Here is a 71298-nt window from a genome sequence, read left to right as displayed (position 1 = left end):
AGAACTAAGGAACCTTTTTCCAGTAGATCTGTGCCCTGTGCACTAACCATCATTCTTCTACTCATTCTTTGTGTCATTTCCATAGCAGCACCCCAGAACTGCTCTGTGTCCAGCACTCAGACCTGTACCTGCCTTTCCCACCCATGCCTCCCATGCCTCTGTCCTCCAGCCCTCTGTAGTATGCCAAAGTGTTTTCCACTTCCTTCTGATTCATGTCAGTATTTCCAGTTCCCTTTCTGTTTCCCACCTACCTCCTGTGGGTCCTCAACAGAGTGCCACAAGGATCTTGGCTGTGCTGGTTGCCAGACCCAGTAGGTAAGGCCTGGAGGCAGTCTTGCCTTTCTCTCTGGAAGGGTAAAAGTGCACCTTCTCACCCTCCTCTGTTAAATCACCCATTTACACAGAACTTGCAGGATGACTGTAGCTTTGCCATTTCTATGCTTTTGCCAAATTTGGTAGAAATCAGGTTCCATAGGTGCTGGTGCAGGGAGAGCACCAGACACATAACAGGAGACAGTTGCTAAGGAAATCAGAAACCCAGAACACCAGGCTCCTGAGGAGTTCTCACTGTTATTTGTAAGAATGCTGATAGCATAAATACCTGCATGATGAAGAAGTAGATGCAGAACAGCCATAGAAATACCCCAGAGGCTTTGAGAAACACAAATCTAGAAAGGGATATCAAAGAAATGCTAATAATTTGGGGGTTTGATAGAGTGCTGTATGAGAGTTGTGAAAGATCCTGGTATCTACAAGATACACCCAACATGGGGAGGATGACACAAAAGCATCTGAGGATTAATGTGCTGTGTGACTGATTGTTTGCATTCAAAATCCAGCTCAACCTCTTGCAGAGCCATAAGATATTGCTGAAAGTGGGTACAAAAAGCTGACAGGATGAAGCAAAAGATATTTCTTTTGTGGCTTTCTGGACATGATGGGGCAGAGTAGGAGTCCTAACAGCATGTGAGCATTTTACAAAAGTGGCAATGAAGGGAAGATAGGAAGTGGGAGTGAGTCTGATAAAGAAGAAAAATTGAAGCTTTTAGTTCTAAAGAATTCAACTGCAGGAAGGCAGAGGAGCACTTTAATGAGGTTCTTAACAGAGAAGTGGGCAAAGGTGAAGAGTAAGTGGCCATTTTCCAGATAGCTGAGCTGTTTGCAGCAGGATTTTGAAAAAAAAAAAAAAAAGGAAAAAAGAAAAGATGCAAAAGACACTTGGAAGGCTCAGGCTCAACAAGGGAGCAGGGTGCAGTGTTCCTGCAGAATTACTAAAAAATGGGTGGTAGAGATAACATGAAAGCCTTTACAAGCTATTTTTACTGGCTTGGGGGATTGAAACAATAATAGAAAGGTTGACTGTGACCTGAATTGCATGCCCAGTTTGGAGAAGAGAGGAAAACAAGAGTGTGGGAACATCAGAAGCTGCTCTTTAAGGATTGTAAAATGTAACTGTGATGCTCAAGAGAGTCAGACCCCTCATGCCAGGGAGCTAGCCAGGCCTTCCCAAACACAGGACTTAAGATAGTCCAAGTCAGTGTTGCTGTTGACATCCCTGAAGGCCTTTCAGTCAGTGCCCTGATCCAAATGAGCAGCTCTCTGGATTTAGGCTGGACAGACACAGGGACTGGCAGGTAGTCTCTTCCTGACTGCTGAGGCTGTGCTATTAATATATCTTCTTCTGTCTGTTTCTGGATGGCCTGTGAGTTTCTTCTCTGTCTCTCAACACTCGTCACTCAGCCTCAAACACTACCCATCTACAAAACCACACTACCCAGAACAGCTGAATTCCTGAGCAGCCTCCCCTCTATGAAGCATATGTTTACTTCATCTTAAAGATTCCTTAAATGGAAAAGAAGAATTGAAACGTACCACAGCTCATGTTTTAACACAAATCCTAAACCAGCATTTGTGGAACTACTGCATTTGGTTTGTGCTGTAGTCTCAGCAAAATGCACCTACCACAGGCCATATGGCAGAGATTCTGCATTCTGTACCCCCAGCAACAGCATTATTTCTCCCAGTTTTATTGCAGTGACACACAACGCTGATGAGCTCAAAACTTTTCTGAATAGGACTCAGAAATACTTGGCAGTGTATTGCATGACAGTGCTGTTTGCAACTTGGCGCTTCTCCCTGATGTATTGTTTCACATTAGTCATCAACTTTAAAATCCATCTCTCCTTTATTGGCTTCAGGTCAGAGACTGATGCCCTGATTCACTTTGAGATGCACCCAACTCTGCAAATATTCCTACTGATGTTCAAGGATGCCCCATTCAGTTTGTGGAGCAGGTGGTTATGAAATTATCATTTGCTTTTCCATGAAATATAACCATGTTAAAAAAATTCCAGTATGTAATTTTCACAGTCACCTTTCAGAGCAGAGTTGTATTGCACACATACCAGCTCCCTTCCCGCTTATTAAATCCGACTGTTGTCTTAACCTGCAAATTTTGTAACTAATATTTCAATATCCCAACCTAGCCATTTAAAAATACAAGACATTACAGATAATTAGAGTCTTAAAATCAAATGCTTGCTGGTGCTCACGTCCTAGCCTCCCATCATGAGCTGCTTTTAAGCCAGATGTCTATCTAACTCAATGCTTTACTGCATTATCATACCATAGCCAGTAGTCAATTAATCTTTAACTTTTCTCTTTATGAAGTGCTTTTAAAAATCTTGGCACAAAATGTCTTCTCTATTTTCTCTTTCTATCATCCCACTAACAGCTCTAAAATATTGCAGTGAATTAGTTATGCAAGACTTCCTATCATTTCACATCATCTGTCTCATCATTGCAAATAAGGCACTGAAGCACTGATTTACCAAGACCTGTCTCAAATAGATTACTACATCTTTCAGAAATAACAGTATTTTCTTCTTAATACATGTTTATGTTGGGTTTCCCCACCTCAGCTCTCTTTGACTGCATTTTTTTTTTTTACTGCAACTTATGGAATATTGTCTCACTGACAGGATTGGTTCAAGTATTTTTGAACTCTGCAAGTTCTACACTGACTTGCCTTTTATTGCCTCTGATGCCTTTCACCTTTTTTGCTGGGCTGGCTGGCCAGTTCAACCAGGCCCACGTTCCCAAAATAAAGAAAAACCAACATATTCTGCAGGTTCTGTAATCATTTCCCTCAGCAGAATTGCTGAAAGGCTGAGGAACACCAGCCTTCATCCTGGCAGCATACCATTGCTTAAGCACACTCTGTAGGTACTTCAACTGCTGGGACATATGGTGCAAAACATGAGCCAGCAAATCATTTCCAGCTCTCATGGTCTTTAAGGCTCCGAGATACCTCGTTCAGCAGCCTGCACTGCAGCAAGCACATCACCACAGTCTGTGGCATCTTCCTTTTCCCCGACTTATATCCACTTCAACAGTAGGAAAACAGTAGCAGCATATTGATTGGAACACAGTTCCCACCTTTCAACACAGAAGGCTTTATTTAAAATTTGCATTTACCCTTTTTCTTGTATCTTGCTTGTACTTGTCATGTCAATAGTCACCAGGTAGGCAAAGGAAAGGAATGCAACCCCAGATAACCTAGCTAACAAATGTCATGGGCTAATTTTTAGTGAAGGAGTTTTTCCACTTTGAAATGACTCAGCTGGAGCTGCCATAAAATCTACGCATATTTTAATATTTCTTTTAATAATAGTGGAATAAATAACAAATTATTAATGCTCAGGATAAAACTATAAACCAAACCTCAGAGATTTTCTTCAGCTTGCTAGTAAACCTGGAAGTTTGCTGTTCCAACAAAAGCAATATATCTAGGAAAGCAGCAAGTACAATTTATTCACACTTGACCTGATGTGAGAATCCAAGGACGCAGAGTGATCTGAGTCACTTGAAGGCTCAAGCAACTTATTTCTTGCTTTTAGAATGCTACCAAGTGCAGGGAGTACCCTGAAATGGCTTTTACAGGCAGGACACAGCCAGGCCTGCCCAGCAGCTGCCCGTAGCACTCATGAACTTAACCTTTGCTTTAATGCAAGTGCTCCCACTTAGTTCCCTCAAAGCTGGCCAGGCTCCATCATACCTGGTAAATTGTTAACCCCCCTATCTCCAGGCCTCTGGCACAGCAAGCCACAGCAGAGTGCTGGCAGCCAGCAATTTTGGTGTGTGTGGCTACCACACTATGCTGGCACACGGGGGTGAGCTGCAGCCCACTGCTCACTGGCCCAGACTGGCCTGGCCTCCAGAGCCTCTCCTGGCTCCCAATGGGCTGTGTTGGCTGGAAGAGCCTTATGGTCCTGTTTTGGAGAAGTCTTTGAGCACAAGCAGGAGATGCCAGCCCAGCCTCTGTTCCTCACTGCTGCCTGTCACTTTGCCACACTGCAGCAGCAAGTCTGGTGCTGCAGGAATCCCCTAAGCCCTGGAGAGCTGGGGGCCATGCCCTGTGTGAGAGCATCCTCCCTCCCAGGGCCATGCTTTCTACACAGGTGTCTTCCACTTCAGCCAAAGCTTAAAGCAAGCCCCTGGAAGGGAGAAAGCTTGGGTTGAGGTCCTTGTAACACAGTGACCATTGCACTCAGCAAGGGCAATGCTCACAGCTCTGCTCCTTCCTAGGAGACACAACTGAGAGCTGGCATGGTCACATGAGCTCATGACCCCGCTCCAGTGGAGATCCTTGAGGGCCAGGGTGTAACCCAGCAGGCACTATAGGCTGTTTTTTTCAGTCTGAGGTAAGATGTGCAGATGTGGAGAAGGGAGATGGGATGATCCAAGTCACCTCATGGCCAGCTCACCTTGAGGATTCATGCCAGTGCACACAAAGGGATGATGGTCGGTGGCTGTAGAAATGGGGGGAGGCAGGGCAGCTGTGCCTGGTTGGGCTTAGGAGCAACCTCAGTCTCCTGAGATTCTCTGCTTGACTAGGGCTCAGTCAGAGCAGAAATTCAATCTGAGTGGCCAGATGTGCCCCCTACTTCTCCTCCTCTTTGGGCATGGAGAAGTCCTGTAATATGTGCACATGTATTTGTGTGTGACGTGGACAAGCCAGATTCCTGGAAACATTTCAAACACGAATCCAAACAGTCAAAATCTGGAAGCAGACACAAAAACACATAGAAGAAAATATACAGAAAAACATAGAAAATACCTAGTCAAGAGATACAGAGGGGAGTAGTTTTCCATTAAATACCACCTAAATTGTGATGAGTATTTCAATCACAAAAGGGCCAGCAATTTGGTCTTACACTACAACAGTCGCAGTGTTAGAGCACAGGAGGCATGCTGGGAGTGAGGATTTACATGTAGCTGAGTCATGGTGGTGAGAAAGACAGAGAAAAATAGAAAGGTGGGCTAGATCCTCAGGCTGTGGTTGGACAGTGCCAGACCTCCAGCAGCAAGATTTCCTCCTGCTGCTCTCTCCTGTGTGAGCAGGGTGCATGGTGCTCTGTCTGCACTCCTGCTAGCACTGTTCTTTGTAGCTCCTCCTCCACCCATTTTATGGTAAGACGAGGCAGGGACAGGAGTGGAGGGGACAGAAACAGCTGTCATGTCTCAGGGCCATGTGGGAAGCAAAGAGGGGCAGGGAGGTGTTGTGAGAGGGACCTGTAAAAGCACCACTGCTAGGGCAACGTGTCCTGCATTCTCAGGGTTGGTTGGGATGGTTTTGTAGAGAGGTGAGATACAAGGTATTGGAAAATATCTGGGTTTTCTCCCCCTGGGAGACAGAGAAGGATTTGAGATTAAACTGCAAGAGTTGTTTCGTAACAATTGGAGTGACAATTAGTGACAATGGCAGGCAGCTGTTGTACTGTGACCATGGGTTATTAAGCTAATCATAATTGTCTCCCTGTTACCTTGTGCTCCTCCCTGTCTGTATGGGGCATCCATCTGTTGTCGCTCATTCTGTAATTAAACCGGAAGCTCTTTGGCGCAGGGACCATCTTTTCATTATGTCTTGCACGGGGGGTCCCAATCAGAGCCTCTAGCTGCTACTCCAGCACAGATAAAGTGGCAGTAAATAAAGGAAAATACTCTACTTCGATTTGAATGCCAGCGACAGCTTAGAAAGAATTACTGTTAATGAGATGTGGTTTGTGAGAGAGAAATGTGCTTCATCAGAGGCAAGGCATGTGCTTCGCTGCTGGGGAAGGCTCAAGGGTCACAGTGAGACCCACCCTCCTGTGACAGCAGTGTGCCGGCTCCAGCACCCGGTGGGAAGGCAAAACCTTTGTTTCCAGCCGTTGGTGGAGGAGGCACCGGGGAATTTGCCACAGGTTGTGTATCACTGAGTCAGGGAGGACCTGGTCAGCTGGGGGAACCCAGGAGCCGTGACCCTCCATGGCCTCTCTCGCAGCCCTGATCCGTGTGCGCCATAACCGTGTGTGAGCTGTGGCTGGCTCCTCTGCTCTGCTGGGAACACCAGAGTCAGGATAGGACTTCAGGAGCCTTCGTGTCAGGTCAAAATAGGGGAAAAAATCCCATCCAAACATGGCACACAGTGCAGCCCCCTGGTCCAGACAGATCATCACTTACATCTCTTTCTGAAGGATCCTTTCTAGGCCCCTACAGAAGTGTATTCACTGCTGCATTAGCAATCTGCTGCAGAGGCTGAAAACAAAAGCCCACGATGCCAATTCATCCTTCACTGGGCATCTAGCTTCAGATGTGTCAGATGTACTCTTATTTTATTTGGAGCTCTGGAAGGCTGGGAGTGCACACTTTATAGAGCACTCTGTGGGGCCATCTCTTGCCCAGCGGCACCTGGAAGTGGAGCAGGACGCGGTCCCAGGAGCCATCTCTCGCCCAGCGGCACCTGGAAGTGGAGCAGACGCGGTCCCACGCGTGGAGCCGCAGCAGCCCACGCCGCGGACGCCCCACTCCCGGCGCTGCCGGCAGCCCCTGTGGCATCCCCTCGGAAAACAGGAGCTGCCTTTGTGATCGCTCCCGCTCCCTGCAAAACAGCTGAAAAAACCCTCTGCTGCCGTAAGAGAATATTGCCAACCCGCCCCGAGAGCGCGGCGCATGTTATGAATATTAATAGTAGAGACTTGGTGGAAAAAATAACCCGAGTGCCCTCTAGTGACACGGGAGCGGAGCCGTGCCGGGCCGCTGGGGCACGGGGCTGCGGAGGGAGGTGCTGGGAGCCCACAGGGGTGATCTGGGGGAGACACCCTGGCAAGGGTGAGGATTTATGAAAATAACTCGTGGCCTTGTCTTGTAGCCTGCTGGAAACCCTGTTTGCTGTGGCAGCCGTGCAGCCTGGAGTATGAGCGTACAAGCACGCTGACCATGCGCACAGCCCCCTGGTAAAGGTACAGGCACAGTCCCTGACCCGCCTTTTCCCAGTCCTGTTACCCAGGTTCTCTGATTTTTCAGCTTTTTCCTGCCTTGAATTCATAAACTCCCCTGTCACACAATATTTTCCATGGAAACCAGTGATAGAATCACTTGCAGTTCTATCATCAGCTGCCCTTTCAAAGAAATGAGGCAAGCAAGGGGATGGTGACATCTTACCTCAGCCCTCTCCCCTTGCCCCTACAGCAGCAGGACTGTGAGCCAAAGCCCACTGCCCTGAGCCAGGCTTCTCTCCTCTCCCTCCTTTCAGCCCTGCACCCAGCCAGGGTGAAGAAATCTCTGTTCCTCCAGCTCTCCCCTGCCAGGGGACTGTACCTGTCCCAGACAACTCCCTGGTTTTTGTCATGGCTTTGCTATGTCTGTCCATTCACATTTGTGCAACTGCAGCAGGCTCAGGTTCCTTGGCTCCTACCTGTTCCTTGGCTTCCTGGTGAAAAATCCATTTGCTGGATAAGTGAAGTGAGGAAATGGACAGCTAAGGAAATTGCTGGTGTCTTCAGCAGGCAGGCAGCTGCACTGGCTCTGCCATTGCTAGGAAGAGGGAGTCGGTTCAAATGGGCATCCTGATTGCCAATATATCTTCCTGATCCAATGTGGCTGCTTGGAATAGAAAGAAGCTCTCAGGCAATAATGCAAATTATCATTGTAAATCAAATAACAGTAATAAATAGCTTGGGTGATAACACTGATTGTAATGATTGTGTTTATTGTGGCAAAGCAAGACAAGATCAAAATGCCATTGATCTGATCCTATAAGCTGTCCAAGGCCCGTACAGGCTGCAATCCCAACACACAGCCCTGCACACTGACAGGAGGTGGGGAATGTTCACATCAGCCACACACAGGGCCTTAGGAAAGTTTGCAGGTTGTGACCTGTTCAGTCAGAGATACTGGACTGTCTAATGCCTCCAAATATTCTGATGATTTTGTTTTAAAAGCAATGGAAGCTTGAAATAAGTGAGAGCTGAGTGGATTATTACTTGGCTTTAGACTGCTGAAGGATGAGGCTTTTAATATGCATGGCCAGTTTGCAGAGCTTTTCTCTTCCATTGCTCTTTTGCAAAGCATTTAAAGATATTGACTTAGAACTATAAAGCAAACTCTCAAACATTAATTCCAGACAAAAAGCCTTTTTTTCTCTGGGAACTCTGATTGGGAAGAAGTAGCTGGTAGCTGCACTTGATTTATAAAGGAGCAGTTCTGACCCCTTGAATATTGCAGATGCCTTGTGAATATGATTTTTCAAGCCCTGACTAGCTGTGAGAAGCCAGGGTATGACTGCTGTGCCTGCTGGGCTGGATGTCATCCTGGAGGAGGACCCCAGGGTGGGTCTCTTGGGGGTCAGGAGTGGGGGCCTGTCTCTTCTCAGCTGTGGGAACTGCACAGCAATGCTTTAGCTGATGCTGGCTGCAGCCTGCATTGCACTGCAGAGGAACAGGCAATCACTCCTTCATGTCTCAGTCCATAAACCAGCTCATAAATCACCCCAGCAGCAGCAGCCCAGGGAGGGGACAGGAGCTTGTGATAGTATTTCTCCATAATTTCCAGCCAGAACCCTCTTTCCAAAGTGCCATTTTCCCCTCCCTTAAATCCAGATTTAGTGCTGAAGATCCTGCTTGCTGCAGCAGAAGACCATAACCATGCCCTCTAACCGTGATGGGGATGTTAACCACAGCCCTGTGCTGTAACTGCAGCAGCAGGAACCGTGTTGGCAGGGCTTCTGGCTGCTCCCTGCCTGTCAGAGGCTATGCCCTTCCAGGATCTTTCTCCCTCTGTAAGAGTTAACAAACAAGATGAATTAATTAAGCAATAAGATGCCACATTGCTGCCTGTGACTGGACTTCTCCAATCAGACTAACAGCAAACACTCCTCTAAGTCAGCAGCCCTGAGTCCCTGGGGAGTGTCAGAGCTTCCAGCACTCAGGTTTGCTGCAGACCAAGTCACGATGCCACTCCTGGTTTCGTGCAAGCTGACGTGTGAGCACAAGCCTGGCTGTGGGGATGAGCAGGGCACCCAGCTTGCAGCCACTGGCTCCCCTAAGTAGCCCTGTGTTTATAGATTTAATGGTTCAGCTTTGCAGCTCGCCACGTGTAAGCCAAAACAGTTTACTTTCCCTACCTTCTCCTTGCAAATAATTAAGAAAAAGTAAGTTTTAAAAGGAAGGAAAGGTGACTTTTGTGTTGCATCATAAGATTGGCATAACACCAAGGTCATGCCATTTTGCCTTGGTTCAGAAACCTTCCTCCAACCAGACCCCAGACTCTGTCTTGAAGTCATTCACCCTGACTTGTCCCCCCTGGCTACTTTGCTTCCCCTGGGTAGGCAATACTGATGACTGATTTGTGGTCTGCTGTTGCTTGTGGTTACACTTTTGTTTTCCTCACTCAACAGCTACTAGGAATCCCTTCCCAAATCTGCCTACTGAATGCAGAGTCTCTCTTGAGTCATCATAAAAATTTTCTAACAGAAGTTTTATGGTGAAGAGGACAAATGGAGAGGAGTTTAGCCATGGGCAGCAAAGGGGATGGTTTTGCTGCTGCCCTCTGCTTTGTTGCATATTGAAGTCCTCTGTCCTGAAGCACCTGGGGTGGGAGGGGACTGTCCCTTGGAGGGTATTTGCATAGCACTTCACTCCCATGACCCACCAAGGAGCCCCCGAGGGGCCCCCAAGGTGCAGTGAAAGTGGCATGCACACCCAGTAGGTTCAGAGGTGCCACCAAGGGGGGGTCTCAGTGCACAGCCATAGACAAAGACCCACAGCTGCAGGGCAAGGAAAGCATGTGCTTGTGTCTCCCTGAAGTACAGCTGGTTTCCTTTCCAGGGTACTGGCAGGACAGGACTTTGTTCAGCCATTTTACATAATATTAAGTTGAAAAATGAAGAGAAAAAAACCAAAAGTAAGCTGTCTTTGAACCAGGATCAGTGCTAGAGTGGTGAATAAAAGTGAGCACTTTACCCGGCCTGGGGCTCCAGGCACCTGGTGGGGAATGAGTAAACTTACTGCCCGAATTAGAAGTGAACTTCATTTACTTGCCTTCACCTTTGACAAGCAGAATCAAAATCCCTGCCCTTCCTGTGCTGATGGAAACAGCACAAAGATGGCTGGGCTTCCTCAGCACCCTTATGGTCCTGTGATGTCCCCTTCTTCACCTCCTGTCTGCCCCTTCATCTGCTGATCAAAAACCTGAATTCATAGAGACTGATCCTAGGGTAAGAACAATGTCTTCACTCATTTCTATTATACATCAAGAGAATACCTGCTCATCTGGAATAAAAATAGATCCAACAGCAAAGGAATCAGAAGGCAGAGCTAGGCAGCAGCCTTTCTCCAGCTGTGAAACCAACACCCAGCCCCTCATTGCTGCTCCTGGGCAGTAAATAATTCCTACTGAAGACAAAGGAGATGGGGAGTGGCAGACAGAGAACACATGCTGCTTCATTTAGCAGCACCTCCCAAATTTTAACTGCACTGACCAGCATTTAACCTTCTGATAAAAGAATGTGTCAGGAAGGGGCTTGCAGGCTGCCAGGATGGAGGTGGCAGCCACATGAGTAGCTGCTGTCTCTGGAAAATGCTGACAAACAAATGTCACACACTTTCTGTTATGTCTGAGCCACACAGGGCTCTGAGAGGGGATGGTCAGCATTAGGAACAAGGGCAAGGAAAGGGGCTTGGCACCTGCTGGCCTTGCAAGGGGCTGTGCCTCAGTGCATTTGTTCCAGCAAGGGTCAAATCCAGTGCCTGCAGACTGCAGTGAGAATCTGGCAGCTGGACTCCAAGGGAGCCAAGCTGCTGCTTTAAGATAGTAGCCTGAGTCCCCCGACATGGCCAGCTCTGTGCTGGACCCCAGCCATCAGCACTGAGAACATGGCTCACACAGGTGGCATTGATAGCAGGAGCAGGGTCTGCTTTCCCACCTCATGATGGCATCTTATGAGAGATGGGAGGCATCCCAGCTCTGCTTCAAGTGGAAGGGGTTTGCACATGGCAAACCCTTGTGGCTGGTGCTGTGTTGCCTGAGGTCAGCTCTCCTCTGTGGTGCTAATGGTGTTTTGGAAGGATCTGCTGGAGAAAAAGGCCTAGCACCAAGGGACTATGAAAGAAAGCTGAGTCTTTCTGTTCACCTCTCTTACCTCCTGCACTTCTTTGATTGTTCATTGGGGTGGTTGGAAAGGCATGCTTATGCTGCCCTCTGTCCAGCACCTTGTATTGTCTCCTTTTTTACAGTGAGGTTGGTGAAACTATTGAACAGGTTGCCCAGAGAGGTGATAGATCTCCCATCCTTGAAAACATTCAAGATCAGGTTGGACAGGGCTCTGAGCAGCCTGATCTAGTTGAAGGTGTCCTTGCTCATTGCAGGGGCTTGGACTGGATGACCTTTAACAGTCCCAAATACTGAATGATACCAGGACAACTCAGGTTCAGTTGATGTTACTGAGACCTGGATGACCAGACCAAAGGGACACGAAACTTTATTTTCTCTGTCAGCTGTGAACTACCTTGCTATCTAGTAGTGAAGTTCCATCACGATGAAAGAGAAACCCTCCAGTCTGAATGATACCATTTCAAAATAGCTTTGCTTTGTTTTGCAAAGCCTTCAGACATTTCTAACACATGCAATCCTTGCAAAATTTTCTGAGAAGGTGACAAGCAAACTCTCACAAAGAACATGTGCTTTCCACTTCACTTACACCCTTTGTACCTTGAGGCAGAGGAGCTCTTGGATCGATTGGCTGGGCATGCTCCTCCTTGCTAAATGCTCCAGTAAGCCCAAAGGAACCCAACCAGTGAGAAGGGAAAGGCAGACACATTACCAAATGGTATAATTCTCCATAAATTTTCAATACCTAGTGACATGTCTCTGAATAAAGCACATCAAGCATATTGGATGGCCTGGTGGCTGTTCTTCACCAAAACGTTTTCTAGCTCCTTTGTCACATACTGTCACTAAATCTCATGGAGTATCTCACAGGAAAATGAGGTGGAATTGAAATAAATTGGCCTGGAGGCAGCTGCAGGCTTGTGGGTGTTTAATGTTTAAAAGACTAGAAAGCATCACTTCCATTCCACAATATCCATTTGGTAAAGAACTGTTTCAGAAGTGCTATATGCTGTATTATTATTTGTGTTGTTATCAGGCCTCAGATTCAAATTTTATCAGGCCTTAGATTTCAATTTTACAAAAATAGGACTTTGAATCTGACACCAAGAGATTAAGAAATTGTCCTGCACTGGGCAGCTTATGTTTGAAATACAGAGAACAGATGAAAGGGGGGAAAAAGGCATGAGAAGGTTCAGTTACGTGCCTGAGATCATGCAGCAAAGCATCAGACCCTAATTTACAGCCCTGCAGCTGCAGGGACATCCTGATCCTCACCCATGCTTTGGGTGGCATGGCTTGTCATTCTTTGTGTCTCAGAATGAGTTATGGAGTAAGGGATACAGCTGGGACTGAAACGTGAAAACACAAGGGGAAAGAATAAAAGAGAAAAGGCAACGACAATAAGCACATTTTCAGGTGTTTTGGCTTCACAGAGATGAAAGAAAGAAGTCAGCTGACAGAAGCAGACAGCAGTGCTGACAGTGCCCTGACAGAGAACAGTTTGGAAGGTGTCTAGAGAGAAGCAAGAGAGGGGAAAGGGCTGCCAAGCAGGTGTAGGGTCATGGCTGGTGAAAAGGGAGGTGAAAGCTGGGGTGAAGTGGGTGAAGAAGGGGCAGAGGAGCTTGCAGACAAGCCGGGAACAAGGAGGAAGGTGACAGCTCTCTGAAAGTGCTGCAAGCTGAAGACTTAGATGAAGATATAAATCAGGTTGCAGGGTAGATGGAGGATGCCACAGGGACAAGCAAGCTCAATCCCATGGGTAGCAGCAGCGAAAGGAATTGCAGCAACACATCCAGCAATACAGCTACTGCAGACTTCAGCTTGAGGAAACGCAGCAAAGGGCAGAGACGCGACGACTATGAACAATCTTTTTGCTTGGGAGAAAGCACATCTGTCCCTAAAACTGGAGCTAAGTCATGAAGGCAGGTGCATTAAACCCCTCTTCTGGGGACATGAACACAGCTGTGAAGCCAACACACCCTGGAAACCTCACACTACTGCCTTTTGCCTGGCAGCCCAAACTCCGGTTGTGTACCCCACCCACCCGGGGCTGCAGGGCGGCCGGCAGGGCAGCGGGGTCCGGCGGCGGGGGGTTCCCGAGGCGGGGGCTGCGAGGAGTTGTGCTGTTCGGGAAGGCCCACGAGAGGGAGCCCGGAGAAAAGCAAAGGCGCCTCCTCCGCCGCGGAGCCCCGTGCCCGCCCGGCGTGCGCGGGGAGGCTGCGCGGGGATCCGGCCCCTCGCAGCCCGCGGCGACCTGCGCGGCTGGGGTTGGCCCTTTACACACGTGAATACCCCAGGCAGAGATTCTGTAGGTAATCTTTGCCGTCCAAGGCTAAACCTGACATAAGGGGCACAGGTGGATGCCTCTGGTGCTCGCCCCTCTTGCTCCTGCTGCTGCGCTTCAGGTGCTCAGAGAAACGGGCCTTTGCCACCGCAAAGTGGGGCCGCCTCAGCCCCGTCGCCATGGCCGCGCTCCCGGTTGGGCTGGGCTGGGGATGGTCCCGTCACCCGCCCCAAAGCCGCCGTCTTCCCAGACACCCTGGAGGGAGGATGAGGAGGAGAGGGTGAGAAAACTCAGCATTGATGGTGTGGATGAAAGCTGCCTTCTCAGCACCCACTGAAGTTCTTTGCCTCATAACTTCACTGGGAAATAAATGGGGCTTGGAATTGCCCAGGGATGATCCTTTGAGATCTAAGCTCCCGAGGAAGGCGAGCACATGCTTGTGTTAAGCCTCTGGTTAAGCCCTTTTCTGAGTCTGGTTACAGAGCTGAGCCCCTTTAGGGGGAGATCTGGACCCAGAGGAGGTACATCCACTTCCTCGGGGATCTGTTCTTGTATTGCTGAAGTCTGTGGGAAGAGGTGGTGCTGGCCCAGGGAGCAGGGCGGACAGCAGTGCCTGTGAACCTCCCTGAGAGGGCTCTGCAACACCTCCTGTGCCGCAGCTGGGGAGCAGCTCAGCTGACCAGAGTGAGAGAGGCTCTTGAGTCTGCCCTGAAACCGACACCCACAAACTGTCGTTTTAAAAAGTGGCTACAAAGGTAAAATACAGCCCCTATTGAAAGGCAAATTAGTAGCAGGCTCTGTCTAGCAAGTGTTGAGGGAAAGTATACAGGCCTGTGATGTTATTACTCTCCCAAAGCTTCCTGCCACTCTGAGAGAGGCACAGTCAGGGCTGAATAAATAATACATCACAATTTTCAAGTCCCAGAGAGGTGACTTGGAGGCAGTTCAAAAGTTCAATGAATTATCAGTTCCCTTTGGGTTCATTATTTCTTTTGCAAAGGATGCTATCAATCTCTATAACTCACAAGCTACCAAAAATAATAATAAGTAAAGGATCATTATGTTGAAATATGTGTTGTAAAGCAGCATAGCAATTTGGAAGATTAATTCAGTCCAGAAGGGGCAATAGCTGCTGGCTAGAGATGGGCTGGACACCAATTACTTCTCCCACTTATTACTTTCATGGACAGAAATTGGGAAAACACCTGCAGTGCATGAATAATTCTCCTTGAGTTAATATGCTTTCAGTGCTGATTAACTCTATTTATACCTCATCTATACTGATGCGAGCAATGTGATTCATTCCTTTATTTCTGTAACTCTCTGATAAATGGCATTTACTTGCCACCTCTGACCTCCTCATGTGCATGCTGCCCATTAATCCTTCTCAGCCCAGGCTGCTATTGCCATTCCAGGCTGTTCAGTAGCCATCAAACAGCTGCTCCTCATTTTGTTTCCTTCATTTAAAAGCACCTGCTCTGCTACAAAAATGTGGGTCAAGGGGGAAAAGAGGTGGGAAATTTCACTATTGATGGATAGGGGGGTGGTATATTTTGGGCACATGATATTCAGTTCTGTAGGCTCTTTGTCCTATAGGGAAACCTCAAGGTACTTCTGAAGAAATAATGATCAGATGTGATGTGTTTGGAGTATTTAGCCCTGAGTGACTGACAGCTGCAAGGTAAGGAACCCTGGCCACGCTTCAGTAAGCAAGGCATGACCAGCTTGAAATCAGATGTCGCTGAGGACTAGCCTGTGTCATGGGATTACTGGAATTACTGCTGGAATTATCTGCGTGGGAAGGTGGTGGAGTCACCATCCCTGGATGTGTTTAAAAAAACCTGGATGTGGCACTCAGTGCCATGATTTAGTTGAGGTGTTAGGGCTGGGTTGGACTCGATGATCTTGAAGGTCGCTTCCAACCTAGTGATTCTGTGATTCTGTATGTGATTTTTCTTTTCCACTTTTATTTTTTTTAGGTTTATTTTAATTTTTATTTCCCTAGTTTCTGCTCTGAGTCAGGGCTACAGGGTTCATGACCTAGGGCTTACTCTTGAAACACATTATGGCCAAACACTGTCTCATGAGGCTGGCAGGATGAAGTCTGCAAAGAGACCTTGAGTGCATGAAATGTTCTTGCTTCTCCCCATCACTACCCAAACCCAGCAGTAAAACTTGTCTTGAGCTGTGATGTAAAGTAAAAATATCTAACTGCTTGCACGAAGTAGAGAGGTTCTTTTGCTCTGTTGGAAGTGGAGGTACATTGCTCAGTGGCTGGTAGAATCCCTCACATTCACAGTGGTAGCACAGACCCCAGTCTAAGAGAAAACTGGGGAAGTTTGACTTCTGTTTTGTCATTTAACCATCCTTGCCAAGAATATTTTTTCCTTTACATATAATATCTTATTTTTCATATCTCTTCCATGCCATCCTATATCCACCAATTGGGACCTGAAGCATTTCCCATAATCCAGGCAGAAGGAAACTTGGCTGATCTGTTAAGCCTTGCCCATATTTTCCCTACAGCACAAACATGCTTTCTGGGTGTGGGACAGGCTGGATTCCCTGGAGGAGCTGAAATACCTCTTCTAATACCTGATTCCCACCACTGAGCTATGAATCATTTTCCTCTGACTTTCTGGGGGCAGGTGCCTCATTTGCATTTTCCTTTGATGATTGTTTTAAAATCTTGAGGGATTCAACTGCCTGCTCTGTTTATCTTGCTACCCTTTTTTCTCATTCAAGGTCTCCAAACACCTTCTCTAAGAATGAGATAAAAGCCTGCACTGAGACCCTTGCTGTTTTGTCTAATTCCCCAGTTTGCCTGGATCTCGTCACTGGCCTAGACAGGCTTAAATGTCATTGTGCTTTTGTGTAGATGCTTCAAGATAGCTCATTGTCCTCCTACCTGCATTTCAAACCACACTTTTATTTCCAGTGTGTCCAAGGTCTTTTTTCTCAGTAGAGATCTGTGCTCAGCAGGCCACTCTGCTCTCATGGCACTTCAGAGCCAGCCCTGCCCAAGCCTTCCGTGAAGAATTTGTTCCAAGTGGCCTCCTGCCACTGATGGTTGTGGTTTAGGTGCTGTCTCTGCTGATGCTTTTTGTCATCATCTGGTACTCATTGAATTATAACTGGACAGTGCAGGGGAGTTTGGGGACAAAAGGGTCAGAGCTGGCAAGGGTGGGTTATATCTACCATTTAAACCAGTTTGTGGTGGCCAAAACTGGGACCTGCCACTTACTCCCATCCCAAGCAGCTTAGTGCCTCCTGCTAGTGTGAAACAGCCCCAAGTCAAATGAGGACACATTGCATCTGGAGATGTTCTCTGCCTCCAGAAGATCAGCAGGATTTCAAAGGCTTAAGTAAGAAAGAGGAAGGCCCTTAAAATGAGCTTTCATAGCTCCACTGTTGTGTATTGGCTTGACAGAGTGATGTTTCAGGCAGAGGTGAGGTCAGATAACTGCTGGCAGAACATTAGGTGGCCAGGTCAGGCTTCATCAAACAACACTGAGATCTGGAACCAGGAAAAATACTGTAATTTGAAAAAATTCATATAATTTGCTGTTTCCAGGCTCACTGTTGAAGGACAGTCATCAGTACTGAGAGACGGTTAGATGTGAGAGGCGGCACGACGGTCCGCAGATGGATGGACATTGGAAACAGGCTGTGTGGGGATTAATTGCTGCGAGCCCAGAAAATAACCGTAAAGGGATAACACAGCTGCTGCTGGAAAAAGCAAACCTCTTGGCTTCTTGCACCACCTCATGCACAGCGTTCCCCTCCCCTCCATCTCTCCCTGCTCCCTGTGTGCTGCCATAAGGCACGTCCTGGAGCCGTGCTTAATGGAAAAGTGATTTGTCTCATAACTGCAGCTTTACACAGTGTGCTACTGTGGGCGTTACAAATTGCTAAGCAGATTTAAAGTGTTCTTTGAGTTGCAAACTGCAGTATTTCTCCATGTAGTGATTATTATTCATCTTTTCCAAGACACCGTGGGCCTGATCCTGCAATCTGCACTCCTGGTAAATTCAGTGCTGTGGGAGTACTGCCGGCATACAGACAGCAGGAGTAAGACCCAATTAATTTAGCCACAGGGAAGAGTAGGGCAGCAAACAACCTTTTTTCCTTTCTTGTTTTCATTTTTTTTCCTTTTTTTTTTCTTTTTTTTTTTTCTCCCCTGTGCTTGTATGTGAATTTTCTTGTTCTGTAGCCACTTCCTGAGAAGTGTATGTGGGTGCAGGTTGCTGGCCAGTGCAGCCCAGGTGTGCTCACCAGCTTCCCAACTCTCTGGGAATGTGTTTCCTTCCACTCCGCCTCCTTTTTTCTGTCTTTCTCTTGGGTCAGATGATCAGTAAGTCTTTCTCAATGGAAATGTCGTCCAAACTGAGCTGTGTGCATGGTGGGAAGGGGCACAAACAGAAAATTAAAATGGTATGTCTGGAAAAACTGCAAGTCTAAAAATGTGCTGTGTGTGTCTGCCTTGAGCCCTGACCCATACCACCAACCCTGCAGAGGCTGGTCCCCACCAGGAGCAACCTCGTGTGGGATGGAAGCTGCACAGAGAATTTATGGGTGTGTTTCCCACCCAACATCAGGGTCTGTCTGTGGGCAATGCTTGAAAAATCTCTGACACTCATTCACCCTCTTCTTGTGGGGAAGACAGCTCGGTGCTCTCCTGGAGGAGAAGGCAACTTTCCTTCAGTGACTGGCCTGCTGTGTTCTCCCTGCCAGAGGTGCTGGCATCAAGGGGGTGAGCTCCAGCTGCTCTGCAAGGAGCATAAAACCCAGGATGGCTGCCCTGGTGGCCCAGCCCATGGGTGTCCCACTGGTTCTTGTGTCACTGTTACCTCCATCCCAGGAGGAGACCTTGCATTAGGCTCAGTTAAAGAGCACTGAGGCAACAGTGAGCCCCATGGTGTAAGGTGTTCATGGAAACATGTGTTGCTAAGCAAATAGGATATTGTGCTTTGTGTCAACTGCAGTGTTTGTAGCTTGGGAGATTGCATGCCTTCAGGCCAGTTGTGACAGATGAGCCTTGGAGCCGCAGATACATGGTCTTGAAGCCAAGGATGAGCTGGAGTCATCCCAACAGGAGGAGGGTGTTTGTGTGACTGTGACACTGGGACACACGGTGTCCTCAGCAAGGGCTCCTCAAGTCCTGCTGGGCTTTGGATGACAGCTTTCACCATACAGAGAAACCTCTGCTTCCTTGCCCCACATCCCAGCAGCACAGGGTGATGCCTGGGCAGGAGAATACATCCCCCCCTTGCTTTTTAATGGAATTTTTCTGGGATTTTTTCCTGATCTCACAGAAAGCCACAACAAATCTCCTGTCCCCTCCTAGGGAGGCAGTGCCAGCTAGGAACACCTTAGGGACTGAAAAACACTCTGTCAAAAACATAGGAAAAAGCAAGTGGAGAAAGATCATGGTAAGTTGCTTTTCTGCCATGTGCATGTATAATAATGAGCCTTGGGAGCGAGGCTTTTAGTCCTAATTACAGCTCTTTAAATATTTATATAGCCTAATCTGCTCACCTTGCTCGTTGGCCCAGTCCAGCATATCTGTAGGGCTGCCCTTTCCAACTCAGCCCCATTCATATATACCCACTGGCCCCTGGGTAGCTATTACTTTGCTTTATCTGAGAGAGGGAAAACAGATCACACCAGAAAGGTAAACCCCAGGTAAAAAGGCTGTTAAATAAACAGTGTTTATAGTGTTATAGTGTTAAATAAAAGCAAGAGGTATAAATGTATTGTTTTGCCTGCATAACAGGTTCATTATAATCTCCTCTCTCGACATCATTTATGCAGATTTTTAACAAATGCAAAATCTGCAGATTTCAGGAAAATTTAGCATTGGACATACCCTGAAGAATCAACTGAGACAGCCATGCTTGTTTTCCTGTGTGACCTCCATCAAATTGTAAATGATACCTTCAGCAGTGACAGAGTAGTACATTAACCCCCCCTTTCACCTCTCAATGCTTCATTACAACAGGCCTATTTAGATGTAATAGGAATGGCTGGGAGATAGATTAGATGTTCATGCCTATGATGTGGAATTAGTTGTGTAACCAACCCCTTCTTTAGCCTTTGTCTTAAAATCCTTTTTCTAATGCCTTTCCTTCAATAAATCTCAGCATCTCAGGCTCATTTCCAATGAACTACTTGTCAACTAAAGGAGGGGAAATCCAAACTAATGTTAGTTAATATCCTCCAACCTTGGATCACACCCACTCCCCACTCTGTACACTGAACATATAGGGGATAAATCCATGTAGTAAATGTCCCACAGCGAGGAAGCAGGCAAATTATGGACTGTCTATAACACCACCACTGAAATAACCATCAATATGTACAGAAGATCTGTGCAGCTCTCAGGATTTTGGTCATCTTGGCAATTTGAAGAACCTCTAATGTAGGATACTTCATCCTGAACACCCTTATGAGCCTGTTACACAAGCAAAGCAACACCTCTGTACCTCCTGTTGCTTCCACAAAACCTTTATTAAGGAGATGTTACACCAGAGGGACTAAATTAATTTGCACAAAAAGTGCCTGATGTTCTCATGCTGCTCACTTCCATACCAAATTTGCTGGCTGGTCTGGGTCTGAAATAAAAAATTAAATCAAAACAGGAACCATTCTCTGCCTCGGAAGCCAAGTAGCACAGATTAGCCATTTCTAGTCCATAGTTCATCTGATTCTGGGTCTCATCTGACCCCTGTGCTGTCTCTATGGCCTTAATACAGTATTCTTAGAATTATCTTTTTATTTTGTTTCCCCCCCACACTTCTAAGTGTCTGGAATAGTATTGCAGTTGAGCAGGGTGATATTTTATTTCTGTGAAAACAGGGCTATGGAAAAAGTATGGCACTGTGTGGGGAGGATAGTGCTGAAACTGGTGCAGTCTGTTCCTCCCTGCCTTGTATTTGGGAACAGTCCTCAGGGCATACTGCCCTCCATGCCATGCCAGGGCACTGGCTAGCACCAGGGCAGGGAGGAAGACAATGACCAAAGAGCATAAATGATGGCCAGCACCTGGGGCCTTTTGTTTGCTCATGCCAAAGGACCCATAAGAAACCTCCAAATGAACAAGTGCTGCTTGACTTCCCAGTGAAGTCATTTGGTGTTTAGGGCTCCTGAAGGCTCATTTAAACTCATTCCAGTTGGCTGGAAACTTTCCAGCAAAGTTCCAGGCCAACAGCTGCTTTCTTCAGGACTTGAATGTCTTGTATAGAATGAGTTCGGTTCAGCCAAGGCTCTGGGGTGCCTTCCTCTGGATCCCTAACATCCATGGGCTGGGGGTGCTGCAAACTGGGGAATCAGAAAGATGTATTTGGAGAGTCTTTTCCTGGGCTAAGAAGACTTGAGGTTAAAGGCCTGGCCCCAATCTCCTGAAACTCAGAGGGAGGGGGAAGGAAGAAAAATGTTCCTTTTGGTGAACCAGAATTCCTGATCTTCAGCTAGCTCTGGTTTCCAAGCAGGTGAGCCAAGTGATTGCTCCTTATCAGACTGACCTCCTTGGTACCATGTGGGCACACCACAGCTCCACTGACACCTTGCCTAGCTGCCAGTTCTCTGGTGCTGTCACTTCCCAGTGCTGGAGAGCAGCATGTTGGTTTAGCAGCACTGCACAGCTGCCCTGTGCACCCTGCAGGGGCCTGAGGAGGCTGCCTCTCCAGAGCTGCACATTCAGTCTCCATCTGGAGAGGAGGACAAGGAGAGCCACAGGGAAGGGATGGCTCTTCTGGAGTCAGTGCAGTGCTACAGGAAGGCAAGACCACTCTGGCAGGCAGGCAGTGGTCCCATCTTTATTCAGTTTATGAAGGGCTGGACTATATTTCTGCAGGTATCTTCCCTGACATCATCAGTGTGCTGAACAAATTAAGGACAGTGGTGGGACAGACTCTTCCCAGACCACCCTATTGCCACTGAGGAACAAGACAAAATTTACCTCTTTTTTTTTTTTTTCACCTCAGAAGTGCCTCAGGATCTGCCAAGGTGGACATTAGCAGAGGAAGCCAGTGATGGACAGAGACCTACCAGATTTGAGCAATGCACTCAAATGCCTTGAGAAGAGCTTCATCAAACATGGTACAGAGACAGCCTCCAGTAGCAGATAAGGATAAATACATGTAAACTATATAATATGTGTTCAAATACTTTAAATAATATATAAAACCTCTGTTCTCTAGGTATGGACTCCTTATTTCATTCATTTCACATTCAACCCTCTTTCCTCCTGTATACAGAATCCCAAAATCATTAAGGTTGGAAAAGACCTGTAAGATCATCGAGTCCCACCATTAACCCATCACCACTGTGTTCACAACTAAGCCATGTCTCCAAGTACCACATCCCATGGTTTTTGAACACTTCCAGGGATGGCGACTCCACCACTATGCTGGGACAGCCTGTTCCCGTGCTTGACCACCTTTTCAATGAGAAATGTTTCCTAATATCTGATCTAAACCTCTTCCTGGTGCAACTTAAGGCCATTTCCTCTTGTCCTTTCACTTGTTAACTGAGAGAAGACGCCAAATGCATTGCACAACTCAAAATGAAGTCACCCAAGACTTGCAGGTTTTCTGCCTCCTACCACCACCCTGCAGCTGTTATACAGGCTTGCTGCCCTCACATCCCATTCCCACGTGGCCAGCAGTTTGCTCAGCTTGGCACACGTGCAGCAGCTCACACAATGCAGGGTTCAATGATCAACAACACATTGGTTGTTGCACACTGTTATGTTATGTTATGTTATGTTATGTTATGTTATGTTATGTTAGTTATGCACACTGTGAACCCAGTATGTGTATAACAGTATTACATCCCAGGCAGAAAAACTCTCCAGGAAAGGTTCTCCAACTTATTATTGCACTCAGCTGATTAAGATGATGAGGTGTCAGCAGTGAGGTCCTGCAACTGAGCTCCCAAGGCTGACCAAGGTGCAGGCAGATTTTAGGGCGCTGTGAAGTACTTAGGAAGACCTGTGGGAAACTCAATTAATTTACAGTACACTTATGCTGCTCTATAGGTCCTGTATAGGGGAAATCAAAGGCTAGACAGCACAGCAAACCCCTGCAAGGGCAAAGATGCTCCTCTGTGAGAGAGCTGGCTTCCCCTTTCCACACCTTCAGGCACAAGGAGAGCTAAGCTGGCTCCTGGTGTGGTCCTGGAGTGACCATTGCATCTTCAGACAAGACCTGTTTGGGTCTTGGGAGTTTGGGACAAGGTGATGTACCAGCTATCCAGTGTTGCCCCATGCCCTGTAACATCTGTCCTGGAGGTGTGGGCAGCACTGAGCCTTTGCCACAGTGGTCTGTCCTTGAGGAAGCAGAGGGAGCATTGCCTCCTCCTGAAGGGAACTGAGGAGTGGGAAAAAAAGGAGGTGAATGGCATTCCTGAAAGGTGGGAAAATAAACGTTTTATCATGGTTGCCATGGAAACTGGGAACGGACAATGAGCACTTAGATGTTTTATCATGTCCCTTAGCACTTGTAGCATGCAGCCTGTGTGAAAAGAAGCATTATCCTGTACAGGGAAGCTGACAGGTACCTGAACAGGGAAAAAAAAAAAAAAAAAAAGAGAGAGAGAAAGTGTGCCAGGGCATCCCAGCAGAATGCATCCCAGCAGAGGGGCTACAGAGACAGCAGGGAGATGGCACTTCCTGAGGTGCTGCCAAAGAATGGGAATGAGGTACCCTGGAAGGATGGGCAGTGCAGAGTTAAACCTCTGCGGGGACAGGATTTGGCATGGAGAATCCCATGGAACTTCAGGGCACGTGCCGCCCTTGGGCTCTCATTACTGCCAGTCCCACTTTGGCACCTTTCTATGATCCTGTATGTCCTTAGTCCAACCAGGCATCTCACTCCCAGCTGTTCTGTTTGTGTGCTTCCTCACTGCACTCTTTGAGGTTTTATTCAACACATCATGTATTACTTTCATCACTCAAATTAATTTTGGTGCATTTGACTGGAAAAGGTCACGTAGCTCCAGCTCAACCCCTAAATGACAGATCATGCCCACACACTATCAATACTCCAAAGAGCAAGACATTTCCCTGATTACAGTGCATTCGTAGGCCAAAAATCACTTTCTGTCCTCTGCACACCAAACATCCAGTATGTTGTGGTCATGATTATTTTGGTCATTTTGCTTTCCTCATCTGCCTAAAACATTAAATTTCTTCCTCCTGCTCCCACTCACATTCCTCCTCCAACATTTCCTTCAGGAAATCTTCTTATGGATGTGCAAAAAAACTGCAGGCACTTATCACATGAAGCACATCATGATGAGAAACACCCACCCTTCTCATGAAGTACCACCTCCCTCCTATCCATCTTCCTGAAGTACATGCCAGTGATCATCTGCAACCACTCTGCACAAAGCTAAATAATTCTTCCTTCATGCTGAAACCACCAACAAAGAGCCTCCTTGGCCAGGGAAACAGAGCATACACTGAATCCAGATGCCCAGAACAAGAAGAGTTATGATGTTCATATCTCTAGAAGCAAATAGTCCCTCTCCATTCCTGCACCCAGACCTGTTTTTTGCAACAACACAGCATCACAGACTTTTCCACTTCCCATTGCTCTCAGTGAATATTTTATAGGGATCAGTCAGCCTCTGAAAATCCATGGAAAATATCTGATCCTGCTGGAAAAGACTGGGTATGTGTGTCTGTCATTTACAGCCCTAAAGCCAGCTCCAACTCTTGCACATTTCCAGGCTTTTGACATGACAGAGCAGAAATCTCTCCATTTCAAATCCCCGTGACATTTGCTGTAGTTGGTCTCCCAAGCCTGGTTGGTGAGCTCCTGATCAGCAGTAAGATACCAGAGGTAATGGTGGTGTGGTTGCCCACTTGGATGGGCACATTCATGCTCCCCTCTTGTAGCTCTGGGCTCTGCTCACAGATCTAATTGGTCTTTGTCATCCAAAAGCTTTGCCACTGGCAGTGACCATCCAGTTCTGAACCACTACCTGTTTTCACCAGTTGTTGCTGCCTAGGTGAGCCCCAAAACAAAAATTTCATCAAGCAAACCAGCTTCATGTAACCTCTCCACAAAATTCTATCTCATCATCCTCTGGTATCATTTCCTGCAGTGTATCACCTCAGTATCCAGTGTCTTTGGAAACCTCTGATGTAAATTCTTCTGCCTGCCCAAATACAAATGTATGTGCATAATTCCATCCATATTAATGAATCTCATAATCATAGCACTTAGCAGCATGTTCTCCATCTGCCAAATAGTAATTTGAAAATGGTGCCAGGAACATTAATGGGTGTCAGGAAGGGATGTGAATCACGGGAGTTCAGTGGTTTAATACGCTTACGCCTCCAGACCAGTATTCCTGTAGTTTTGGAAAGGCATCCCACAAATTACTGCCAGCAAATTTGTAGAGTACAGAATAGAGGAAGGGACCATGAACCTCAGGATATCTCCTGAGTACCGAGAAAACAGCATATGCACAAGGGTTGTCAAGAGAAGCACATTAGACTGTGATAAATAAGCAGGGTGCACCAGGGAGTTTGACGTAGAGTGTACAATGTACATATTTATGTACTGAAAAATACCATCCCTGTATAGACATGGCCAAAGATCTAAAACATTTAATGCTTTTTCTATAGATGGCCCAAAGACATCATTAAAAATCTAGAGATATATGTGAGTACCAGAGGGGGAGAAAACTGCAAGCTGTCTTCCCGATTAGGAGCTGGGATTAAATCCAGAATAGTTCATTTTCCCCATGGAGCTATATGACTATACTGTGACAAGTATATTATTTGAATCTACTTTTTCATGGTGGGGAAAAACATGGTTCAACTGAATTTCTGTGACAGTAAGGCCTCTCTTTGGCTATGTTAAAATACATTCTGGTGCACAGCAAATACGACTTGAAGCAAAGGTCTGTAGAGAGTTAATATTCTAGATAAAGGTTTGGGTTTTGCCTGACACAGCACCAGGATGAATGGGCTGTTGTTAGGTTGAATTCTTTTCTTGTTACCAAGCAGGTCTCCCAGTAGCACTTGCAAAGATAAGGAGATCAGATCTCCAAATTCAGCGTGAAAGCTGATCACTAAATCATGATGGAAATTTTTCTCTTGCTTTCAAGGTATCAGGTAGTGGCTGTTACGACAGGCTACTGTGTCAGTTTGGAGACATATAAAATACCCTATTTTCTTCACCCTTAATACCAAGATTGTTGCCTCCCCATTAATATGCCCTTTTTATCTTTTCTCTTTCATTTGGTATGTAATGCTACACTTTGCTTTGCTTGGTACATTGCTGTGTGACCTACATCCCAAGGAGAACACAAGTGACTGTGGGTCACATTTGTTTGGTAGCAGGTCTGGCTGCAGATCATCATTCAAGCTGTCCATACAAGATATGTAGCTGGTTGGCATATAACCATCTCTGCCTTGTAAATCTGAGGTCTCCTTTATCACATTGCTTCACAGCAGAGATAAGTGTGTCCTGCAAACACATTTCTGTGCATCTGAATATTTTTATGGATTTGCTTTGACTGCATTCCTTCCTTTTTTGTGTTTGCTTTCCACAGTTATCCTAGGGAACACATTTTCTGGAAGGAATACTCACCAAGTGTGAATTTAGCATGAAAACACATTTCAGACTCATAATAACAGCTACTTACATCACAAAATAATTCCAGAAAGTTACATTCACCCACTTGGGAACAGAAACACATCACATCATCAGAATACCAACATCTCCCAAAGAACTGGACACAAATGAGACACAAAGCACAGATTATTCCAATAAATTATTTAGCAAATAAGTCTGAGCAATAGGTCCATACATAAATATTGTGATCTCTTCTCAGATAATCTGCAAAGATAAATGATTTAGCTATGTGTCAGATGAATTATTCAGCCAAATACTTGGAAAATAAGTGTGATGCAAATATTTGTTCTTAAAGAAGTCCTTTTAATTAACTAATCTTCTTAGCTTCTGACACAGGAAAAATGGAAAGAGAATGAAGCAGAACAGTTTCTTCCTGAGGAGCATTGATTATATGTCAGCAACATGCTTGTTTTAAATCTGGAGAAGAAGTCTTTGAATGCTAGTAACTTTCTTAAACCTTTCTCTGAGTTAAATCATACATAGCACCAAGACACTACATCTCAAAAGTTTTGCAGAGATGCTCAAGGTCACAGTCAACATGTTTCTTAGAAAGATTCTAGAAATTAGCAAAAGGGTATCTCATGCAGCTCCATTTGTTTCCTCTGTTGGATCACAAAATGTATTTCCCTCTTCTTACACCTTTCCTGAGTTACATCACAGCTCCCCATTAAGGAAAATATGAACACATCTAATGACTCTCTCTTTCGAAACCACATTGAAATGCTTCTCCAAGAGAAGCAGCCTGCATCCCTCTTGAGCAATGAAGTCTGCCATCTGGTAGGTTTATTCTTTATAGTCATTTAGAGGATATTAAATCTTCTTTTGTATGCAGAGAATTAGGTGGTGGAGGGACTTGGCAATCTATTGAAAAAAAAAAAAAAGATGGAGAAAAAACAGTTCATAAAGGCATTGTGTCCAGAGAAGAATATTAGAGAGGCATTAAGTAGAAAGACAAAAGGCAAGCTAGCATCAGCTCCTTTGAAAGCTGTAAATCATTCCAACTCCTCGGGTGGTTGGTTAAGTTCATTGTTACTTGGGTAATTATTATCCTTCGTTAAAACCTAAGCTTCTAAACATATTTTGAAACAAAATAATCCAAAATGAGCTGCCAGAAAGACCTAATGGTGTGAAGGGGAGTCATGGAAAAAATATGTTCACACAGACCCTTTAAGGAAACCCACTTTTAATCTACATAGCTACATTGCTTGTCTTTGGAAATTAGGGCTTTTTCAAGCTATTGTCTTTGGTCACTAAGTGTTGAAGGTAGCAGGCTCCTTAAGGGAGAAAGAGTCTCCAGACAAGGTTTTTGATATACCTTGGAGACTTTCACTGACTCTCTGACCTGGAGACTAATGGAACAGGCTCATGCTTCCAAACCTGTTGTTTCGGCAGATGCCAGGAGCGTTGGCCTGGGTGAGGGGGTCTCCTCTGTGAAGTGGAGGCTGTTGGCAGCCTCTTCCAGCTGGAAGGATCAAGTAAATCCCAACAGAGTGCAGAGCTAGCAAATCTATGGGCATGCTAGAAATTCAGATTTGTGCAGAGTCTGATTATCTAAAGCAAATGTGTTACAGTCATTGATCGCATGGGATTGATTGATTGATTGATTGATTGACTGATTGCAAAGGCATCACAGCTTCCAAAACAGGGATCACAACTCTAGAAGGTTTAAGCAGGGCCATAAACCTAAGTTAGATTCAAGTTAATTTTATTTTAATGCTGATAGCTGTTGAGGCTTTAAGCATATGGTTTGTATGTGAGGATACAAGAAAAAGTGAGCTAGACAGTGTCACCACAAAGCACAGAATACCCCTGAAATTCAAACCCACTGTAGCACCTGCACTGGGGGAAGTGCCCAGTGCCATACAGAGCAGCCCTGAATGACGTTTTCTTAGTAGCAGCAGTCAGGAGTGGCATTTTGTGCCACCCTGTAGTCTCACATTGCAAACTCATCCAGACTTGCAGGACACAGCTGGCCCAGCCTCCTGCCTGAGACTATACAGTCTCCTCAGGGCTCATGTAGGTCAGAAACTCTCTAAAATGGAGTTCAACTGTTCTTGAACCATGGCAAAAATACAAAAAGCCCTCACAAAAATACTATACACTCCCAAGAAGTGCTGACCAAGCACAGGGCAGCACCTACACCACAAAGTAGATCCATGTAAGCCAGCTGGAACAACCAGATGTAAATTGGAGGAGCCCTCTGGCTCCCATTGCTACCTGTAGGAAAAAACAACCCTATAATGAGCAGCAGCAGCAGATTTCCAAACCCCTCCACTGCTTCTCCAGATTCACAGTCAGTTTCCTACCAGACTCATGTGTCAGCAGGTCATAAAAAGTTTCAAGTCTCCTTTTCTTTTTCTGGCATTCTGGAAGAAGTTGTACTAACAATGAGCCACTGCTTGACAGCTCTGAATCCCAAGCTGTTGGGATACAGTGTGACTTCCAACATATTGCTTCCAGCCCCCGCCACCCACGGGGAATGGCCTGGCAAGGAGAGAAGCACAGCCTGTTAGGAGGAGCCTTCCACAAAGAGATCCCTTATTCCCTGCACTCATCACAAAGGCAGCACCCACATCAGGCGATGCAAAGCAGCCAGTTCAGCTTCTGGCAGGTCAGGAGGTCAGAGGAATGGTGGTAACTTCACACATTTTGTGTGCTGCAAAGACCAAATCAAAGGCTGCAGGACAAAAGATACCACAGCCAGAAACGACAGAGGTTTTTTTTCACCTTGAACTGCAGCTACAAACCCATGCAGGAAAGCTAACCCTAGGGGGCTGGAGGAGAAAGCAAAAAATTAAACACCACCAACTGCTGTCATTGGATCTGGCTTTGCTCCAAGGTCTGTTGGAGCTGAGATTGATTAGGATGTATAGTATCCTGGAAACACTCAGTACCTTCAGCTGATTATAAAGCCATTTTAATTGTCTTGCCACCGCCATGGCAACCATACCCCTAACTACAGCCTCCAGATGAGGAGATGGGCTATTGCAGGATAGTCGGTGCCTATAGACCACATCTGATGATGATGCAGTGATTCAGACAGATAAAACCTTGCTCCAACACCAGAAAGGACCAAATTCAGGGAAGGAGATTAAGCCAGAACTGTAATACATAGTAGCTCATTATGATAGCCAACATTTAGCATAAAAATATAAATGGACATTTGTATTATAGTGGGAGGTCTCCTGTTACAGCAATCTCTGCAGATCTTATCCCACCAAGAACCCCTGCAGTGTAGCACACCCACGTTGGGGTAGGCAGGGGCACGTCCCCTGCACAGCAGCAAGGAATGAAGATGTGTGGCCTCGAAAGCGTATCAGGGAGTGAAGCTTGAGGAGGGGGAAAGCATGTAAAGGAGGATGGGAAAAGTGTTCAAGTAGGAGCTCTGCAGCCAAGGAACAGCAGGTGTTTTAATAAAAAGTAACTCTTCTCCTTCCAGTAAGTTTTTGCTGTTTAATATCTGAATGCTTTATGTGATCCTTTATTATTTCTCCAGCCTGAAGCCCAAAGAGCCCTGGCACTGAGGCCTCTCTGATTTCCTTGCTTGGTGCAGGTTAATACACCTCAGCTGCCCTGCTTCAACCAGAGCCCCAGCATGACCAGATTCTCTGACCCAAATGCCCTTGTTTCAGGTGAGAATTGATCCCTTTAGCTGCTGCCTGGTTTGTGTGAGAGCTGAGCCTGTCATTGGCCAGCTTGTTTATACCTGTTTGGATTGAAGAGCTGTGCTGCCTGGCTTTCCCTTCGTGATATGGAGCCATGCAACCTTATGTATTACGAGGTGCTTCACAAAAACAGCTTTTGAAATAATCAACTATCTGCAAATGAATTGGAAACTCTTCTTTCCCCCATCTCTGCAAGGACATTACTCAGTCAAATACATTGAGAAAATTGAAGGACTGAGAATTTTCAATCAGGACTGGAGTAATTGTGTCAGAGCACTCACGTGGTGACACACACAGCGAACAACTTGGTGTGACATCTCTCAATTCACAACAAGAGGTGTGTCCAGCAGGGACAGCAATCACAAAGGGGGGAGAGGTGGGAGAAGAAAGGTCAAATTTCCAACATTAAATTCACAAGGTTAATTATGCCTTAGCATCATGCATATTCATCTGACTCCTTCACTTCAGCTGAGCCAGCTGTTCCTGATTCCGACATTTCCCTACAACAGAGGCAAAAGAAATTGGTTCATTTTAATCTGTGGCAGAAAAGGCTTATGGTAAGAGATGCATATTGTATAGAGGCTGTGTAGATGGGCAGTTGCCTCTGCTCAGCTGATGCACTGGCTTGTCAAGGCATGTGGAAACAGCAGGACACAGACCACAAAGAAGCAAGGTGAGATCTGCATCTCTTGCACAGAGGCAGATGAGGAAAATGGACACACCTGTGTGCAAGTGCTGCTGCAGCCATCCATGGTAATTGCATGTCCAGCCTGTGTGTCTTCAGCCATAGTAACAAGTCAGATTTTGGCTAAGGCTCAAGGCAGGGGCACCTCTTACGCAACAGTGCTAGCACATGGGGGCTGAGCACATGCACAGATCCTTTTTTCATGATCCCAGAGGTGAGTACATGCCATCCTTGGCCTCAGGACGGGCACTTCTCACCAAGTATCTTGGCCATGGGTTTTCATCTGGATTTAGTGTGCAGGATGAGTGTCCTTCCCAGGCCAGTCTTATCTGGATCTGAAAATGCAACCCCCTTCTCTTGGAGCCAGTAATTATTTCCATGAGATTCATTTAACAAAGGCACCTATCCAATACTTGGGTCTCCTGGCATAATTAATAATGGAATTAAATTCAGTCTGTGTAGGTTCCAATCAGTTACACAGGAATAACATTGGTTGACTGGCACTTACCCTGTTCATTGTCAAGAAAGTCTTTGCCACACAGCCTATTTTAGAAACTGCAGTGGGCTTCAGAAACTACCAGTATGGGACTTCCAGGAGCCCACACAGAGGATATCCCACCCATATCCTTTGCTTTCCCAACTGGAGTCTGATCAATTTGCCCATGGAGTAAAGTAAATTTCCCACTTGATACCTCAAGGGTTGGAAATAAAACTCCAAAGTTGTCTTGGAGAGCACCAGACAATGTCAGTTGCTTCTGAATGTTTACTCTAGCTGTCACAGGCACATCTTGAGCCCCACAATACCCTCCATGTCACTGTGGGGACCAACAGAGGACAGAATGTTCCACAGTGCCCTCTGGGCTGGGTGCAGCCTCTAAGGCTTATCTGCCACCGAAGACTAAACAGATCCTGTGGTGGAGACAGAAGCTTGCTCTTCTCTTCGTTGGGGCCACAAAACCAAAATAAATTGTTTCCACAAAGCTGAAAATAGCTTTAAACCGTTGTTTTCCTTGACAGTAGTCACTGTCTCTGCTCTCTACCTTGCCTTTTGCAGCTGGTGGTGAAGCAGCTTGGGAAAATGCACAGGCAGGAACTTGCTCACAGAGACTAAAAGTGAAAGCAGGGGAAAAGTTCCTTGGAGAAATTGCATTCTCCCCACCGACCCCCCTGCAAGATTCTGGTGCCTTTAGATACAGGTGGCAGAAGCAGAAGCAGAAGTTTCTCTGGAGAACAGTGGAACAGCTTGTCCAGCCCCAGGTCTGGATTCTGCCCTGTCCCACCCAGCACCTGCACTGCACAAGGGGTACTTCCCTGATGGCATATCTCTCTGATAGGGTACACATGCACCCTACTATCTCCCTGGGCTGCTGGTGCTAAGGTCACCTCCTACTTAAAGATTTCCTGCAATCCCAATGGTATTGGGGAGTTGGTTTTAGTCTCCACAGGATAAATCTCCCTTTGTAGCTGTTTGTCCTCAGGCAAGAATAACTCGGGAGTCTTGGAACAAAACTGTCAGAAACAACTGGCCAGCCCATTGCCATGTGAGGTTCATTCTCAGAACACTGAGCTATACAGTGAAGCTGCACATTGAGTATATAGGATTAAACCAATAGTTATGTTTTATACACACTTGCAAAAAGTGTGTGTAAAAAGCACAAAGTGCCTAAAAGCTCACTGTTCAAGAGCAGCTCCCAAAGAGAGTGTACAAACTCTCTTTGGGTTGGAATTCATACCCATAACCCCAGTACTGGAAAAATTCCAGTAGGTATACCCCCTGTGTAGAGTGTACATATATCTATATATACATCCTTTAGAAGGAGCTGCTTTTGCTCCCAAATGGGTTTCCTGGGCATGGGCACTGATCCCTCTCATCCACCATCCTGGGTGCATGAGGAGCTGACTGCAGCTGTACCACCACTGTCCCATTGCCCTAATGGAATTGCCTTCCACCACTGCCCACAGAAACAGGCGGTCTCTTCCCTTAAATCAGCAGCAGCTGACATTTTCACCCCCACCAGCCACGCATGAATGACCCTGAAATGCAGGCCAAACTCCTTAGCTCCTGACAACTCAGAACAGAGCTGGAAGAAGGGTTACACACTGCTTCCTCCTCACGTGCAGCTGTGTCTCCCCTGGATGCTCCATGCACCCTGTGCCATCCATGGATGCTGGCATTTGTTTTGCAGGGTCTCCCCTGGTTGACACCCATCTCCTTTTCAGTGCTCCCGCTGCTCCATCGTGCTCTTGTGTGCTTGTGCTGGAAGCACCACTCTTGGGAAAAAGGCACTAAAGGAAAGGCCTGTTCCAGCAGCCATGGTGCATGTCCCTCCTTCGAGCCTGGCATAGAGGGGACCCCAGGGGCTGCACGTCTGCAGGCTGTACCTACAGCTCCCATTGCTGGATGTGCAGAGGGAGGGAGGCAGATCTGCACTCACCTCGCATCCCTCTGCACCCAAGTTTGAGCTGCTTCCCGGGGGCATGCCCAGCAGTGGGGAGGACCGTGCTCCTTTGTACATCCACACTCCTCCACTGCTGCTCCCCAGGCTGCTGCCACCAATGTGATTTCTGCCACTGCGTGTGTTTTTTTTGCCTCCATCACTAGCATCACCAATACATGCATAGCTGCAGATATGTCCTGACAGCCTGTCTGCAGTGAGCCCCTGGCAGGGGGGAGCCCCTTATCATAGCCCGGGCACAGACTGCCTGCCAGCCCCACTCCGCAGCCCCTCGGGACAAGGTGGTGGGATGCAGTGCACCGCAGAGCATGTCCCTGCCACGGGTCGGGGATGCAGATGGGAAACTCACTTCGGTGTGGAGCACCCGCCCCCGCAAAAAGACTCCCTCCCAAAAGAACCCCCAAAAGTTTGTGCTTTCCGCATTCGACGTTTTCTCAGCAAAGACTGCTGCAGGTCGGGCTCGGGATACCCGTCAGCAAAGCAAGGCGGGAGGGAGAACTGCTCCGGGAGAGTGACCCCTCCGGGACCTTCGTCCCGCGCCTGGTGCGCTGTGTGACACCGGCACCGTGCGGGGGTCGGGGCTGGGTGAGGCCGTGCGCTCCCACACGTGCCCGCAGAAAGTGCCCCCTCCCCGCGGGGCGGCCGGGCCGGGCCGGGCCGTGTGTGCGCGCCGCCCCGCCGGCGCTGCCGGGGGAGTGGTTTCCCCGCGCTGGCGGCGGCGGGGCCGGTCTGCGGGCGGGGAGGTGCCGCGTCGGCGGTGCCAGCGCCCGGCCCGGGAGGATGCGGACGCGCTGACGGAGCTGCCGGCTCCCCTCTGCCGCCGTGCATGGGCGGCGGGCGGCTACCGCCTGCCTCGCCTCGCCTGCCGCGCCGGTGAGCCGGGCGGAGGGCGGGGGGGTCTCCGCAGGGCTCGGGGGTTGCGGAGCGGGGGAGAGCTGCCACCTGTGAGTGCCCCGCTCGCAGCCCCGGGGTGGCCGGGAGGAGCTCCCCGGGACCCGGGCAGCGCGCCCGTGGCGGAGCCGGCGACCGGAGCTGGGCGCAGGGGCGGCGATTCGGGTGTGTGCAGGTCCGTGCGGTGTGGATCGGATGTGTGCTGGTCAGTGCTGTGCGGGTCGGGTCGGTGCTGTGCGGGTCGGTGCGGTGCGGATCGGGTCGGTGCCGTGCGGGTCGGGTGTGTGGAGGTCAGTGCCGTGCGGTGCGGGTCGGGTGTGTGCGGGTCAGTGCGGTGCGGGTCAGTGCGGTGCGGGTCGGGTCGGGTGTGTGCGGGTCAGTGCGGTGCGGGTCAGTGCGGTGCGGGTCGGGTCGGGTGTGTGCGGGTCAGTGCAGTGCGGGTCGGGTGTGTGCGGGTCAGTGCAGTGCGGGTCGGGTGTGTGCGGGTCAGTGCGGTGCGGGTCGGGTCGGGTGTGTGCGGGTCAGTGCAGTGCGGGTTAGTGCGGTGCGGGTCAGTGCGGTGCGGGTCGGGTCGGGTGTGTGCGGGTCAGTGCGGTGCGGATCAGTGCGGTGCGGGTCAGTGCGGTGCGGGTCGGGTGTGTGCGGGTCGGGTGCGTGCGGGTCAGTGCGGGGCACGGGAGTCCCCGAGCGCAGTGCCGCGGGTCGGAGCGCTGCGGGGCCGTGCGGGGCGGGTCGGCAGCGGGGAGCGCGGAGCCGGGAGAAGCGCTCCAGTCCCACGGAGGCTGCGGAGTAACGGGGCAAGAGGGATAGGCGCAACGCGCGCCTCTGCCGCGGCTTGTTTCTCCACATGCTTGTTTGTTCGAGTGAAGGGTGTTACGGAGAATTCACTGAGAAAAAGGGATCTCGTTTAAAAAAACACCACCCAACTCGTTCAGCAGCCGAAAGGGCTGTGTGAAGGAATCCTGATGAATGAGTGCAGCGCTGAGAGAGTTGTTGGTTTGTCGGCTGCGATCGCCTCAGCTATTTGTTTATGCCTTTTTTTTTTTTTTTTCCCAAGACAACTTTTGAGGCGAGGAAACGACTAACAAAGCACAAGTTTAAGACGATGCTTTTGCTTGCAACTGAACTGAACTGAACACTGAAATCCTGTGTTTCCCATCAGGTAGCAAATACCACACATACGATTACTTTTAGAGAATGAAAGAACCTACTTTGCTCTGTAAATGAGGACTATGTTTCACTCAGAGCAAGGGGTGACAGTATTTTCCATCTGCCAAATGAACATACCACAGAAATTTTCCTTTCATCTGGGACAGAGCCGTGTTTGTGCATCTCTGAATATGGCTACAGTCGTGGACGGGAGTTGGGTTAGCCTGGATGTAGCATTAACCCTCCAGCCACAATAAGCAATACAGAGAGAGAAATTTATTTCCATTAGTCTTTTCCTGACTGAGATATTTACTGCAGTTGTACAGTCAGTACAGCAGTGAAGCCCTCCTGCCTATGGGTTCACTGAAGCATCCAGGGTTGGTGTTCACACCTGCCCTGTAGACTGCCTGGCTCACAGCACAATGCCTCCTTATGAGTAGCCTGTGAAGGAAGGTGAAGCAGGGAAATTCTGCCTACGCACAACTAGGCTCAAGCCAGTGTTTTCCTTCTCTAGTTCTAATGAGCAACAATTTTTTTGCCCAGAAAAGAATCCAGCTCACAGCTCAGGATTTTGATAATTAATACGCCATTTAAAAAACATGTTTTCAGAGTCAACATTATGATTACAAAGAGAAAACAAGCAAACAGGGAATAACTTGACCCGGTTTTGTTGCTTTCCCATTCTAGCTTGACAATTTGTCAATCAGGTGGAATTTCCTCCTAAGTCTTTGGTACATTGCTTTAACAGAAGAAATAATGTGCAAATATAGTTACTACTTTCCCTCCCTTCTCACAATGATCTCTTTGTATTAAGCAACAGGCTTTTGATAGATCAGGTACCAACCCCAGAGTGTCACAGGCTCTCTCTCATTTCTGAATTTATTGAATCCTGAGTTGCTCTCTCTCTCATTTCTGAAATTATGCCCACGTGTTTGAACCCATTTAACCATTTCTGTTTAGGAGAAGGTGGTCAGAGAAGCCTTGATCTTAATGCCATTCAAGGCAGGAAGAGCTCTGCCAGGACTTCCAGGATACCAGTATCTGCCTCAGCAACAGCCCTACCTTTTGCTTCTTAAACATGCACATTCTTTGGAAAATTCTGTAAAAGAATCAATTTCCTGAATTTTCAGTCTTCAAGGGAAGGCTTTATTGCAAACCCCAGGAAAGCTGCCAACCAATAACATCCAGCTAGAATGAAGTAGACTGATTGATACCAACAGGTCCTTAAAATCTTATCTCAGTCTTTGTCCCTCTTTGATTGCAAGTCCTCAGGGTCTGGGACCACCTTCATGGTTTGGAGAGAGCATGACCAGTTCTCTGCAGAGCAGTTGGCAGTGCTGGAAGAAGCTGTGGTCCAGCAGGATAATCCCCTTCTCTCATCAGCGCGCGTTGACTGATCCCACAGTGTTTTATCCCCTAGTGCCCATGTGCCCATAGGACTAGGAGAAAATAGTCCAAGTCCAGCTCCTCTGTTGAGACCACTGCAGCTTGTGTAAGATGTAACCTGAATTTTCAGCTGAGTTCAGTCTCTGACATGCATACACATAAACTGCTTCTGTGCAAATACTTAGTAGACCTCGAGATTCAGAAGGTGAATGTTAATTGGTTGTCAGGAAGACTTACAGCCTTGTTAATGCCTATCTGCTTTCAGTGTTAACGACTCATTAAAAAAAAGGCACACTGAATTTTTTGTTTTTTAGTGATTTCTTTATTTTTAGCTGTGTGTTGTCCTCACCCTCCATCTCCCCCATTCTTACTGTGGTAGGACATAGTGTTCTCATATCCTCCATCTTGGGCTAGGGCAGCTTCCCATGCTTGGAAATTCAATTGAGGTGACGGAGTTTTAATTTGTGGACAAAACCAGCTGCACTGCTGGTGTTAGGTTGTTATATTGTGACACCTGTGGTTGTGCTATTAATTGCCAAGAAGGAATATTAATAGCCACTTCATTGTCTTTGTTCTCTTAGGAGTCTCTGGTGGGTTTTTGTTTGCTTGTTTTTATAAAATATTACCACTTTTGCTTTGTTTGCCTTGCCAAATTCTCTGCTAAATGCTCAATATTATATCAGGTTGTAACACTGATAGCGCTGTATTCTAATTTTCCCAAAGTTACTAGGAAATAAGTAATTTCTCTTTTAAGTAAACACTTTTCTATCTGACTGCACCTAACCTCTTACCCTACTGTGTTGCCTAGAAATGAGCCCAGTGATAGACTATCCAAAGTATTTTTTCACGGTGCCAAAAAGACATCAAACATTTTGCAACCCATTTCCCATTATATTTCCATCTGAGAATCATGTACTCTGTGTTGATGCTCTAAGATGTTTTTCCCTTGCTTGAATTCAGAACTATTCAAAAATACCTAGGGAATGGTAAAAAGAAGCACAGGAAGCCAATTTTAATCTGTCACTGATTCCCATGGGTGCTGCAAGGTGAGGGACAATTGTGGCGTGAAATATTAGGGATGAGAGAATCATCATCTTCCAGAGCAGATCCCAGAAACAAAACCATTTCCTTCTAAAAGCCTTTAGTAAGGGTTGCTCTGAATTAAAATGAACAATATAGTTATTTGTAAGGTGCTGGCTTCGTAAGGTTATGGGATATTAAAGCTTATGCAAAATCACTCTGCTCAATACAGATGTTTCTGATCCCAAAAGCAAGTTCTCAGATGAGAGTATTTGAACAGCAAGTACCAGAAGAGATACCTCTAAAATGTTTAACAGCTTGTTGAGGCTTATCTCTAGTTTTGATGGGGTGTTTTCCTAATGAGTTCCTCTCACATCAATTTGCTGCCAAATCTGATGTTAAAAAAACAAATCCAAACTTTCTCTTGGCACACAGTTCCATGAGGGCTCTAGGGAGATTTCCATGATATCGAGGTCTACTAGCATTCAGAGGAGCTGGCTTAGTCATTCTTCCCATCTGCTCTACTTCTTCCTCCCTCCACTGCTCTACACATGCTTCCTGGATGTCTGTTCCCCTTCCCTATCTCCAAGCATCCTGTCTGGCTGCCCCCCCACCCCCCTCCTGCCATACCTATCTCTTGTGGCATCTTCCATGAGGAAGCTCAGGTAGTTTAGTGCTGAGATCAAAGAGCTGAAATCAATGAGCTGCTTTAAAGCAGCCAGGAGAAAAGAAAAAGCAAAAGGAAGAATCCACCAAAAGGAAGCACCCATAGCAAGCAGCATAGCAAAAATAATTTGAAAAAACTTAGAGTTGAATCATCCCCAAATCATGAGTTAGCTTTAAAGATTGTGATAGTTAAACACATTTAGTTCTTTTTACTTCTTCTTTGACCATTTATGAATCTAGTTTTTAGCTCCTTTTTGCCAAGAGGGCCAGCAGGAACTTGGGTAGCAACAGCAAACTAGAAGTTGAGGTTTGTATGTAGCCGTGGCGCTCCAGGATCTGGGGATGTCAGAAGAACAGTGGTTCCCCAAAGGCTGATTGTGCAACACCAGGAGTTGAGGAGGCTGAGTTAGAGTCATCTGCCAGCACTGGCCCTTTGCAAGCCTGTGTTTTGTAGTGTTGGGAGTCCACAGATGAGTGTCTGAGAAATTCCTGAGGGTGATACTTCTTACCCCAGTAGTTTCTTTGGAGCAGGAACAGTAAAAACTGCAGCTTGCCACGAAGTTAGCGGCGAGAGGCAGCACGGTCTGGAAATAGCAGCCTCCTACCCCTTTTCTCTCTCCCAAACTACGTGCTGTGTCTCATGCTGAAATGCCTCAGCTCCTCCACTTTGAGAGCCGTTTCATCTCACTGCTTCCTGAGAGAGATCGACATCTTCTGTGGAGCACACGCTGCCGAGGAGAGGAAGGCAGCTTTGGCCTGCGGAGAGCAGAACTCAAGTACTGCGTGGGTGGCCAAAGACAAGAGCTTCTGAAACGAGGGAACAGAACAGATCTCTAATCTCCAGACTCTGACACATATCACACTTTTCTCAGTTGCTTAGGAAAGAGATTTTCATCCAAAAAGAAGTGGGAGGTTTAAATAGGAGTTCATACATTTATCTTCTGTGGTCCATGCAGTGATTTACATTTTGCTAGTCCCATGGAATCCACAACACTTTCATAAAGTGCATTCATTACAAACGTGCAACCAGGGGAAACAAAGACTCTGTCCAGTTCCTACCTGCGGTATCCAAAGGCTGAGCTGAGTTACAGTCAGGGAAACAAGGCTGTGGGGTGTGACTGATGTAAGTGCTTGTTTTGGGTTGTACCAAGAAGCTGAAGTCACTGTCCCACCCTCGGTAGAGTACTGGGCATAGTCCTGCCTGTGGGTGGCCCAGGCCATCAGTGTGGTTCTCAGCTATAGTTCCATCCTCCTAGGACTAACAAAAGACAGATATGGAGGAATTGGATCTACAGAAGCACCTGGCCATGGAAGATGCCAACCAACATTCCTTGCAGGGACATGCACCTTCTTGTACCATGTGAGCAGCCCCTTCATGGCTTCATCCACCACCACAACTGTAGCTCTCTCATAGAGTGCCCACTCCTCCACCTTGGCTGAACTCACAGCCTGGTCTGCTGCAGCAGAGTGGCCTGAATAAGGCACTCTTTCTTCTTCTGTGTGGAAAAACCTCCTCTGACCTGTTTGTTTATTGGGACTTGCTGAGCGGGGTTGCCTGTGACCCATCAAAATTTTCCACTCTGCAAAATGAAAGCAGCAGCCCATTGCTTCTCCCACCTCAAGCCATTCTTATGCATGACCTGTCCCAATTTTCTTTGTAATCAATAGCAGGGGTTTCTTTTTGTAGCACACACAAAAACTCGAGTCCTTGAATGAAGAAAAGTTTGCATTTATCCAGGGGCTGTGGTGGGGTGAGGCAGGAGGTGGGGCTGGATGCCCAAGGCTGAGCTCCCGCTTTGTTTGTGGCGGTGTCTGAATCAGGGGGAACCGCGTGGGTGCTGCGATTGCACCCGGAGCTCCGTCCTGGCAGCACAAGGCTGAGATCCAGAGCCACCTTGGGGGTGTCTATCCAGCACAATTTTAGTACAGGGCTGGAAAAGCCCTTGGGATTGACCCATTGAAATAAGGAGGGGAGGGCTCCTGTTTCTGCCGTGCCAGAAAAATGATTGATTTGCAAGTGTAGCCATGGTTCAAGGCCAATTTCTGCCTCCTATCTACACTTAGTTAGAAGGTGCACCTTCAATGTGGTATTGTTAGGCTGTTATCATAATATTTCCATGGGTGCCCAGTGGGAAATGATTACTTTGGGAAGCCTGGGAAGGGAAGAGGGTGTCCTGCAGTCCCTGCTAATCTAGCAGCAGTCCTGGCATCCTGAGGTCAGGTCTCACTTTGCCACCCAGTTCTCTCCAGCACTGGGGCAGCTCAAGGGAGAAGGGGTGATATTTCCAGAGTAGGTGGAATCTCTAAATAGAGGTGCCCTGATTTTGGAAGTGCTGCTGCCTGTGGGAGAAATGTTTGGGGCTCGGAGCCTCTGAAACATGCTCCTTTACCAAGTGGGCTGCTAGGATTGCAGCCTGTGGCCCAGTTCCTGTTTCTGTTTTGCCCAATAAAGCACACTTGCTTTAAAAACATCTACTTTGCAATTCACAGTGAATTTATCCCAATGAGAGGACTCTGCTGCTGTGCCTGTTGGAGTCCTCTGCCCCCATGGAGAGCAGACTCAGGAGAGACAGCAGGCTGGGCTTCCCTTACACTGCAGCTGACCGGAGCTGCTGCCCAATATCCTGCATCTGCGCTGGCGCCTGTTGCTCTCCTGTGGGTGGTGAGACCACCTCACGGGGACAGGCTGTGTCCTCAGGTTGTAAAAGCTCCAAAAATGTACTTTGTTCCAGATGCTTTCCAAAGTGGGAGAGAAGCCCAGAGAGCACCTTTCAGTGCCTGGGCCTGTCACCCATCCCCTGTGAGCTGAGGGCCCTTGGTCTGGGCAAAGGGGCCACCACTGAAGCATTCCTTGGCCTCACTTGGGAAATCTCAGGACTTCATTGCTTGATGCTATGGCTCCTAAAGAGACAAGACATGACCAGCTCATTGGAGTAACACCTAAATTCATTGCTCTTTGCTGGGAGGTATAACCAGGCTCTGCAAGCCCCGATGAGGTGTGGCCAAGGCAGTGCCACTGGTCTGGGAGACCTGAGGCTTGACTTGGTTCCTGTTAATGACAGTACTGCTGTGTCGGCACTCCTGCAGCCAGAGAAGAAGCAGGTTATCAAGCTGAGGCAAAGGAGGGCAAGTTACTCTGGCAGCAGAAGATGGGTGGGTTGGAATAAGGTGCATTGAGCAAATGGGCTCCAGGCTGGAAAGCAGCAAAGGTGGATAAAAGTAAGGGACAAGAGAAGATAACCAGAGAAGGGCTTTGCTTGGATATTTTCCAGATGGTTTCCATTGCAGTAAAAGCTCTTTGCATGGTCTCAGTAGCTGTGCCTTGTTTCTAAAAGATTAGGCAGTATCACAAAAGGAAGGGGTTTAGTTTATGTTTCCTCTGTTGTCAGCCACAGAAGGTAATCACATCTATTAGGCAGGTAAAGTGCGTATTTTCTCTTCAGAGAGTAAATGCTATCCTGGTAGTTCTGTACACTCGAAACACTGAACTCTACAACAGTCTTGAGTGGGAAGAAGATTTTCTGGTTTTAAATATGGCTGTGATACTGGGAGAAGGGAGATTTTCCATGCTGTGGTCCCGAACTGAATTTTTTTTTATTACAGGTTCCACATAGCTGAGCAGCAGGGGCTGACATCCCCTGTCCAACACTGCACGCACCATAGGATAGAGTTGCCCAAAACACCAGAGAGGGGATTGGGCTTGAGTCAGTTAAATCCAGAAGTCCTTTGCTGAGACTGGAAAGCAATGGATGTGGGTTTAATTAATTAATTGCATGGGTCCTTGTATACCAGTAACCAGTCATCTGAAGATAACTCTGCGTAGAAAGTGGCCTGGCTTGGATTCCAACCAGTGACCATGTGGTGCCTGATTCCTTATCTCTTACACTCTTTTGCCACATTACATTGGCAGTGTAATAATTACTCTGTGTAATAATTGTTCTTATCACATCCAGTCTTTTCTGAAGGAGACATTGAAGGTAGACAAATTCAACCTGAATTTTCATAGGTTTAATAGCAGCAGCTTTGTAATGGGTAGTGGGATAAAAATCTTCTTCCCAGAGCATTGGATAGCATGGTATCAGATTCTCCCTTGTTTTTATAAGAGACAAGCATTGAGTGTAGTCATGAATTTTTAAGGGACAAAACATTAGCCTCCCTGATGTTGGTTTGGTCATTGGTTAGGAAGGAGAATTGCCAGACAAGAATTAAACCTTCTGAATTGAATCCTGGGGATAGAGAAGTGATTTCCTGCTTCCCTAATTTTCAAAAAGCATGGCCTGTGGCACGAGAAGAAACTCCAGAATGCAATACACAATCTTCCCTCTGTCACTGTTTTTGAATAAAATCAGTGTGCAGTTAATCCAGTGTAATAAATCTTGGTAGGAAGGCTTCCAGAGCAGGTAGATTTGTTTAATCATTTGGGCTGGAATCCAAACCACTGGAGGATATAAAATATAAATACTAGTGCCATTCACTTCACTGAAAACACCATTTTCCCATCCAAGGAAATAGCTGTGGCTGGCATGAATATATATTTGGAAAGCTGTAGAGCTAAACAAATTTCTCAGAAAATCATCTCTGGCCTAGATACTGACTATATTTACGCACTGTAACTCCTGAGGCTCATCAGCTAAGGCTTTCTGACAGAGAAGTCATCAGAAATCAGTGATTCACACTTTGAAATGGTGGGATCCTCACCCCTGCTCAGCAGGCTCCCTGTCTTGATACCAGTCAACATATTACCTTCAAATTGGAGTAGATCTTTCAAAAAATCACTTCCCCTGTGACTTCCAAAAGAACTGTGCAGTAATGCAATGTTAACGGATCCTTCTTTGAGCATATGTTGTCTTCTTTGTGTATTGAACAAGAGAACTGTCTCTCACTAAACAAACTGATCCTGCCAAATAAGGGAATACATTTTTTATTTTCCAATTTTCCAACTATCAATACAATTTCTGTATGGGAGGATTTCAGAGTGTCCCAGTTTCAGCAGTTTTTGTGTAACTCACGCTAAGGAATAAGGTTTAGCATCACAAAGAGTCAGATTCTGAGGTTAGCTTTCAGTTAGCTTTAGCTGGCTTTGGTACATTAATTGCCTCAGTAATTCACTAGGTGCTCTATGAAGATCAAATCCCACCTTGCACAGAAAACGATACAGACCTTCACAGTGGGACTTTCTGCAGCAAGCTTTTGGCAGAACTCTTTCACCCCAGTGCCTGCCAGTGTTGTCCCTTTGGTCACAAGCTCTGACTCTGCTGTATTGTCTCTTCCAGGCACTTCTAGGATTTGACTGAGTTTGCACGACACTCCGTCAGCGGCACAGACGCCGGCAGCAAGGACAGTTTTTGGCAGTGACATCCGTTGATGTGATTGAAGGTAACGTGCTCTCTTTTGTCATTGCCCTGCACTTGCTGCTTATCCTCCACAGAGCCTCATGCTCTGGCTGGCATCCCCTTTGCTGCCTGTCCTGGCTGGGGAAGTGAGAGCAGGATCAAGCCTCAGTTCACTGCATGTCTGAGAATCCCCCAGACTGAGCCTTGTTTCAGGTAACAGCTCTTCCTAACCATGGCTCAGCTTGTCCTGTAGAACGTGTTTGTGCCCCTGTCTTAAGGAAATACTTCCTTGCATCACATTGCTTGCCTATTTTCCATAAGTGCTGCACATTTTTGAGTCCTGGAGCTGGTCTGCATTCAGATACTGTTTTTTCCCCATGAATTTCACAGGTCAGTTTTGCCCTCTGTTCAAAACCTAAAATAAAAGTGTATGCATTGTTTCTGAGGCTTTTCCCATGGGAGATGGTTTAGCACTTGTCAGGCTATATATTGCTCTGTATGTTACTGACCTTGTTAGTGCCATCACAAGCAGCAGAAAGTGATCTGTGCTTTTGCTCCATGCCTCTGGAAAAAGATCAGCATAGTGTGGTCCTGGGACTGTAGCACTTTAGCACTACATTTAAGTTAATCTTCTTTAAATGTAGTTTTCTCACAGAAATGCAAGAACAGATTTCACTTCCCCCCCCCTCCCCCACTGGTATATTTGTGCTTAATTAAAACTAGGGGAAGTAATGTATGTCTTAATTCACTGACACAAGAATTTTAAGGTTCAGAGTAGATGACTCATCCACCAGAACAGAATTTATCCTTTGTTTGTAAATGCTATTTATTGCCTTGTTTTGCATCACTATGGCTACTGTATGTCATTGGTGATACCAGCATCTACCTTACATAAAATGAATGCAAGACTGAATTGAAGAGCCGTAGTTCTTAAAAATGTTTGTATCAGCCACTTTTCTGTTGTATGTCAGTCAGTACATCTCACGTAAAAGCAGAGCTAAAAGTGGCTTAATGTTTTCCATCAACACTGGCTGAAAAACAAAAGAATTGTCCTGTGCATAAATCTTATCAGTTTGAAAAGCCCTAAGCAGCACCACCAAGCCTGTTCAGATTATACAGTTTTATAAACAACTCAGTGATGTCCTACAGGTGATTTTGAAGTTTCAGTGAACTGATTTGCAGTGACATTCTCAATTATTTTACATCTAGTTACATTTCCTGTTAAAGACCTAGTTAAGCTTGTCAGAAACATCACTGCTTTCACAGCCCATATAGATTCTTCTGCTTTCCTTCACTGTTTCAAAGTGAAGACTGGGAATAATTAATCTATTCCAGTTAAAGCCTAATTATTTTGCCAATTGCATGGCCCCATGTTCTATTCTGAAACACATCAAGTACAATCACTTCTGCTGTCCTATTCAATCAAAGCCTTAAGTTGCACAGATTTTCTGAAATGGCCTGGGCTTCAACAGCTTGGGAGCTGATTCACTGAGGCATCTGCTGTAACACTGCAGGACTGTCACCATTTTTCTAGCCCAAATCATTTGTCTTTGTCATTTACAAATAATCTGCAGGGTATAATGTGGTCTTAGGGAAGCACGAAGCCCATTATTGCTCAATAATACAATTTTGTGAGGTCTTAACATTTTTGAGCTCATATGACACATTTGACAACGCATGTGTGGATGTATATCTCTAATTTCCCGTGGAATGAGGACAGAGAAATATTTAAACATTTGCAATGTATTGAATGGCTGCTAAAATAAACCAGCCAGCTATGAGTGACTGCAGGAGTCTGCTGCTGGCTAGCAGGGACCAACCCCCAGGACACACAGCAGTGGGGCATGGCTTTTCTGTGGTTACCGAGACTAAGACTTCATAAATACTGACCCCACACAAAGCTTCCAAGATTATTTCCATCTAGACACACACTTTCTCATTTCCTTTTCCCTGCAATCCAGGACAGCTGGGCTTAGGGTGCAGAACCTCAGAAAGGATGCCAAGAGAAAGATGTTCATCTTGGACATGCTCAGAGTGGTGGGCCCAGTGCTCCTCCAGGCTCACAGCTGGGTCTGGCTAACACAGGGTGTGAAAGCCCTGCAAAACAGCTCTTCCCAAAGAGTTGGGCTGGGAGAGCATGGTCCTGCTATTGCCTAGTGTGGTCATTCCCAGAGGGGCAGCAGGAGGGGTGAAAACGTCCCTCTGGGAACAAGGAAGAGACTAGAGCCAGAGGGCAGAAAAAAGGCAGGAATGGAATGAGTCCCAGGGGTGATCAGAGGGAGGAGATATCAGAGGGAGTGCTACTTTCCTTTTGGTCCTAGGGCATACATCTCTGTTCTTTTGAATGCTATCTAAGGTGGCCAGAACAGCTGGCAGAGCAGGGCCCACAGTCAGCACTGCTGGGAGGGGTCTCCCCTTTCCAGGTCGCTGCTCCCTCAGTGCTGTTGTCCATAGGTGCCCAGTGGTATGGCCTGCTGGATGCTGCAGGAATAAAAGCATATGTCCAGAAAACCTATGCATTTTATTGATTGGGTGGCTTGTGCTGTCCCCGGGGAGTGGTACAGGTCCTGGGAGCTCAAAACTGTCTTCCTAACAGGAAGAATCTGTCCCTCTTCTACTGTGCCATGGCTCTGGGAGGATTCAGGCTGTGTAAGCTGCAGGGTGCTCAGATCAGGGGTTTGGTTCAGCCTTTTGCTGGGTTTCAGAGCCTAGTTCTGCTTTCCTGCTCTGTACATGTACCAGGAAGTGTGTGAATTAATTCAGTGTTGGTTGGGTCCCAGGCTGACCCTTCAGGGCTTTTCCCTATGCTGATGCATGTCTTGGGTCCTGGTCCACAGCTGAGCTCAAGTGTCCCATGGTTCTGCCATACTTTTTCTTAAAAGTGATGCAGCAGGAGTGAAAGTCTCTGCACTATCATGCTGCTCCGTGCTACAGCTAATTAAAGTTATTGTGAAGGGTTTCGTAGTAATTGCGGATATTGTAAAATTTAATTCTGTCCAGTAATTGGTAATGTAAGCCTGAAGCAAGTTATCCTTAAGATGTTTTAGTTGGCATTTCTCAGCTGTTACAAAGAAGGCTTTTGTGTGTGCAGCAGGACCAGAATTAATGGCAGCATTTAGTTGTGCCTAAAGGAGTGTTTGCTGTGGCAGGTGGCAGGGCAGCCTGATGGATGATGCCTACATTCTGCATGCTGCAGGAGGCTCCAGCAGCCACTGACTGCACTACCTGATGAATGCCAGCTAAAGAGAGCGAAAGCCCCATGCCAACATCTCTCCAGGGCTGATGAATTAACATTTAAAATGAACATGGCCCCTTCAGCTCAGAGTGGCTCTCTTTGCTCCTACACGCCTAATACGCATTTTGGAGATTTCAGGCATCCTCAGATTTTTTCCATGGAACGCTGTATTTATAAATGGCAAATGTGAGGAAAATCCCAACGCCACGGAGACGTGCAGCTGCCCGGCCACGGGCTGGGCTGAGCTCCGCGGCGCGGGCTGTGCCGGCTCTGTCTCTGCTCTGGGATGTGCCATGCCCCCAGAACTGGGCCAGCTCCGCGGCCAGCGCTGCGGGGCCTGGGGTGCCAAGTGGAACAGGGTGATGCTCAGTGGGCACGTAAGCACCCTAGGTTCCTAAGTCCCTGATTTAAATGAGATGATGCATTTAGAAGTCCCACTCAACACCTCTCCAAACACTCGGGCAAGTAAAGACTGCTGAAAATCTGGTTCTTAGACACCAATACAGCTGGTGTGTCTGGAATTAACAGCTTAAAAAGAAGTGCTGGCTCATGACTAAATGGAAGAGACATCTGGAAGAGCAAATATTGAAGACATTACGAAGAATCAGAATAAGAATTTAATTCAAGGCTGATATTTCTACCAGTAACTTCTTTGGTAAACAGATGCAATTTCTGAGCTCATATAGCAGTAATAAACTGATTGTTGATATCATTGGAGGAGTCCAGTTCCCAACTGATGCCTCTGGGACTCTGTGGGGGTCCTCTCTGCTGTTCCAGGGGCAGCTGGGGTTGATGCCCTGTTCAGCATCACAACATGCAGCAGTAACAGTTAGCTTGGAGGCCAAGGAAATATTTTTTTGACTATTCAGGCAGGACAGTGTAACACAATTATTTTAACCAATATGAAAAGCCAGTGCTTTTTGTTAAATTATCTGTGGGGTCTAAAGCTCAGAGCTGAGGTGTCCCGTTCTCTTTTAATATTCACAGCATGACAGAGGTGATGAACACCCGAGAGCCGGTGATGGAGGAATTCGCGCTCAGCCAGACTCCTGAGGAGGAAGGAGGCCCCTCAAGCCAGGTAACTTCAGCAGAACTGAGAAGTGTCCTGAGTTGTTTGTCAAAAGTGATTTAATGCAGCCAATAACTGTCCTTAGGGTAGGTGTTGAATTGCAGAGCACTGCTGCCAGAAGAACAAGCCTTGAAATATGTGTTTGATCCTACTTAGGTTCTATTATTAAAAGTTAAGAGTTTGGATGAAGTGTTTAGTGGGGTGCCAGGTCTGCAGGGCACAGTGACAGCAATGCCAGATCCTGCAGGGATGCAGGCACAGAGGCTGTTTGTCACCAAGAGTTCAGATCTGAGCAACTACTGTGCAATGGAGGCATCCAGCCAGTACTGTGCCAAGCTTTTATACAGCCAGCCTTGAAATGAACTGAGTTTCTTTAGGGCTCAGAGGGAGCTCCCTTTTTAGATCAGAGACCATTTGAAATGATTGACTAATTCACAGAAATGGCTGTGGCATCATAGCAGCACCACTGGTCAGGGCCATTTGCTGGCAGGTGCAGGAGCATTTTCTGTCCCCAGGCAGTTCCACACACCCCCTCAAACACCCACCCGTGCTGCTCATTGCAGCAGGAGGGATCACGATGTCCTGAGCCCCCCTTGTGGCAGCCCCCACATCACAGTTTGTGCTCTGGCTGTGCTCATGACTCTGTGTCACTACCAGGGACAAATCACATAATGTGTCCTGGTGGACCTGAGCTGCCTCTCAACACAATGTGTAACGTTGGAAGCAGACTCAGAGAACTACTCTAGGAGCAGCCTGTTCAGGTGAAAATCTAGCATTTGGAAGCCAGGGAAGTCAGAACAGAAATTTGCAAATTCCTTTTGGATCACTTGTTTGGGTAGTGAAAGGCTTTGTGCATTTAAAGAGCACACGGGCTTTCCTGTGCCTCAGAGGCTGCACAGGATGGATGCTGTTCACTCAAGGAGCATGTTTTCAATATTTTTCCTCTTCTTCACCAAGTTCCAGGTTTTCAGTGTTGTATTAGTTGTATGCTGCCCAAACTCTGTCCCAGCCCTGACTTCACCTGTGTATGCAGGGCTGTTCTATGGTGTTTCTGATCATATGCCCCACAGTTTTCCCCCAGCTCCTTTACCTTTCCCCTCTAGGAGAAGGTGTTACCATCCACATTTTAGTGATAGCCATCCGAGGCAAAAAAAAAAAATCAAAGACAAATGAGATGTAGCACAAACTCAGTGACTCATTGGGATAAGTTCCTTCCAGCAACTTCCAAGCACTCTGTCCAGGAGACTGGTCCTTCTCTTCCTGCAGTCTCCTGCCCACTCATCACACGCTCCAGCTTCTGCAGAAAAACACAGCAAGGTCCAACAGGCAGCTCTGCTTCCTGCCAGTCCTGACTCATTCCTGGAGGGACATGGTAAATACTGGGCTCTGGTGGAAAAAAAAATAACGTGGTTGATGTGAGAAAAGACCATATGAGAATGACACAAACAAAAATAGTCACAGCTGGGGCCACACAGGTGTCTTTCCTAAATTTTCTTGCAGCTGTAATAATAATTTCTCAGTCCATTTTTAGATCTCCATGTCATTTCCTCAGGCTTCAGAAAGCAGATGAAAAAGCAGAATTTTTGTTGCATTTTGTTGCATTGCCCATCCAGGAATTGCCAGCAGCCTTGGGGATGGGTGGCTGTAATGCAGCCCTCTGCCACCCCAGCAGGCTGCACAATAGCTGGAGAAGAGGTCACTGTCACCTGCCTGTGCAGCCATGGGAGAAAATACAGCAATTTGCCCACAATTTTATGGCTATTTTCTGCCAGCTGAGCCATGAGGCTGAGGGAGCTGTGCTCCACTGTGGGTCTGCAGAGGAGGGAACTGCTACTCAGTGGGAGTGTGGACCTGTCCTGCCCAAGGAGACCTTGTCTCATACTTGGTTTTCAGTCAAGACAGCTGCCATGGAAATGTCTTTCCAAATTATGAACAGCTCAGGAGAAGTCTGTGTAATAGGAAGCTGGGCAGCTCTTTTCTGATAGGCAGCATAAGCAGCATTGTTTGGTCAGGATGAGTTATAAACTGTGGGTGCAGCTCAGGGTGACGTCAGAAGTGTTTGCCTTCAGTGATTCACTCGGTCTAATTGTACTGAAGGCACTTTATTACAAAAGAATTTTTTTCCTAATTGTGTCTCATAACACTAATATGCAACATTTCTCACCTTTGTATAGATTTGCAAGAAGTATTGAATCCCTGTGACACTACCATGGGGGGCAAGGGTGTGAGGATGAGGCTCACTGTCCTTCCCCATTTGCAGAAGTCAGATATGGGCAGCACAGCAATGTTAAAAATGTGCTTGCTGCTTCCTAGATGTACAGCCTTTCCCAAGGTCTTGCCTCTCCATGCCAGCTCTGATGCCAAGTGGGACAACTAAACCCTCTGCTCTTAGGGAGTATAGCTGCTGAGATAGAGGAAGGTTGCAAAAGCCATGGAGCAAACACTTCTAGTGGGTTATGACACCCCCAGACCCCTGTCAATGTCCTGTATTTCTGCCTGTGCTCACAGCAGGAGTTGTGCTGAGACTGGCTCACACAACCAGCAGGGCTTGATTGAGCAGAGACCCTGGTTCAGTGGTGAACATGCTGCAGATGTGTGGGGAGGTTCCCACCAGCCCACAACAAAGCTGTGGCAGTCTCTGAAGTTAAACTGGGATCATTCTTGCTCTCAAGTCCTGGTTCAGTCCCTTCACACATACCTTGATTTTATTGTTAGAAATGAAATGTAAAGAAATGAAATAAAAATAAAACTGGGCTAGTATGGAGAGATTTGTAGCTTATTAGTGCAGGTATATGGAAGATCCAGGAGAAAAGGTTTCAGTGAAGCAACAATAGTGCAATAAGTGAGTTTCTTATGGTAATGTCCTGGAGGAGTGGGAATGATTTTTCCTCCAAAAAAAAAAAAACCCAAAACAATCCACCACAAAAAAAAAAAAAAAAAAAAAAAAAAAAAAAAAAAATTCAAAACAAAGTACCCTGAGAGATTTAAGTGATCCAGCTATGTTGAAAACAGGAAAGCACTTTTATGTGTTACAATATCCTTCACTAAAAAGCCCTAGCTAAGCTTCAAGCTCTAACCACTGTGTAGTGCTTGATCTGCAGCTTCAATGTGACAAATCAAAATAAATAGCTGGCACGGTCCTCTGTGTAAAGATGTTCTCTGGGGCTACCTGTTTTGCATGAACGCATCATAAAATAGTGTTTCACATTGCACAAAATAGCTCTGCACAATGGTGGCTTCTTAATAAACTATCACTGCAAGAAAACGTGAATATCATATCAAAGCAAAAGGACAGCAGCCAGAAGGGCTGCAGCAGCCATTTAGCTTAGCCTTACAGCAATGACTTCGGTGTCCCAAAACCCCACCAGAACTGAAACACGAGTGTTTGGCAGCACAACAGATTTTGTCTCCCAAGTCTCCATTTTCACTGCTCATGTCGGATCACACGAGTTACGGCAATCATCTCCTCAACACACCAGCAAGCAAAGTGGGTTCTTTGCTCAGAAAGGGACAGCAGGTGCAGGGGAGAGTGTGCTGAGACCTACAGCCTCTCTGCACCACGCTTGGCCAGCAAGGAGCTGGATTCAGCTGGCTTTGCAATGCTCCCTGTGCAGGGCTGTTCATCTGCACCAGTTGGAAGAGGACTTTTTAATGGATATATGAGTGCATGTCAAATGTAGAAAGGACATACTCTTCTTGCTCTGAATATACATCCGTGCACAAAGCTTTGATGTAATTCCCCAAATGTCTCCCCAGGCCTTCCCAGACTCACGTGAGAAGTACCCCAAGCTGTCCAAAAGACTGCCTTCGATCGTGGTGGAGCCCACCGAGTCTGGGGAGGTGGAGAGTGGGGAGCTGCGCTGGCCTCCTGAAGACCTCAAATCAGCGGAGGACAAAGGTCTTCATGGTGACCAAAGAGTTTGTGTCCAGCAACAGCAGCAGCAGATGGATCTGGAAGGTCTGAATGAATAATTTTCATCCTAGTTCCCCATAGGAAAATAGCTGTTTCAGACAGTGCTGTCACTGAAATTAACAATGAGACAAACATTTGAAGGTGCCCAGAAAACATCTGCACAGGAGGAGTCCTGTGGTGTGAAAATTTTGTTGTAGCTTTTGAGCAGTGGTATTTTCATCTGCATCAGCCACTCACATGGCCAACAGGCAGCCAGTGCACTGCACGTTAGCAGGTCACTCTGGGGAGCAGTAATCCTGGTCAGCAGCATGTGTCTGTCCCTGTCTCCTAGCCTAGAAGTGAAGTGTTTGACAGCTGCACATTTTCAAAGCATCCTGGTGTCCCAGGAATGTGTCGGTGCAGCAGGAATTCACAAATACATACCCCTGACTAGTAGTGTCACTGAGGGGTAAATACAGGTAAAGTAAGACCTTGTCTAAGTGTAGTTTGCACAGGAAGTGCTCCAGTGAGAAACTGGCCTATTTATTTTCTTTTTTTTTCATCTCAGTGCTGTCCTTTTCTCTTATAGAGTGACCTGGTTTCCATTTCAGTGCACCAGCATTTGCCACCCAAACGCCCAGACACAGCAGCCAGGACAGGGTGCAAGATGCACCTTCCCTTCCCTTCAAAGGGTCGATGACAAAAGGTCTTGAAGTGTAAAATCACCTGCTATTCCAGTTGGCATTTTTGGGTGGTGACAACCACAGGGTTTGATCATTCAAGAGTAAATATGAGGCAAATCTCTTCCCTGACTTCCAGGTTATATATTGTGGTTTCTCTCTTGGTTTTGTACCTTGATTTAGACTTATTATGTCTTCAGGCCTGACAGCTTAAGCAGATTTCTGAGACTGGGTAGCCTTCCCATGACAGTGGTTGTACATAGGGGTCACCTCATCTCACTAATATCTTAGCTGAGGTCTCAGGTTCCCTGTGAAGTCAGACTGTGATCCACTCAGAATTCCTTACTCCAGGTTTAATTACTGGTTTGCAAGCAGAGAAGATTTCTTGTATCAGGTCTGATCACCCTAACAGATTAACTGCCAGGTAGAGCAAAGGCTGCACCTATATGGGGAAATGCGTGCTGATAAGCTGTTTCTTTGCAGATACTTTAGCACACCCAGCTCAAGAAGTGGAAGACAGTACAGATACTCTGGAAAGCAGAACTGAAGAGAATGAGTAGGAACTCCATGGCCTCAGAAGTGAAACGTCATTGTGAATGTTGTTGGAAAGCTAACACACTCTGAAGACATGTCAAAGTAATCTGTATTTAAATCTGCAAGGGTTTTATTTAGTTAGTACCTAGTAAGAAGCATCTGGGCTTTAGAACTGTTCTTCTAACATTTTGATTTTCAGGCTGGGATTCATATTATTTGTTTAATTTCCCCTTGGGAAACAATGGGATGTGTTGGGAAATATAAGGCTGTCAAGGAAAAGATGCTCCTAATTTTAATTAGTGCATTTCTTTGGTTTTATCTTTTTCAAGAAAGGCTGCTTTCAGGTGTCAACATCAGGACAAAGGGGTTGCGTTTCTACAGGAGGGATGTCTTAAATCTAAAAACTTTCTTATTTTAGCCATTTAAAACTAGCACTGTGATATTATGGACAATAGATGTAATATAATGTCACCAGTTGATTTTGTAACTTTTGTATAGAGACGCAAGGGCAAGGTTTGCCTCCAGGCTGCCGCCCTGGGGCAGCCCAGAGCAGTTCTCTCCCTTTGGCTAACCTGTGCATATTCGGACGAACCAGCCTTTCCTTAGCTGCCTTTTCAGAAAGGCTGATGCCTTTTGGAAGCGCTTTCTCGCTGTACCTTAACAAGGCGATGAGCTGGCCGCTGGTGTTTGTGGCGTGAGGCTGTCTGTGGTGGGCTTGGTGGGGTGCATCGTGCTGTTCGTGCGCTCTTCAGGCCAGGTCCAGCCGTGGCGTGGCGTGCACTTCTCGCCCTTAAAGCTGGAGAGATGGCTCCTGCTTCCCCCTGGGCTGGCTTTGTCCCACCTTGTGAACAGAGATTGTTGTGGTGTTACTTCTTTGGTATGTTTGGTGTATAACGTAGGTGCAGGGGCACAGCTGGGGTAGGTGGCCGGAGATCCATAGCACATCCCAAACCTGTGCTCCGTTTGCCTGGCTCCGGGTTTCCCCTGAGCCACCTCCAGTAGGAGGGGCATGGTGGAAGGATAAATACCTGCCACCCTCCTGGCCAAGTTGGCACTGCTGGAGGAACACGTGTGCCAAGGGGTGCCCTCTTCACCTACGGCACGGCCCCCTCAGCTTTACTGGCACCGTCACCTCCTGGAGCCCAGAGCTCATGGTGGGACAAGCTGTCTCTGGACACCTCTGCCCTCCAGTGGATTTTCCTTGAGAATTTGGGGGTCATTTTGACAGGAGTGAATCCCTTCCTGCACAGGGACCTCCCAGAGACTCTGTCCCACTTCCCAGGAGAAGCACCAATCTCAGCTCGGAACACGACCCGTTGGATGGGCTGGTGGGGGTGGATACTGCCTGTACTCAGAGGGCTTTGACTGTCAGTGATGAGTGTCCTGGAAGCTGCAAAGATGGCTTTTCCATCTCTGCAGGGCTGGATGGGGTCTGTACTTCCAATTAATGTTGCATCCAGAAGAAGCTGCTCACTGTAGGTGGAGAGAAATAATAGGATTTCTTCCAGCATTAGCTCCTAAGTTGACTTCCAAGTGCTTTCTTTTCTCCAGTAATAACTTTCGCTAACAACAACTTTTAATGGTGTGATGGTTGATAACATTTACTGGCCAGATTTATTAATAAGTTTTTACCTTCTTAGCAACCAAATTTAATATATTTACTTACAAAGAATTCTGTGCAATGAATGTTTATTACAAAGGAAAGAGACTATTTTACTTCAAAGCAACATTAATTTATGTACAAAACTATAGCTCATTATTTGGGGTGTTTGGGATCTAGGACCCTTTTTATAAGCAGTGTAGTACAGTATAATGTGATACTTAAGTTAAACTTTGCTCTCTCAATCTATATAACAATCTGTTTTGCCTTCTTGATGTAGACTTTCCTGCCTACACTGTTAGAATTACTTTGTTGGGTGAGTGGGATTCTGGTCAGAGCACCGAATTTCACCAGAGTAACTGAAGGTTTCAAGAGCACTTCCTAAATCTGGCTGCTGTCCCTGCCACTCCCTTCACTTGGTGACAGTTTTCTGGTAAAGCCAAAAAAGCCAATAAAGCTGGAGCTACGTGTTGGCACGGGAGCAGTGAGGGGAGGGAGGTCCTCAGCTCGGACCCAGCGTGGCAGGAGGAGAGCTGTGCTGGCAAGGCATCCAGGCTGATGGGAGCTGCTCTTTAAATGCTGCTTTTGCATCGACTGTCAAGAAGTTTTACAAAGCTCTGGGGAGAAAACAACAGCAGTGACGACATATTTTTAGCTGTGTGATTTCCTTCCAATCTGCATCTGCCCAGCTCTGTGAGGAATGACGTTAGATGTATCACTTAATTTGCTTTTTGCTTTATAAAAGGAAAAACAGTTGTTTGAAACACTTCCCCCAATTTTCTGTGCTCTCTATCTGCTTTCAGACGCTCCCTCCCTTCCTGCTCTGGATGGCCCTTATCCTATTTCCACCTGAGGTCAATGGCACTTCCCTAAATATGTTTCCCAAAGAAACAACTAAATTCTACATACACCCTGAAAAAATACCATGCAAGCACTACTACTTTTTTTCATCCTTGTACTTAAAGCTGCAGCTGGTATAGAAATCCCAGATTTCCTTCTTCCAGCCTAATTACTCCTCTCTTTCTTTTCCCCTCTTTTGTGCTGCTCCCCTGAAGTATTTTACCTGAAGCAAATGGTTGCTTCAAACTAAAGTGTTCTCCTAAAGCTGTGTGGCCTCAGTTTAAGAACCGTGCAAAGCCAAACTCCTCCTCCCATTTTTATTTTTCTGACCATGGGCCAGAGGCTCTAAAACAGGAAAGCAAGATAGAGAGAAATTTGTTTTATACAAACAAACCCTATTTATTCAACTTGCAGGTCTATGAATGTCCACTTACTTTGTCTGTGTGCAAGTGTTGTCTCTCTAATAAACTCAATAGTTGTTTTGTATTTTTTTTCTGGATTAAAAGCTTTGTAGAAACTAAAAAGGAAAAAAAAAAGACATTCAGTCATATTTTTCTAGTCTAGCTTGTAGAATATTTAATGTAGTGCAGAAAGGAAGTTTTATGGAGTAAGACATTGTTGAACTTTGCTCTATTTCAGTTCTTTCTAATTTTGTAAAATGCCACCTGTACATAATACTCAACTAATGTGTGTCTGTAGATGTATTACACCATTTAGCCTATTAAATGCCTATACTGAACCGACTGGAAGAAGCAGTGTATCCATAATGTCTTTGTTTTAAACATGGTGGTGCATGTCCTACCACTAATACAGGGAATGAAGCCCACTCTAGGGCTAGCTTTGCTCCAGGAATTGCAAATCTCACCCAGGCCCTCCAAACCACATATTTCTGCACAGGTAAATTCAGATTTACATCAGTGACAGCTGCCATAGCCATCTCTTTTCTTCCACCCCTTCCTTGACCAGGCAGCTCAACACTCCCTCCCTTCTGTTTGAGGATTTGCTCTCTGCCCTGCTCACCCTGCTGGTGCCCTGCCTTCCTGTGCTACCAGCAAGCCCCTTGGCTTCTCTTCATTCACCTTTCTATGCTATGCACATTTTAAATGTTTTCTGGAAAGGCAGTTGTGGAGCCCAGCAGGAACTCACATTACTGGAAACCTACACCCTGTGCAAAGAGAGCAGGGTCATGTAGCAGAGAAGATGAGAGGCAGAGATAGTCTGCCAGTGAACAACCAATTTTTTTCCCAAAACGTCAAATTGCCAAAAAGCAAAGGATCAGATAAACTGGAAGGTGAAGCTGCATCTTACTTACCCAGCTTAGAGGCAGCTGCTGCTCTCTGAGATGGGTAAATCTGCATGGCAAAGGCATTGCTCCAGGTCAAAGCCAGTTCCCTGCCACTGCAGGGCTGTGCCTGCTGGGCAGTGGTTGCATGGCAAGGGGAATTTGCTGTATCCCAGGCTGGGGCAGTGAGCCAGCTTTGGCACTGCTGGCACACCTGATGCTTAGTGTCGCTCAGTACTGGAATTTCCATGCACCATGCATGGAAAATCTCATGTCCAGGCATCCATTACTGTGAGGGTGGGATGGCAGAGGGACTGACACTGCTGTCTCCTCACCTCCCTAGGAGCTGTCCCTTCCATCTGGGCTCTTGCTGCATGGTGCTCAGCCACGTAAGGATGCAACAGGTGCTACCTGAGGGCTCCAGGGGATGCAATGTCAACTGGTGCTGATTTTATGTTGCTGTGAGATCTGTGCAGAGTCCTGGCTGTTTTCTTTCCTTGAGTCTGATGGCAGGGGGAGTGTATTGGTAATGAATTAAATAGGACGAGTGTGGGAACACTGTTGTCTTGCTTCTAACATTTGTATTTTAAACTTGTATCCACTGGATCTGCAGGTTACCCATTGACTTGAGACATTTTCATTTATTTTTTATCAGACATCTGCTTAGTATTTTTCTTTTAGATGTGTTCTGCTTGACATTCCTTTCTAAAGAAGGAAATAACATTTTCAATGGAATCAGCTTTTTTTAAAATGGCTAGTAAGAGACAAAAACTGACTTTAAAAATCATGTTAAACTGAAAAATGTAATATCTAAATTAAATCAAGCTTAATCTGTGTTTTTACCATTTTTTTCACCCTCTTTTAATTTTTTTTTAAATTCCAGTATTTTTGTGAATCCTTCTGGGAGAAAGGTGATGCCTGGCAGCCTCAGAGGGCCATGACTCCCATAGCAAACAGCACATCCCTCACTTCCATGTTATAAAAGCTTATGTCATATGCACTGCTTCCACCACAAATTAGAGCAAGACACGCTCCCTCCTCTGTCTTTTAAAACACATGGCTTTCATTCCAGACACTAACTTTCCAAAGTTTAAATTCACTTAGGTCTGGAAGATTAGGATTTTAGCAACTTTTTTGGTTTTCCCTCTTAAAAAAAAAAAAAAAAAGAAAAAAAAAAGAAAAAAAATCTGAAACATTAAAAAGTTGCAGTTTTCCTCTAAGAACACTGGTAAAATATTTTCCTTCATTTTCTCCAACATTTCTGCCATTAAGGGCCCAAAAACTTCACATCTAACCTTAGCAGACCTCCCTCCCAGAGACCCTCCCTGAGTTGGGTGGGCAGGAGTGGAGGAGCAGGCGTCTCCAGGGAGGTAGGGACACAGACCAGGGGCTCACACTCAGCTTTCAGACCCCAGACCTTACACCAGAAAGGCCAAGGATCATTTCATCCTGCCTGAGGATTTGTGCCCACACACCAAAGAAAATCTGTTTAAAATGCCCACGATTGCAGTGAGTCCAGCCATTAAATGGATGTTTGCAATCAAGCCAGCATTCAGCTTCAGCGTGGCTCCTGGAGTGTGACAAATTGTCTTTATGAATTAGTCATTCAATTTGTGAAACATAGGTTGGTTATTGTCACATACCCACGTGTCCTTCACAGCCCTGACAGCTGTACCCCCACGCATTACTATTCAGTAGGGGATGAAGCCATGAAAACCCTTGGGACTGGGATGCTGTTGGGACATACAGCCAGACTCAGGATCGGAGAAAGCTCCAGATTTCCGGCACTGGAAACCTAAAAATAACCCATTGTTGCTGTCAGCTATTCACTGATGATAACTTGAACAAGAAGAAACAGCACAGGCACCTTTCTCATCAGCTCAGCCCTCCCTTGGCAGCCTTGTATGTCCACATTCAAGCTGGTGAAATCTGGCAAGTACAGAACTGCAAAAGCACAGAGATGGAACAACACAAACTGAACGTGGCATGAAAGCCAGTAACTCAGCTGCTGTTTCACTGGTACTGATCTATAATGCCTAGCTGAGAAGTGTGGTGGGAAGCAACTGGCTTTTCCCCCCAGAATTTACAGCTGAGGCAGGAGAAAGTGAACTGGACACAATAAAGGTCTCACACGGCTGTGGGTGCGTGGCTCTGGGAGCAGCATGGTTGTTTCTTTGATTTTCAGTGGCTGTGACCAGACACCAGCACTCCTGTCCCCCAGCAGGACACACATGTGGCTGGGACCCCCCCCCCCCCCCCCCCCCCCCTCGAGCCCAAGGGCTGGGATCTATTTCTCTCAATCTCAGGTGTTTCTGTTCATCCTGGCTTTGGTTAATGTGGCCCAGGGGTGTGGTGTGGAGGTGCTGGGATGGCATCCCTTGGCAGGGTGGGAGCTAACTACACTCCTGTGAAGGATCTGCAGAGTGGGAAGAGCAAGACTTGGTGCTTTTTCCATCATGAAACCCTCGAGGTACCACAGGGATGAACAGTCACTCCCACAGTGCTGAAACCAATTCTGCTCCAGTAGGAATGTGAAAAAAAATTAAGATGGGTTTTGGGATGCTAAATGCCAGGAGGACTTGGACAGGCAACCAGAAAACATGAGCAAAAGCAAAGCAGCCTTTTGACTCCTGCTGGCCTCAGCGCCTTCTTTCTAGCCCAAGGTCCCCAAGGTCTCCTGGGCTAGAAACCACACCCGGTGCCCTCAGTTGCCTTTAATGACCCTTTAGGGCAAGGACACATCTGAGGCTGAAGCTGTGCCCTCAAGCATAACTGAGGAGGCACGTCTGAATTCTCTAGTTCACACAGAGGCTAAGGTGCTGCTGCCTATTTATAGCCAGATGGGTTAAATAAAATGACTTATTCATCTCTGAGGTTTTAAACAAATTCCAGAGAGGACAAAGGGCCTTGTGTCTCTTTCCCCACCCATTTTGTTTTGGCCCAGTTTGTACATGCAGAGCTAAAACTTGTTCCAATATTGATTCAAAATAAGACTAGAGAATTATTTGCTGGCTCAGCATGAACCACTGTCCTGCTAGAAATCATCTGTATGGTTTTCATATGCATTTTGTAAAGATTTTCATGTGTGGGTACAAACCCTGCTTGAAGATCCACTGATAGCAATCCTTTCAAATTGCTGCCATTGCTTAAGTTTCACTGCAGCTGAGGAATGAGTTTGGTTTCAGGGGGAAGAAAGATGGAATAAAATGAGGGTATTTTAAGCTCCCGCTTTATAGAAATGCTCAGTAATTTATTGAAATAAACAGAGCAAGAGGTGGTGCTTATCACACTAAGCTGCTGTCCCAAGCAAGGGCAGCTCGCTGAGTCTGTTCACTTTTTATTGCATTCTCCGAAGATTTTCGGGCTTCTAACAGTGATATGTGCCCTTCTCACGTGCAGAGCCTCAGTGTGCTTGGGCAGGAGGGCTGCTGGCCAGGCCTCTGTGAACAACCCAGAAAATGACATTGCTTAGGTGGTTGCATCTCATCCCAACAAATAGGAAAGCACTGACTCAATTCACAAATAACCCAGACGTGTTGTGATTTTGCCACAAACTGGCATCTGGCTCGGGTCATGATAAGCACTAATGTAACCAAGCCAAAGCTTTCCTGCCAAGTGGTTTGTCTTTAAACTCTTTAGGGGTAGAAAGTACCTTTTGGTTGTTTGTACTGGAGATACCTTAGGAGCACAGTGCCTTTGGCAGTGGGTTCTGCTCTGCAAGCACAGGGTTGAGGGGAGATCAGCAGAGCTGCCTGCAGTGTTGCACCTTCAGAGACGTGCCTGGTCCTTACCCTGCCTGAGGCTCGAGTTTTGCCTCTCTTTGGGGTACCTGTTGCATATTTCCCCTGTTCCCTCTGCCACCAGCCCTGCTCCACACAGGGGGCACAGGTGTGAGGGTGAGCTGGCTGTGGCAAAGACAAAACCAACAGGGTTTTTCTGCATTCACCACTGTCAGTGCCCAGGGCCAAACCAAGAGTGGGCTGAGACAAGAGGAGGCAGGTAAAATGGCCCAAGAGCTGCATAACACATTGCCTAAAAGCAGAGTAACAGCAACAGCTCTGAGTCTTTCCAGTTATCTCTCCTGGTTACCCTTGAGTTGCCAGAAAAACGATGGACAAATTAACAAATTTGTTCTTTTGTTGCCTTTTCCCCCCTCTTTCTGTCCAGAAAAGCTTCCATGTATTTATTTGAAGACATAAAGTGTTTCTGCCACACAAAACTCTGCCAAGGGCTGTGCTTGTTGTTCCAGATTTGCAATAAAAATGTTGTACAAATGACCTAGATACGTAGAGTACAGCACTTAAGTGGGGATTTGGCTAAATCCAGCATATATACCTAATCAGAAAACATCTACAGGCTTGGGGAAACACCATGATGGGATCTTACAGAGTCTTAATGCATAGGTGGTTATAGGTAACATGTGAAGGGACAGGCAATACTGCATTCATGCTGGAAACTCTCTCTTGTCTTGTTCTGTAACATCTGCTGGCCAAAGGAGAGAATGAAGATAATCTTGAGATGTAAATCAACCTGATCCACAGCTCTGTGCCTGAAGTAATTTGACCTCTTGAGACTTACTCATAGAAAACTGGATAAATGGCTGATTCCCAAAATGAGAACCAGATGCTGCTACATTTTAACAAAATTTCCTGCTTGTGGAACTACTATTGGAAAGAAAAATCCACACGCAACAATTTTGTGCCTTGAACACAAGATGATGTGAGCCCTTAGCAGATGCATGGCTGCAGATGGCAGGGTAAGGCCCATGCTTTACACCAATAGAGCTCTCACTATTCTGTGACCCTGCCTGGAGTGTCCAGAAGGAGCAGAGTTTCTGTAGCAGCATATGCTGTAGGGGTTGTCTCACCCCAGGTAGGTTTGTAAATACTGTACCACTGCAGAGTAGTGAATTTACATGAGTTAAACACACACAAAATGAATGAGACAAGCTGGCACCGAGCACATGGTGCCAAACATCAAATACTAAACTTTCCTAGGGTGACCATCAGCTCTGCTCCAGAGTCTACCATTATCCTCTGAGTTGTGGTTTGCTACCAACCCAAAGCAAAATGCCCTGCACACAGTATACAGGACAGAGCAGGAATCTGCAGTCTAATGTGAAAACAGCTAACACATACTCAAGTTTCATCACAAAGGCATAAACCAGCCCCACAGTGTCCATGCTGCTGGGCTAGGTCTGGTGAAGCTGTGCTCATGAACTTTGAACCTGATGTTCTACAGAGATCAGATACGAACAGAGGTAATTCCCGTAAGTTTGTAGACCTGATTCTACATGGGTAACACCCTGACTCTGGATATTTGAACTGTAACTGGATCTTTTGAAGTGGTTGTGGCCTCGTTCATTTGGTGTGCATTTTTTGGCAGTTTTGCTGGCCCTTCACTGAGGACTTTCCTCAAGTGTCTTCTTGGAGAGATCAGGTAGCTCAACCAAAGGAAGAATTAAAAACCACAGAACGGGATCCATTACAGTGCTGATATATTTCCCTCCCCATTTTGGAAAATGGAGAATATTGCAAAAGGGAATGTTAACCCAAGCTGGCCTCTTTTGTGCCAGAGCCTGGTGGATTTGGCCCACAGCCTGGAGAAGAAGTCAGCTAATATGCCCCATCTTTGCTAGGCAACCTAGTTTCTGTCTGAATTCCTACAAGATTAGCACACAGAGTGCATATTAAAGATTAATGCAAAAGACCCTGCAGAGTGGAGCTTCCTGAAAGGCATCACACAGCAGGTCTTCGTTAGCGCACGAGAGCAGATGGACACACCCCGGGGGGCTGACAGCACATGCAATGCCTCTCTGCACTTTCTTCTTCAGCCTAATGCCTCTGAACTTCGTAAGCAGCCTCAAAACTTCCATAAATTATTTAAACCGAGATGGATTAACCAAGGGGGAGAAGTGTCTCTTTCTGGGTTGTAGGAGACCCTAGACTTCTGTTCTGGTTCTTGTTCCACCACAAACACAGGCACAGCCACTTACCTGTCTGAGCTGAAGTTACACAAAATTTATATGGTCAGTCCCCAGACTGTGAACCCCTCCATCTCTACTACTGCCATGAGAGTATCCACCTTTCCTCAGTAGTGTTCTGCATTTTTACATCTGACATCCACAGCTGCTTACACCTGTGGGATTGACAAACTTTCTCATCAGTGGGGTTTGTCAGGAGGCAGTGCCCTCACAGACAGGCAGATTTTGGCTGCCTCTTCCTGGGGCAAGAGGAAGGTTGCTGAGCAGTTTTCAAGTATTTCCCTGCTAAGAATATAGTGATGAGATGACATGATGGTTAAAATGACACCCCTATTGTTTTTCCCTTTTCACCCCAAACTAAAAAGCAGCAATTTATATGCCTAGCATTTCAGAAATGTTAAAAATTACAAAAGACTACCAAATAATGCCCACACAATGTGACACTATACACTGCTGCTTAGAAAATTGGACAAGAATCACACACGATGTAAGAGTATGAGTTTAACAACAGTGATTTCATTTGCAGCTCCTGGTGACTGTAACAGTTTGCAAAAAACATACTGGTGAGGATGGCATGATTTACAGATTACATCTCCAAAGTAATGGGTAGAAACATGCATGTAGTTACCAGAAACTGTTACTCTTCAGTTCTTGACTCTTCTCCTTTTGACATTTGCTTTTTTTGTTGCCTTTCTGGTGCTGACACTGAGCTTTATACACAAAGAGTGAAATAGCTCAAATATTCTACGTTCCTATCAGCAGTCTCCTGATGCTGCTCCACACCCATCTCTCCTCTCCAGGACACAGCTGCCTCTGTTGGACACGAGCAGCTGAGAGTGCTGAGGAGCCAGACCTGTGGCTGCAGTGATGGTCGGCCAAGACCTGCTGCTGGCAATAACCTTGCTGCCTGCCCTGAGCAGATGCCAGTGCTCAGCCCCCCCTGCATACCACCAAACCTACACCCTCGAGCTGAATTATTGGCCTTTGTCTGCCCACACATACCTCACCATGGTCTATAGCTTCCTCACAGGGGGAAGCAGAGAGGCAGACACAGACCTCTTCTCTCTGGTGAGCAGTGACAGGACCCGAAGGAATGGCCTGAAGCTGTGTCAGGGGAGGTTTAGGTTGGATATTAAGAAAAGGTTCTTCACCTAGAGGATGGTTGGGCACTGGAACAGGTGGCCCAGGAAAGTTGTCATGGCCTCAAGCCTCACAGTTTGAGAAGATTTTGGGCAACACTCTGAGGGACATGGTGTGAACCTTGGGGCTGTTCTGTGCAGAACCAGGAACTGGACTCTATGATCCTTATGAGTCCCTTCCAACTCTGGTTGTTCTAAGACTCTGTGCTTAATACTGGGATTGTATGGCACTCAGTCCCACCACTGCCCAGCATCCTGTGTGGTGCCACCAGCTCCTCAATTCCTCTGCTCTGTGATGACTCTCTGATCTGCAAACGCAGATTGTTTTCTGAACTTGGATCTAGTTTTAGCAACTCTGTATCTTCTTAAACAACCACTCAGCCATGCAATTTAGCCTGCAGCCTCTAGCATCATGAAAAATAATTTTTATTATCAGTCGTTCAAAAGGGAACTTCTTTTGCAGAAGAACACGTTTCAAAACATCTAACAATCTCCACTTTATTCAACACAATGTTTCCAACTGGAAGGAAAAAAAAAATGTACCCAGCCCAGCTTCCAGAAACACACTGCTCACCATAGAAACTATAAACTAAAACAATCCTACTAGTGATTACAGCCCAATGGAGCATTTTGGTTAATAAGTTATTTGAGTAAGAGGAATATTTGCAAACATCACTGCTAATCCTGCTGTTTGCTGTATGTGGAAGGGTTCCAGCTGGTTGCAGTGACACTCCACCCATGTGGAGAGGGAAGCAGAGCAAGGGACACAATGAGCTCTTGCCTTTTTCACCAAAATAACCTCTCAGCAGCCATATTTCAGTGTAAACTAATCAGGAATATACATGGCACTGTTTCTCAGTAGCAGTTTAATTTTTTTCCCCTCTCTCCATCCCAGCAGTTGTCTGGCATTTGCTTTCACATAATCTGCACTGGATGCCCATCACTGCCTGTGGGGTAGCAAGGCTGGGTGTGAGTCATGAGGTAATGAGCCTCTTGTGCTGCCCCAAATCAATGTATCCTGCTCTTTCCCTTGAACAGTCCTGGGAAAACCTCTGTCTTTCTTGGTACAGGTGGAAAATTCTAGGAGTGATCCAAGGAAGGTTTATGAGCCTGACTCTTCTCTGCAATCTGACTCTGCTCCTACTCATGTCAGCTCATCTGGCTGGCAGTGCCATCGAACTCATGCCAGAGGGTCTTGTGTGCACAGATGAGTGAAATGGTAACACTGGGCTTGAGCTCAGCTTAATTCTACCACTAGGAGTACGCCCTTTGGATTTCTCTTTTTGAAGTCATATTCATTCCATTTAGCATAGGTTGATTTATATCTACCCATCCTCTGTTTCCCATGAGAAGTCACAAGCTAAGTTTTAAAGGCAAGCATCTAAATAAATTATTAGGCTACATCAGGATTTTCATCTTGGAAGAAGGAAAGACACAAATTCCCCATACAAGTTCTTTTGAAAATCATGCCCTTTTTGATTCATTGTTTCTGAAAGCCTTTCTGAGCCAGAAAATGCAGACCTCTTTGTGATATTCATTTTGAAAGTTGAACAAAGCATAGAAGCATCATTTAGGAAGTTCATTCAGCACTCCAAAAGATGAACAACCCAAATATGCAACTGCATATATTATCTTCCTTCTGACTGAGTGACAGCAGCCTCTCCATCACACAGACAAAAAGCACATGAATACCTCAACAGGGACCAGGGCTCAGGAATGTGAATGTTCAAGATAACAAGTGCCTGTTTCAAGAAATTGGAACAACTTTTGCAAAATACATTCCAAATTGAAGACACCTGTATCTGTGCAGATATTTGCAAAGACTGGGTGGTCTAGGCACAAGGACCTCTAAGCTATAGGACTGTCAACTCCAGGTGTTAGAAAGTTCTGCAGTTTTGGCTTAAAAGTGCAAGATTTAAAACAAGTTGATCTAGGCTCCCTAACTGGCTTTTACAGCAGGGGAACAGGAGAGGTATTTCATATTCAGTCATTACTGCACAAACAGCTGAGAACCACCTTTAGAGAATTCCCAAACTACAATTCTCTGGTAGTCTCATGACTCCAGTTGCTAGATTTCTAGAGAGATAATGTGATCTAGAGAGCAAAAAATCTTAGTTGGCGATACTGCCTTGGAAATTCATGGTCTGTCACCATTTCAGGCTGACTCTGATTCTGGGCCAGTCCCTGAGTGCCTCTGTGCTAAACCAGCACAGGGGCCAGCCTCGGGGCCAGGCTCCTGTGCATTCTGCAGCCTCACCAGAGGGCTCACAGCAGCTCCCCGGGACGCACAGGGGAAGATGCAGTGCCTGGGAAGCAGGACTCATTACAGCCAGCCTCATACACACCAGGAAGCTCAAGTTGTGCTACAGGAAATCCTGAGGAAAGAGGTGGTTCTGGTCCAGCCTCTCCCAATGACTTACACTGGTGTCAAGGGGTGTTTGCTTCTGCTCAGCTCTTGCAGCCTTCCTGGTGCTGCCTCAGCCTTCCCCACTTACAGGGGGCAGCCCTGCAGGGAAAGGAATCCCAGGGCCTCCCCCCCACCAGGTTAGCTGGAAAACAAAGCTCAGGGACTGGTGTCTGGAGAGATTTGGGGACAAGGGGAAGTGAGACTCCAGGATTTCAACCCTTGCTGTAGTGAGTCCTCACTGCAAAATATATTTGAATTCACATTTGCCTGCCAGCTGTCTGAGCATTTGCCTGCCCTGAGCAGCAGCATACGGGGTCTTTCTTTTTCTTTTGCAGATGAACAGCTGTTTGTTGTTGCGTGCAAAGTGAGGCAGTTTTTTGCTTTTTAAGGTATAGAAAATAAACTGCAGCCTTGCAACTCCCTAGTGCTTTACAGAGCAATCTGAGGCAGGAAATGTGGCCAAATCCCTCAGGCAGACAAGAAAACTCCTGAGGCTTCCTCACATTCCAGTGTGTGCACCAAGCAGCTGAGCCCCTGGGTCTGAAAGCGATGGCTTTATCCTGATGCTGCCTCCTGGGGACAACACTGAGCCACTCAGGCAGGATGAGGAGCATGACAGTGACCTTTTTCAACTCAGAAAAACTGAAGAATAATTTAGATTGGGAGGCATCTACAGACTTTATTCCCAACCCAGCTCCAAGCATGGCTACCTTTGGTGGTAGAGCAGGCTGCTCATGGCTGTGTCCCACTGAATCTTGAACACCTTAAAGGACAGAATTATCACATGAATATGGTTTTATTTTCCTTATGCTGGATCCCTGTCTACAATATGTGATTGTTACCTTGAGCCTTTTCACTGCACACACCTGAGATGAATTTGCCTTTTCTCCATAACCATCCACTGCTGATTAGACAAGACAGAAGGGAGCTTTCTTTAGCCTTCTGTGGGTTGGAAAGGTGGGCTTAATAACAAGATTAACCATTTTCCCAGCCTGGTCTTGGGATGTCTTGGCTTAGTGACTTATCCAGCACCAACCTCCCTGACACTGCTGGCAGGTAGTCAGAGGAACGCGGCTCCAAAGTGTCCAGCTCTGAGGGGAACCCCTTTGTGTTACTACAGGAAGTCAGTTTCTCACTGCTGCCATCTGGACTCTTTGGAGTAGATCTTTTCCATGTAGCGATCACCTGCCATGAAGATTGTGCTTGAAATTGCAGGTGTTTCTTTGACACCTAAATAGAAATTTATTTTTAAAGTTGCTGGATCTGATAAGTATGGAGCAGATGGTCTTTGAGGTCTCTGCTTAACCTCTCCAGCCATAAACTGGACAACATAAGACTTTTTGTCTTATGTTTATCTGTCTTCTATGGGAACATTTTCAAGTCTTTGTGTATGGGCTTTCTTTCCCGAGTCCATACAATGTTCAGCAAATGGCAACTCTTATTCTGTTTGGGTCTTGTGTAACATAAACCATATAAAGAAAGCAGGTGAGACTTTCCATGGTTGTTGCTGTAGCTGTGCTATCAGTGACTCACAAATCAATACGCTTCACTTCCACCACAATTTTCATGGGTAAGGGAGGTGTTTCCACAGCACAGATGTGGAGGAAGCCATGGTGACACAGTGTGTGGGAGGGGGGCTCTACAGGTGCCTCAGCTGCTCCTTGTCACACCAGCCACACTGTGCACTGGCATTACTAAGTGGTGGATGACAATAGCTATTGCTATTTTCTCCTGTTGGGACAAGTACCCCCTTGTTTAAAAATCCACACCTCTGTGCACACCTACACAATACTCCAAATCATTGCAATATGTGGACTACAATGATATGAATAACATAAATATTCCTTTGTACTTGTTAAAAGATTTGAGCTCTCCCCTCCACCCACCCCTGTGTGCCTCCATATATCTGATAATATGGGATTGTAAAACAGTGCTGTTATTCCTGTGGGGTTTGGTTATTTAACATTGTACTGAGCAAAGTTATCAGAGCAATCCCGACAGACCAAAATAACTCTTTGTTTATGATGTGGTGTTTGCAAAATGGGAGCCAAAAATAGCTATTGGCTGGTTGGCTTGAAACATTGCTGACCTTTTAGCACACCCAGCAGAATCCACCAGTGCAGAAATCCCTGTGCTCTGGGTGTGCATCACGCTCTACTCATCTCTCCAGCATTTGACTCCTGCTAACTTGGGTCACTCGTGTCCAGTCCCATTTGCTGTCAGTCCCCTTGTGGCATGTGCTGAAGGGAGAGATGTGTTGCCTCCACCCAGGAGCTGGAAGACTGTCCAGTGTTCCAGGAGGGGAGAGGTCTGTAGGAGTGCACCACCACCTGCTCCACTTCTGTGACAGCTTTAGGGAATCCAGGGCCAATCACAACTCTAAATGTGTTCTCAACAGTTTCTCCCTCCACACACAGAGACAGATCTGGACCTGGATTCTAGAACTCAGGAGACCATTCCTGATTGTGCTCAGCAAGGGTGTCCAGCTTTCTGCCCTGTATACCACCTTTTCCTCCCTAGTTTCCACTTCTCCATCCAGCTCAAGACTTTGCTGACCAATGCACTGATAAACACATAACACCCCTGAAAAGGCAAAGTGTGTTCATTAAAGGTGTCAGTCAAAGTCTCATGAAGCCCTGATATCTGCAACTCTTTTATTCCTGTATAACCAACTCTCTAACTATTCTGTCTTCCCTATAGTTGAAGACTCTCCTAGTTGATTGTCCTAGGGTGACTCAAAATTTGCCCTAAACCAGGCCAGTGAACAAAGGCCATTTTATCCTCTGTTTCACTCTGAATCTAGTCCCACACCAAAAGGCAAGGAATCTGGAAATTCCTGCACAGATCTGACACCCTCTTCTCCTCAGCCATGCAGATGACAGTGACAGAGTTGCCTCCTGCTCATCTCTATACCTTCTCACAGTGCCTTCTGTCCATTATTACTCCTTCTCACCATTCTCCCACCTTCTTAGCTGAGAGAAAAATCCCAGGGCACACAGGAATGAAGGCACCTTATAAGTCAGGGACCCAACTGAATGTGCAGAGACATCAGGAGCAAGTAAAGGCATTACCCAGAGGTAAGGGGAGTTGTGCTCCTTTTCCAGGGGTCTGTTCCTGCCTTGACCCATGGAATCACCAGTGGGAAAGTCCAAGAGGCAGGGAAGACTCCTCCAGGCTGACAGAGTCACACTCGGAAGAGAAGCCTTGCAGCTCCAACTTTTCTCTAACCACTCCTCCTTGACTTGACACAAGGCACAGCACTTGGTTTGCAGAAGACAAAGCAATATAAGACATCATCACAAGGCATGAAGTGAAAAATCTCTTTGCTGGCTCTGTTTGAAGAAAATATATGCTCCTGCTGGATCCTGAGGGAAGCTCCAGAGTGAACCCAGAGCTCTGGTGATGTGCAGAAATGATTGTGAGGAACCGAGACTGCAACACTGCTTTGAGGCAGCCTTCCCTGCACTGCACAGAGCTTGTGGAATAGAGAAGCTTGAAGAAATCACCTGTGAAATACAGAAAAGCTTTTCCTATGCAAACTGTGAATATTTGAAAGTTCACTCATTTGGCTTCATTTAGGAGAATTTTTTACAGAGTAATACCATCTTGATACAAGACACCCATCAAATTTGAAATCACTCCTGCCATTCTTTCACAAAATGGGCAAAACTTTATGCTTTCTTCTGCTTTATTCTCTACTTCTACTTTAGCCTAAATATTTTTAGGTATGCAGTAAATATATTCTAACCTGTTTTAGTCAGAATGCTCTTGATGTTACATTTTAGCCCAAACAGGAAAAGACTGCAAACTAAACAAAAAGAAAAAGGGTCTTATAATCAGAACCATCAGGCAAGCAGCTTGAATAAAAGGGTACCCTTAGCAGGACAGCCCAGAGCAGAATGCTGGTGGGCCTTTCCAAAGATAATGCTCTCAGCAAACATTGCTTAACCTCCTGTAGGAGTGTAAGAGCAAGAATGAGGAACCTGAAATTATTAATAAATTCTACTTATTTGGCTATTATATACTCTTCCTGTATTCTACAAGAAATGCATAGGTATTGGTAAGACACTGAAAAATATCTAACTGTGTACCTGCTGGGAAGGACTAGTCCTACTTTTAAATAATTTTCCAGTGGGGTTGGGATCAGACTGGTTGTATAAGAGATGTTATATGTCAGCACCAACCCCATCAGCCTACCTTAAATTACTTTTTATATAAAATAGACAAAACCTGTGGAAAGAGAAGCAGAAAGCAGAAAGAGATCAGCACCTAACCTGTGAAACTTAAGCAGTTTCAAACCTGGTTTGATCCACATTTCTGCTCTGGATCACTGTGCAAAGTTATTATTCCCCATTTGACTATCCTGCTATTAACCTCAAGCTAATACCAGTTGAGGTTTCACTTGTAGAATATAAGCAATAGTGGCCAGCAGATAGATCTTCAATAAAGACTGGGTCTTCTATTTAACCCTTTCAGAGGTTATGACAAATTCTTGCTTTGCTGCTTGATCACAAGATGTTTTCAGGAATTACCTGCAAGGAAATCTGGCTCAGGCAATATTGATCTCAGATTTGACCTGCTTGCCTTTTGTTACTTCACATCCTTATTTTATCATTCTTCAAAGACAAGTGTATTTTCCCTGTTACAATTCCATCTTGAAGAGGGTTAGCACACAAAGGCCAGATTGTTGGGGAATCGGGAGCAAAGCCCCTTGAGACACTTGTGCAAATTGCAGCTGAGGCAGATGGTATTTAAACAGAACGTGTGGGCACAATTAGGGGGAGAGGAGAAGCCACAGGGACCTGGAAGGCAGACTGACAATATCTCGTAGCCTTGGCAACACCTTCTCCTGATTGCCCACATCAAATGCAGAGGATAGGGCAAGGAAGGGGTTGCTAATCAAGTGCCATCTTTGACGACCTTCTTAATTTCTGCTATTCTGCTCTGAAGGGCTCCTGCCTTTCTCCCAGATGATGGAGAAATGTTGTGCACTTGCCGAAAGGAGCATTGAGCAGCTTA

The 71298-nt window shown here is 46.4% G+C and overlaps 1 protein-coding gene and 1 long non-coding RNA gene across 3 annotated transcripts; both read left to right on the top strand.

Annotated features, from left to right (window-relative positions):
• Positions 1–13605: 13605 nt before the first annotated feature.
• Positions 13606–21916, top strand: LOC128789900 (uncharacterized). The gene is made up of 2 exons (XR_008431571.1): positions 13606–13994; positions 21700–21916. It is a non-coding gene; the product is annotated as an uncharacterized LOC128789900 (long non-coding RNA).
• An 11992-nt stretch (positions 21917–33908) lies between these two features.
• On the top strand, positions 33909–56211 carry LBHD2 (LBH domain containing 2). Of its 2 annotated transcripts, none has more exons than XM_053946494.1 (5): positions 33909–34046; positions 43559–43661; positions 47841–47931; positions 51679–51880; positions 52978–56211. In XM_053946494.1, the coding sequence occupies exons 3-5, from the start codon at positions 47842–47844 to the stop codon at positions 53052–53054; spliced, it is 369 nt and encodes a 122-aa protein (XP_053802469.1). In that variant the 5' UTR covers positions 33909–34046; positions 43559–43661; position 47841; the 3' UTR covers positions 53055–56211. The 2 variants fall into 2 exon arrangements, with proteins under 2 accessions (XP_053802469.1, XP_053802470.1); XM_053946495.1 differs by lacking the exon at positions 33909–34046 and adding an exon at positions 34150–34239.
• Positions 56212–71298: the final 15087 nt, after the last annotated feature.

Source organism: Vidua chalybeata, chromosome 6 (genome assembly GCF_026979565.1).
Source record: "Vidua chalybeata isolate OUT-0048 chromosome 6, bVidCha1 merged haplotype, whole genome shotgun sequence".
Taxonomy (NCBI): domain Eukaryota; kingdom Metazoa; phylum Chordata; class Aves; order Passeriformes; family Viduidae; genus Vidua; species Vidua chalybeata.
The sequence above is the reverse complement of the archived record's forward strand: the minus strand, read 5'-3'. Positions and strand labels throughout refer to the sequence as shown.

What these genes read in the sequence shown, in the direction of transcription:
- LBHD2 (XM_053946494.1), top strand. Translation starts at nt 47,842, where the DNA reads ATGACAGAGGTGATGAACACCCGAGAGCCGGTGATGGAGGAATTCGCG. An exon ending in AAGGAGGCCCCTCAAGCCAG is followed by an intron (nt 47,932 to 51,678) that starts GTAACTTCAGCA and finishes ATGTCTCCCCAG; the next exon opens with GCCTTCCCAGACTCACGTGA. An exon ending in GCAGCAGATGGATCTGGAAG is followed by an intron (nt 51,881 to 52,977) that starts GTCTGAATGAAT and finishes GTTTCTTTGCAG; the next exon opens with ATACTTTAGCACACCCAGCT.